Genomic DNA, 57,900 nt, shown 5'->3' with positions numbered 1-57,900 from the left:
CATTCGGTTGGTCAACCCGTCGTAGAGCCCACGTTCAAGGGAAGGCTACAGAGACCCTACCTCCTGATGGAGGAGGCATGTCAAAGGCTTTAGGGTCCGTGGTTTAAAACTGCCAGAGCCCTCGTGGCCCCTCTTATTTTGTGAGGGGCTCAGAAGAACCAGCCTTGCCCCGGCAGGCCGTCGGCCTTCCCTGCACAGAAAACACCAGCCCCGCCGGCGTCCTGTGTCACAAGTTCATGAAAACCTCATGTGCGGGGGGGGGGGTGGGTGGGGGGGGGTGGGGGGTGTCACCAAGGTTCAGAAGAGGAGGGATCAAGATGGCTAGAGATGCTTCCTGCTGTCACCGCGGGCCCGGTTCTGGGGAAGCAGAGACAAAACCTCAGGTAGCGGCTTTATAGGGTAGCGCATGGTCGAGAGGGAAGATTTTTAAGGAACCCCCTCCCCCGCCACCTGACGTTGGCGCCCCATGACAGATGTCTGGAGAAGGGACATTCTACTCTGCCTCAGGAGCTCCGAGAAGGCTTCTCAGAAGAGGTGATGTCGGAGCCAAAGGAGAAGGGCATCCCGGGTACAGGAACAAGCCTGGGCAGAGGCAAGGAGCCATGAGAAAACAAAGTGTTTGGGCAAGTGATTCAGCGGGGCTGCGGGGCGGGCAGAGCTGAGATAAAGCTCCGGGGACACATGGGGGCCAGATTCCAAAAAGGATTATGAAGGTGGACGGCTTACTGATGAGAAGCAGGCATGCGGCGGGGAGAGGAGGGGGATGTCCCTTCCTCCTGGCACCGCCGTTAGCCCAGAGGGAGATCACGAGGAGGAGGCGGGGTCGGGGAGGAAGGTGGGTTTGGACTCGTGGACTCCGACAGGCTTGTGGGGCGTTCGGGTGGAGATTCCACTTATAACCAAGATCGGTGAGCTCTGGCACGAGGACCAAGTAAGACGTGGGGAGCTGCTGATGGAGAGTCTTGAAAGTCAGGGTCAAGGGCCAGGCCTACTGTATTCCACAGGCAAGAAGGGCTAGGGAAGGGCTGCTGCAGACCAGAGGGGGCCGTGGTGCCCGGGCGGTCGGCAGTCGTGGCTTCTCACCCCAGGCTGGGCAGTGACGCTGCCTGGCACCCGACGCGTACTCGCTAAGCGTCCATCAGGTGAATGGACGTGACTTGTTGTATGATCTTGGGCAGGTTGTAAGAACTTGGCATATGATCTTCGGGTCTTTTTCCTTGCTTCCTTCCTTCCTCCTTCCTTCCCCCTTCCTTCCTTCCTCCTTTCTTCCTTTGTCCTTCCTTCCTTCCTTCCCTCCTTCCCCTTCCTTCCTTCCTCCTTCCTTCCTTTGCCCTTCCTTCCTTCCTTCCTTCCTTCCTTCCTTCCTTCCTTCCCTCCTTCCTTCCTCCCTCCTTCCTTCCTTCCTCCTTCTTTTCTTCCCTCCTTTTGGTATAAAATGAAAGGATTGGATGAGAATGTGTAAAATAATATCGAACGTACTTTCCTAGAAGGAGTAGGCACCCTCCCCATCCCCAGGACCCTTATGGACACCCCAAAAACAATGGTTCTAGCCCTGGCTGGTTGTAAGTTAGATTCACTGAGGCCCCACTTCACACCACTAAATTCAGAATCTCTGGACCTAAGGCCCAGGTGACTTCGATGTGCAGCCGGATGAGAACCTTTGCCCTGGAGCCTCTAGATACCCAGTGTGAAAACCACCGGGCTAGGTGTGTGTCAGGATCCCTTCCAGGCCCAGCCCCTCCGACGGAGACTTGGGGTTGGCGACAGGCCTCTCTTTATGTTTCCTCGTCCATCTACCCAACCCCAAGCTCCCGATAGCCAGCGGACTAAGCGCCAGGGTCTCTGAACCACACACGAAGGAGGTGTCGGGCAGGATAACTCTGTGTCGCAGAGGACGCCCACGTTCATCATAAGGTGCCGGCGGCATCATAAGGTGCTCGTGTGTACCCACTAAATGTCAGTAGCACATCCCCCAATCGAAGCAATAAAAAATGTCTCCAGATGTTGCCGAACGTCTCTTGGGGTATGAAATCCACCCCCCACCCAGTTGAGAACTGTTGTGCTACACCGAGTCTCCCGTGCCCCCTCCACCCAGTTGTAGACAGAGGCCAGGCCCGGGCGGAGGCCACTGAAAAGCAGGTTTACTTGATCTTGGCAGGAGGGAGGCCTCTGTGGGAGGCCAAGGCTTCACAATGTTAAATGGAGGGATAGCATGCCAGCAGGCTGACTGATGTGGTCGCCACTCTAAAGGGAGGGAGTTTTCCAGAACCCTCCTTCCCGGATTCCCAATCAGTCAGAGGAGGGCCAAGAGCAGCTTCTGGGGCAAACAGCCCCCGCTTTCCGAGAACAGGCAGAAGGGGGTGTGGGGGCGGCGGTGTGTGTGTGTGTGTGTGTGTGTGTGTAAGGGGTTCTTTCCTCCTGTAGCCATTTTCCTGGAATCAGTGACTGCTTCTGGCTGATTAGTTGAGGGCCGGAGGGGAGGAACTTTCCAGCTGTGGGTGCCTGGGCCCCTGGAGGCCATCTGACACTGGGATCACGGAGGCGGCTGGGTTTAGGGTCTGGAAGGCTGAGCCTTTGGGATTGGAAGTGAGGGGCTGGCGGGTCCCTTCCAAAGGATGTGGGGGCTGGGAGGCTGTCTTCACATGTCACTTTTTGCTTTGAAGTGTCTGGACCTGAGGGGACACAGAGAATGGGGGGCCTGAGAGGGGCAGGGCAGGCAGCCGGGAGGAGAGGGCACAGGGACGGTGGTAGAAGGTGCTGGGGGGTCAAGGGTGGCGAGGCCACACCCGCCATCTGCCCACTCACTCCACCACGAGGCTCAGAACGCCCAGGAGCAGGACAGTTGTGAACACAGAGAGGAGCAGAATCCTGGCTTCCCGAAGATCGTGACTTCCTGCAGGGAACCCAGGAAGCAGTGAGTGATCCTGGGGACCTCGCTTGTCCTTGTGGCGGGGCGGGGCGGGTGGGGGGGGGAGCCCGAGCTCAGAGATCTGAGCAGGGGTGAGGCGAGGGCGGGGAGCGAAACCTGGGAGGCAGCGCTTTAGAGGCCAGCAGCGCACGGCAAAGCCCTGGCAGGTGGAACAGTTGTACAGGACGGTGCTGCCCCCTGCAGGAGACAGCCGGGCCAGAGCTGGGGCAGGGGAGTCCCGGCTCCCACCTTCCAGAGTACCCCACTCCCTCCGGGACCACCGCCAGGCTCTCCTCGGGTCCCCCGTCCTCACCTACCCCTTCCCTTTTCTACTCACGGCAGGCGGGAGCACAGAAAGCTGAAACCAGAGACAAGGAGGGGTGGGGGGGAGGGGACACTCAGCCACACACCCCTTCACCGGACAGCCCGGGTGTACCTGGTCCCTGCCCGCGTCAGTACCTTCCCTGGTGTATTCGGGAAACTTGACCTTTTGCAGCCATTGCCAATATAAAGGGAGTGAGGAGGGAGACCCTTTGATCTCTGGGGAGACAGAGGGCAGCTGTATTGCCCAGGGCCTCCCCAGGGCAGGCGCACCTCCCACGCTTCACCCAGCACCTCCCCGTTACACCTTCCCGTCGTCTCCACCTGCCTTGCACCCTTCCCTGCCTCCCCAGGCCCCTCCTCCCATCCCCCTCCCTGGTGCCCATCCAAGCCCCTAGGTCATGCCTTCGCCCTTGATCTCACCCATGACCCTCAGGACTCTGTGAGTCTTCTCTATGACTTTGTTCGTGGACACCTCATCTGTGGAGACAGGCAAGGACCTGTGACTCTTTCCTGACTTTCCCAGGGCTGGGGACTCAGGTGGTGGCCGAGGGGCTCAGCTGGGAAGCCACATGCTGCCGGGCCGGGCCCTGGATGTCTGATCCTACCTAAGGCAAAGGCCGGGAAGGTCCAGGAGGCCTCACAGGTCTCCCACCGAGCCTCCACCTGGTTGCAGAGTCGAGCCAGGCGGCCCGACAGGTCACGGTCTGAGAGGTGACAGAGGACACAGGCCTGGGCGGTTGCCAGGAAGACCCCACCTAGTGCCAGCGTCCACATGAGGCCCGCTAGCGGGTGGCACAGGGAGGCTGGCCCCATGTAGGCTGGGAAGGCCTGGAATGCTTCCATCCTGGATCCAACCCTTTGCCCGGAGGTTCTAGACTGTTCCGGAACAGCCGGGGTTCGGGGTTCTAGAGCATTCTGGAACAGCACCACCGCTCCATCTCTGGCTAGGGCAAAGCAGGGGCCCAAGGAACTGGGGGCCAGAAGAAGACTGGGCAGAGAACGCAGGGCTTCTGCTGCAAAGGGGGCAGTGCCCCCCCACCCCCACCCTGGCCCTCAGCAGCAGCCTTTACAAGTTTGAGGTTCCAAAAAGCAATTTTATTTTTCTTCGTGTAAGTTCGTGACCCGCGATAAACAGCGAGTGAGCCCGCCCCTCCCCCCTCCCCCCCCCTGCCGTGAAGAACTCCTGCGTGAGGATCCCATCCCTCGGGGACCCAGAAACCACATCCTCCCCCACCCAATCCTCCCGGCCTCCTCTGTTCATCTCCCCTCTGCCCTGGGCCGCCTTGGGCCTTCCCAGCTCTCTCCTAGCAACCTGCCCACGGTTGCCTTAGCAACCAAGAGTTCTACACAGGCCTCCAAGGGCAGGCGGGGCCCAGTGACTTCTCTTACCTTTCACCAGGAAGCCCCTGGCGACCCAGGCCTCCACAGCCCCCTCGTGCCTACGCGGGGAGGCGAACACACATGTGTGCACGCACACACACACACCCCCTCGTGATTCAACTACTAATTCTCAATCTACTCACACCCATACGGCAGACATACCCAGCGCCAAAGCAGTTGCTGGGCAACCCCAAACAGGCCTGCACAGGCAGAGACCACGGAGAGACTGTCACACGGACGGGAGCCTGGATGTGAGAGGCCCAGACGTCGCTCAGACACTCTGAGAAGATGCCACCCTCTTCCCAAAGGCCAGCTCCACCATCAATGGAGGGTCCTTTAAAAACTTGGCTTTCTAGAGTGTGGGGTTCCAGCCCCATAGTAAATGGGGATTCTCCTAGCTCCCTTAGGCCACCGTGGGGTGGGGTGTGGCCTTTCTGTCTCCTTCAGGAGGTGACTTGAGACAGAGCAAAGGATCCCCCTTCCCATATTCCAGAATGTTCTGGTCTGCCTTCGGTCAGGCCTGGCCAGGCCATCCAGCCGCAGGAGAAGCCACGGTCCAGGAGACCACATCAGAGCAGTTCAAAGTCCTCCTTTCTCCCACACTTCAGTCCCCTCCAGGGTTCTGCGAGGCCTAGCCTGGGCAGAGAGGTGTCCCTATTTCTCTAGACCCTTGAATACTGAGCTCCAACGGGGAGACACTGCAGGCCCCCAGCCTCGGGCAAGAGCAAGCCAGGGGATCTTCCCCGCCCCTCCCAGGATTAGCACCAAGCCAGACCCTTTGCACGGCTCAGGTTCGGGAGCTCCTGCCCACATCTGGGCTCCAGTCAAGGTGCAGCCCTGACCCTCACAGCTCCAGAGGCAGAGCTAAGAAGAGGCTTCGGAGGTGATGGTGGTGGGGGGAGTCTCTCATTCTCTTTGCTGTCCGTTCTCTCCCCCTCCCAGGCAGACGGGAGGGCCGCGTTTTCAGTGCCTCACAAAGCGCAGAGATCGGGAGTTGAGCAGGTCCTCGGGGTCAGGGAAGACGGAGTCTAGACGGAAGCCGTGCTCCAGAGCCACCCGCAGCACCTCCTCCAGGAAGCCCGGCGTGCCCACCACCTCCCGCAGCTCCCCCGGCCCCCCAGTCCACAGAGGCTGTAGCCCCAGTCTCCTATACTCCACCTCAGGGAGCTCTGCGGGACAGGGGGCCCACTCCAGACGAAAGTGAGGGCCTCCCTCTGCCCTGCCCTCACTGGCCACACCAAATCGGGCCCGCATGGCGCCCAGGCACTCGGGGTCGGTGCAGAAGATGTTGGCTCGGAACGTATCCACCTGCACAGAGCTCAGCTCATAGTGGTGTGGGCCCCGGCGAGCGGAGAAGTGCACCAGGCGGGGGCTGGCGTCTACATCGGCATGGAGCAGGGCAGCTGTGGGCACGGGGGTCCCCCGAGAGGCCTCCAGTTCCCGCAGGGCATCCAGGAGGGGCTGGATCTGGTAGAAGTCCGCCTCTGCCCTGAGCAGGGCCGTCTCCCCATAGCCACGGGGCAGGTCCAGGCGGCCCAGCCGCAGGAAATTGAGGATGTGCCGGAAGGCCTTGCCATCTCTGTCGATGAAGTAGTGGCCGCCTCCCTGGGGGTTGAGGTTGGGGGGGATGGGGGTGCCCGCCCTAAACATGGCCCCCAGCATGGAGTCTGGGAAGCGAGTCAGGGTCTCCAAAGTGGTGGAATAGAGTGTGCCCCCCACATTCAGGGTCACAGGGCCCCCAAAAGAGGGGGGCGAAGAGGGCACAGGAGGAGGCGAAATTTTGGGGAGTACAGGAGACACCGACAGAGAAGAAAACGCAAACTCCGCGGGCGTGGGCAGAACTGGGTCCTAAGGTTCGTTCAGACTCTCTCGGGGTTGGATGCACAGGTCGGAACACAAGGCAGGAAGATTTAGGGCTCACCCCAGCTACGTTGGTAGTGGGGGATGGTTTCCGGGCACAGACACGGCCGGCCGAAAGGAACAGAAGCCAGAGAGGGAAGGGAGCTTTCGGCCCAGACGCATTCGATGCAGGCCGGTGGGTCAGCAAATCTCTTCTGCGGTCTTCAGACAGCGGGTTTCCGGAGTCCAGCCAGCAGGTGACGGTGGCGAGCACGGGCCCACCCTCGGAAGGACCCAGCCTCCGAGTTCTCGGGTCGATGGCTGTCGCCGCGGGCGAGTCCGCGCACGGCGCCGGGGGCCAGTCGGAGGCCCGGCAGGGCCTGGCTTCGGCGCGGGTCTCTGGCGACGGAGGCGGGGCTGAGCGCAGCTGGCGGCGGAGCGGCTCCGGATCCGCTGGGGAGCGAGGGCGCACGCTCAGAGCGAGCCGGGCGCGCCGGAGGGCTCTGAGGGAAGCCGCCCGGTGCTCTCGGGACCCGGGCTCCGCCGCCTGCACGGGTGTCGCCGCAGCCGCCGAAGTCCTCTCCGCCCCCAGGAAGTGGCCTAAGGGCAGCGGCTGGGAGCCCTTTAAGAGACAGCCCCGCCCCCTTGGCGCCCCGCCCCCCGCCCCCGCCCGGCTCGCGCGGCCCGGGCGGAGGTGGGAGCCGAGAGTCTGAAACCGGAGAGACGGGGCGGACGGGCTGGACGAGCGGACACGGGCGGACACGGGCGGACGCGGGCGGGGGTGGGGTCCGCAGGGTGACTCAGGTGCGTCGCTCCGGATGCGGCCGCGTCCGCCCCGCAGGCCCCGCAGATGTGCCGGGCCTCACGTCCGCAGCTCGCCGAGGGCCCCCAGGCCCGGCGGTCCCCGGCTTGGAGGCGGTGCCCTCCACGCTCGCTCCCGCAGGGAATTCCCGAGGGGGCGGGTGCTGAGCCGCCGCATTCCGGGGATGCCTCCTGGCCGGGGTGGCCGAAGCCAGCCTCTCAGTCCCGGCCCGACGCCAGCTACCCCCCCCCCCCCGCCCTACGGAAGGCCGGCCCCCAGCCCACGCGGGCGGCCTCTCCCCGGCCGGACTCGTCTGGCCACGTCGCCCGAGCCCGAGAGCCCCGCCTCGGGGCCGCCCGGCGCCAGGGCTGCGGCCGAAGCTACCACTAGTTTGTCCGGAAGGCGCCCCTCGCGTGACTCGAGCTCGCAAACCCCAACCGCCCGCGCACCCTGGCAGCCGCGGCGCCCAGTCCCCGGCCCGGCCCGAAGGCGGCGCCCTGCCAAAGAACCACGACGGGAAGCGCAAAGCACGGCGGCTTTATTGACCGAGGGGCCGGCGGCCGGGGAGAGGGGACTGGGGGCGCGGGCCCACGAAGGCCTGGGATCAAAGAGTGTGGAGGTCGTGGCTACGCCGGCTCAGCTTCTCCGGGTCGTCCGACGCCATGAGGGAGAAGTCGCGGAAGATGTCCAGATACGTCTCGTCTCCTGGGTGGGGGGGAGGGAGGGCTGGGCGGGCGCGGCCGAGCGCGGGGTGGGGGTGAGGGGACCCGAGGGGCGCGCTGGCGGCGTGGCCGGAGGGACAGCAGCGCCGACGCGCAGCGCCCTCGCGGGTTCTCCGTTTTGTTCCGAGGACCCGGCGCACCAGCTGCGCCCCACACAGATTTGTTGCAAAAGTATGACATTAATCAGTGCAGCTGGGCGCGACGGGGACCGGGCTTCGGGGGCCAGAAGCCCAGAATTACAGTGTGGGGCGGGGGCGGGGGGCACGTTACCTGCCTGGCCCTGAGCCGCTTCGGCCTCCCTCATCTTTGCCAATCGTAGCCTGAAGGGGAAGCAATGAACGTATGAACGACTTTTGCTTCGCTCCCCCCACTCGGACTTCCCATCGTGTAAGCTGGGTGGTTTAATTCATCTGCTCCCCCGGGGTCCAGTGCTTAAAGGCGTTCAACAACATCGACGTCCCTCACTCAGGACGAACTCACCATCCCTGGACCCTACCCGGCCCCCTTCCTACTCCACGCCCCAATCTACGCTGGGGACAGCACTTCTCCAGCCGAGTCCCGGAGCTGGCCCAGGCCGTCTGGGCGTTAGCCCCGAGTGGGCAGGGCAAGCTCCAGCCCCACCCCGCAGGCCTCCTCACAGGGTGACGATGTCAGCGTTGGCTGTTTCCATGGCGATGGTCAGCGGGTCCTTGCCTTCTGAGTCCAGGGCTCCCAGGTCAGCCCCCCGTTTCAGGAACAGGCAGGCCAGCCTAGAAAGGACAGCGAGGGTCAGCCGGCCACTCTGCCTACCCGAGCCTTCTTTGCCACAGCCGTCATCCCCGCGGCCCCTACCCCGTGTGGCCGAGAATGGTCGCATGGTGAAGCGGCCCCCGGCCGTGGTTGTCCGTTTGGTTCACGTTCGCCCCGTTCTGGAGGAGAAACTCACAGGCCAGAAGAGAATTCTGCAGCGAGAAGTTGCAAGCGGGGAGAGAAGGTGGCATCTTCAGAAGCAGGCCAAAGATACTTCGGGATGGGATCAGCTGAGAGGGTGGGGTAGGGGAGCCAGGAGTGTAAGGGTTCAGGCTCTGCCCTAGCTTTTTACAGTAGGTCATGCGTTAAAGCCGCAGTCCAGCCTCACATGAGGTATGCTATCCCTATTTCGCAGGTGGGCAAACTGAGGCACAGAGAGGTTCACAACTGTAAGCGGTGGGAGCTTGGATTCAAACCCAGGTTGTCTGCCCCCAAATCACACACCCTTCGCAACCCAGTGTCTGTGGGTTATCATTATCACTCTCTCCAGGGTGGGAGGAGGGGTAGGAGCAGGGCTCAGACTCCCCGTGGGAATGGGAGAGAAGGAGCCTAACGGTGGGGGCGGGGCAGTGGGCAGGACTCACAGCAGCCGTGGCCTGGATCAGCGGAGTGGCATTCTCCTGACCCCCGTTGACCCAGTTGACGTCAGCTCCGTGGGCAAGGGCATCAGCCATGGTGGGCAGGGAGGGAGGATGCCCAGCAGCTCGAAACAGCAGGGCCCCAGGGTGGAGGGCGCCCAGGTCATCAGAGGGGGGCTCTGCTAGGGGGTGGGAAGAGACCCTCAGCACAGTTCGCAGATGCTCTAATGGGACAGGTCATTTCTCAGTTCTGGGAGGGCCTTCAGGACGCTGGGGACTTCGGTAGGAGGTGCAGGCGGGATGGTGCGGGGTGGGAGGTGCACGTGTGTGTGGGGTCCCTAGGGCAGGGGGGGATCGACAGCGTCCCTCGCCTCTCCCTGTCCAACCACCTCCTCCAGCTCAAGCGTCACTCACCCTCGGCAGCCTATTCCCAGCCCTACACTCCTTCCCATTCTTCCCTTAACCCCCAAACTCTTGCCTGGTGAAACCAGTGCGCTGTGGTCTGCCCCCTCCCCCACCCCCCAGTACTGGCGGGGGGAAGGCTCGGGCCTCCGTACTCTGCCCTCCTCACGGGGCACAAGGCCGGGCTCAGCCGATGCCCCAGCAGCCCTCTACCTGGCCTGGATCTGAAGCTCCCGGGCTGGGGCCGGACGGAAGGCTTTGGGGGCACGGGAGGCTGCCCCCTGGGGGGCCCCCGGCCACCTCTCCGCCCTCGAATCTCCGGAAGCTTGGTCAGGAACTTCTTTTCCACGTATTTGGCATGAATCCAGGCCTCCTTCTCCTGCCTGTGAGAGTGTGGTGGGGAAGGAGGGGACCGTCTTCCCTCCTTCCCCACAGCGGGCAGCCCCCCACACACACCCCAACCTCACCGGGAGCAGCTGGGCCCGGGTTTCTTCACGGCCATGGCCTCCACCCGGGCCTCATAGATCCGGTTGATGACTACGTTCCCCAGCTCGCACATGAGCTTCGGGTGGGCCCAGGCAGAGGCGGAGACAGACAGGTGGAGGGGAGAGGTGAGTGTCTGAGTCCTCAGGGCTCTGCAGCCCCTGGACTCAGCCCCCCCCCAGTCCCCCTTCCCATCAGGAGACCCCCCCCCCCCCCCCAGTCACCTTCACCAGCTCTGGTTCCCACGAGTCAAGGGTCAGGGACCGGACTTTGGAGAAATGAACTCCAAGGCTCCTGGAGGGCCAGAGCGGGGGTCAGGCCCCTTGTGGGGTGGCAGCAGCCGCGGCTCCCCAGGAGGACTTGGAGGCAGGGCCCCCCTGCAGCAGAGGTGCTGGCCAGGTGGGGGCAGGGCAGCGGGCCACGTGGCCTTGCTCTGCTCACCGTCCCGCTTCGCCCTCCTACATTTCACGTTCAGGGCCTTCAGTTTCCCTCCTCTCGCCCTGCCGCTCCCCTCCTTCCGCCAGGCTGACCCGGGCGGAGGGCCTCATAGACTTGCTGGGGCCTGGTGACCTCTTCTCTCTCTGCTCTCCAGCGGCTCCCCTACCCTCAAGACCTCTGACCCCACGGTCAAGCCGCTAAGCATCTCTGGCCAGACCAGGACCCTGTGCCCAGGGCCGGCCAGGATCTAAGAAAGGAAGCCGGGACAGGGTGGGAGGGAGGGGTCTGTGTGATGGGCTCAATCCCGCCCCCTCCCAACCCCGCCCCCCTCCGCTGCAGCCAGGAGAAGAGCAGCCCCGGCGCTCGGGTCATGGGTGGTGACCTGTGGATGCCGGAGCATTGGATGCAGAGGGTGACACCAAGGTTGATGCTGGCCCACTCGGGGGCTGGCTCTCGGCAGTCACAGCACTGGGCGTTGCCGTCCACGCTCTGCACCTGGGCTGCCACGTGCCCAGCACCGCCGGATTCCCGTCCCCTGGCGGTTCCTCCACAGCCCAGCGTGGCAGAGGAGCCCACGGCCAGGGGTCCTGAGCCCTGGGGGAGACGGGGGGGGGTTGGAGACAGAGTGGCCATGGGGCCTGGGGAAGGGGTGCCTCGTCTCCCAGGGCAGCCGGGCCCCCGCACCCTCCCGTTAAGGCACCTGGCCTGGCCCCCAGGGGCCGTCGTCGAGGCGGGCCTGGCTGAAGGCCGTGGCTATACTGCTCTGCACGGCGTTGACCCACAGCTGCAGGAGGCGCTCCGAGTCGGCCTGCAGGAAGCAGGACCTGGGCAGGCGGGGAGAGTGGGGCGGGGAGGCTTCTGAGGCCGGGGGAGCCGCGTGGGGGGATAGGCGGGCTGACGTTCACCTGCCATTCAACCGGTACCCGCCGTAAAGAGATACGAGATACCAGCCGGATAGAAATTGGGCACCAGTTGGTCCCATCTTTCTAAATATCCCCGGTCACCCCATCCCCTGCCCCTAAAGGCACCCTCCCCCCCCCCCCAGGCTACCCCCCCAATCCAGCCACCAAAGCGTTAATGCCTGGTGCTACACAGGGACCCCCAAGACGCCCCTGCGATTGGCCTGCCTTCCTGTCGGTAAAGGTTTAGCTGCATCAGGGCATCGCCCCCCACGTCCGCACTCACTTGCTGGGGGACACCACCTCAAAGCAAAACCGCCTTTCCGAGTCAGGGCAGAGCTTCACGGTGCAGAGACGAAGGTCGTCAACCACCACAGTCACAGGGTCCTGGAACGGGACGGTGGTGAGGGCCAGCCAGCCGGCTGCAGCCAGGGCGGAGTATCCCTGGGCCCGGGGCGGCCAGGATGCGTCTCCCTACCTTGTACTTCTTCTGATAAACCAGTTGGTTGCTCTGAATAGTGAACCAGCGTCTGAAGGAGGTGGAAAGAGAGTTGTGGACACGGGCAGCCCTGGGACGAGCTCGAGACAGAAACAGCACAGAGGCTGCGCCCTCTGCCCCCGAAGGATCTGGCTGGGAGGGTTGGGCTGACCGTCCCATCCAGTCAGGTGCTCCAGAACAGGGCCGCGGAGCCGCGCAGGTCAGGACCCGGAAGGCGGGGCTGTTCACATCTCCAACAACCCAGATTGGATACATTCGGGAAGACAACTTTCCAGTAGATGGCAGTAAAATGCTTTTCCAATAAAACTGGTCTGCGGCTCCGATTTTTAAAATGTGTACGGTATATATATTTCTCTATATATTTTTAAGCTTACTTATTTTGAGAGAGAGAAAGAGAGTGAGCAGGGGAGGGGCAGAGAGGGAGGGAGACACGGAATCCAAAGCAGGCTCCAGGCTCTGAGCCGTCAGCACAGAGCCTGACGTGGGGCTTGCACCCCTGAACCGTGAGATCATGACCTGAGCCGAACCCGGATGATGCTTAACCGACTGAGCCCCCCCCCCAGGCTCCTCTGCAATATATTTTTAAATAGTCGCTACACCCAGCATGAGGCTGGAACTCACAACCCCAGAGACCAAGGGTTGTGTGCTCTACTGACTGAGCCGGCCAGGCGCCCCAAGTCTATTGCCACAACTTTTTGACAGATGGAAGTTTCTTACGGAAGGGGTTCAATTTTCTACTTTGCACAAATATCCTGCATGGGCTGGCAGTGGCCCTGGAAGGGGAAGGAGCGGAGTCAGAGCAGGTGACACCCCTGCCCCACACCTGTCGAGCCTCCTAAGTCCCTACGGAAGCCGACAAGGCCCTATCGTGGCTCACGTCTCTGTGAGCTCCGACTGCACCTCCGACAGCTTCTTCCTCCCTCCCGTGTCCGCACCCAAGTGCCCTCTCTGTTTCTCCAATGCCCTGGGCTTTTCAAGGGCCTTCGCACTGGCTCCTCCTTCTGCCTAGAACATTCTCCCCCCAGATACCTTTCAAGTCTTCACTCAGAAGTCACCTTCTCATGAAGCCTTTCCTGACCACCCTCTTTAAAACTGCAACCCCGGGGCCCCTGGAGGGCTCAGTCGGTTAAGCTTCCGACTTCGGCTCGGGTCATGATCTCGCGGTCTGTGAGTTCGAGCCCCGCGTCGGGCTCTGTGCTGATGGCTCGGAGCCTGGAGCCTGCTTGGGATTCTGTGTCTCCCAATCTCTCTGCCCCTCCCCCGCTCACGCTCTGTCTCTCTCAAATACAAACATCAAAAAAAATTTTTTTTTAATTTAAAACTGCAACCTCCCGCAGCTCTCTGCATCCCCTGCTTTATTATTTTTCTCCGATGCCGCTCTTCCCTTGTAACGTAACATAACTCACTGTCGTGTTTACCGTGTGTCTTTGCTGATGGAACAGAAATTCCCCGAAGGCGGCGGGTTTTGTCTGTTTTCTCACTGCGCTTAGCACACCAAACCACTCAGGAAACATTTACCTGAGCGGGTGTGGGTGACTGGGGGGTCCTCTCCTCACCTGCTCCACGTCTTAAATGCGTTGCTGGCCCGTTTGAAGAGGTGTCCTTCCATGACCAGGCCGCCAGGCCCCTCCTTTAGGCTGGGTTCTGGCTCCTCCCCGCCCAGCTCCTGGGGGCACAGGAGGGTCCCGGGCAGCTGACAGGCAGAGGCTGGGGCGCAGGGCCCCGCGCACCCTCCTGCGGGCGGGGGGACCCTCACCTTCTGCTTCAGCAGCACGTGCCTCTGTTCCATGTCCCTCCTCTCGCGAGCCGAATTCAGGACCAGCTGGTGCAACTGGGCACGGGAGGGGCGTTTCAGATGTCCCCAGCCCCCTCTCCTGAACCGGGCCAGGAGAGACATCTTGGAGCGCCCCCCTCCCTCCACTACCGCCCACTCTCCGGAGCCCCACCTGGGCACCCAGGTCCCTGCGATACTGGGCCAGCCTGCCCAGCTCCTCGTGGCCCTGCTGGAAATGGGTAGCCTGGGCCTCCACCAGACGCAGCACCTGGGCGACAGGGTGGGCAGGGGGCAGAGGTGACGAGGGACCCTCCTGTCTTTCCTTCTTCCCTCCGCCCAGCAGGCTCCTCGTCACGTGGCACTTGCCGCCCCCCCAACTCACAAACTCCATGATGTCAAACTTCCTCTTGTCCTCGATCACGTTGATCTGAGGGCCCCCGAAAGACGTCAGGTGAGTCTCGAAAACATAGCGCCCCCGCCCACCGCCCACCGGGGCCTCTCCAGCCCCGAGGGGTCCTGGGGGACAGGCCGGGCGGTCACCTGCAGTGCGTAGTCCAGTGCTCGTCCCCGGTACCCGGCCCGCGCAGTCTTCAAAGCGGCTCCGGCCTCTTCGGCCTCCTGGGCCCGGCGCCGGGGGACCTCGGCATTGTGGATGAGAGCAGCCTCCAGGCTCTCAGCCCCCTTCCAGAAATCCCGGCGAGCCTCTCGGAAAGCCCGGAGACCCCTGCGGGTTGGAAGGACAACACACAACCACAGGTACCCCTCCTGGACCCCCCCCAACCCCAGCCCAGCAGAATGGTCCCCGGCGGAGTGGTTCCCGGTGGAGGCCCGCTCGCGGCCTTCCGGACAGGCCTCCGAGAAGGTGTCGGGATGGGGGACAGCTGTCAGGCCACCCGAAACCCCCAACCGCACGGCTCCTGCCTCGAAGGAGGCCCCCGTGGTAACGGGACGAGGGACGGAGGACCGGGTCCCCCCCCCACACTCACTCCTTGACCAGGGTTTGGATTTGCTGCTGCAGGGTGTGCTGGGTAGCGTCCAACAGCTCCTGCGGGGAGGGGAGCAGACACTGGCAGGTGAGGGTCAGGCCGCAGACAGCCCAGGGCTCCCCCAGCCCAGCCCCAGCCCCACCCGCTTCCGCTCACCGCATGGCTGTCCAGCTTGTGGCTGAGGCTCTCGGTGAATTTGTCCAGACACTCCTGGGCACGGAGAGTCAGAGAGAGAGCAGGCGTGGGGCAGCTGGGCCGCCATCTCCGGACGAGCCCCGCTCTGGCCCAGGCCCTGCAGGCCCCGGGCCGACCCTCCCCTCCCCTCCCCTCCCAGAGGATCTCTGCATTCCAGGCCCCCCACCCAGCCTGCTCCGGGGGGCGGGAGGGGGCCCCCTACATACCGCCATCATGGGCTCCGGAGGACCCAGACGGGCCAGGTCACAAATGCCAGCAATGAAGGTGCGGCCGGCCGCAAGGTAATGGCGGCCACTTTCCAGGAGGCCGTTACCCAGCTTGAGGAGCTAAGAAGCAACAGGGGGGAGCAGGGAGTTGTGTGACCCCCTCACAGCAGCCCCCCTCCCTCTCCCTTCCTTCCCAGCCTCGCCCAAGCAACTCTGCGGCCCAGCCCAGTACTCCCAGTTGCGAACACACAGCTGCCGCTTTCTCACCTCTGCTGCTTTGCTCGCACTGCTCTGTGCCTGGAAGAAAAGTCCTCCCGGCCTGTCACCGAAGCCAGTGTCAGCTGGCTCCAACCCGTCTTTCTGCGTCCACTTCCACGTGTCCCTCCCTGCCCTGCCCTGGCTGCCTGGATCCAGAGCTTTCCAGAAACTGCCTCACAGGGTGAATGTGCTGCCTGGGTGGCCTTAAGTTCTAGCAGTCTTGGGGCGCCTGGGTGGCTCAGTCGGTTAAGCGTCCGACTTCAGCCAGGTCACGATCTCGCGGTCCGTGAGTTCGAGCCCCGCGTCGGGCTCTGGGCTGATGGCTGGGAGCCTGGAGCCTGCTTCCGATTCTGTGTCTCCCTCTCTCTCTGCCCCTCCCCCGTTCATGCTCTGTCTCTCTCTCTCTCTCTCTGTCTCAAAAATAAATAAACGTTAAAAAAAATTAAAAAAAAAAATTCTAGCAGTCTAAAGGCGCCTGGGTGGTTCAGTCGGTTAAGCGTCCGACTTCGGCTCAGGCCATGATCTCGCGGTTTGTGGGTCCAGGCCCCGCGTCGGGCTTTGTGCCGACAGCTCAGAGCCTGGAGCCTGCTTCGGATTCTGTGTCTCCCTCTCTCTCTGCCCCTCCCCAGCTCATGCTCTGTCTCTCTGTCTGTCAAAAATAAGCAATCATTAAAAAAAAATTTTTTTTTAAATAAATAAATAAATTCTAGCAGTCTTTACTGTCAGGAGTTTTCCCATTCTGGGCTCACTGAGCAATTTCCTCATGAACAGGAACAGACCAGGACAAGGATAGCACGTTGGGGTGTTCCCAGGGCCCATTTTGTCTGGCGCCTTCGACTGACAACTGAGGAGGCTTGAGAAACAAGGGACAGTTGGGGCGCCTGGGGGGGCGCTCAGTCGGTTGAGCCTCCGACTTCCGCTCAGGTCATGATCTCATGGTTCACAAGTTTGAGCATCGGCCTCTGTGCTGGTGGCTCAGAGCCCGGAGCCTGCTTCAGAGTCTGTGTCTCTGTCCCTCTCTGCCCCTCCCCTGCTCATGCTCTGTCTCCCCAAAATAAACAAATGTTAAAATTAATCAATTAATTAAATACATAAATAAAAGAAACAAGGGGACAGCTGACAGGCCTGAGCAGGGTCCCTCTGGTAGGGCCAGGTGGCTGAGTCAGAAACCAAAGTGAGATCTCCTGACCTCTGGCCCTTGTTATCTTCGGTCACCAGTCACCGCATTACATCCTGAGGTGACACGGCTTGGCTCTGGCCTGAGTCACCCCAACAGGGATGGAACAGGTGTCTGTGGAGCCCCTCAGGTCAGGCCCCAGGGACAGGAGACCACCAGGGAACCTCTGTGGAAAAATCCTGGGCAGAGGGGGCTCAAGAGAACTTGGGCCACGTGGGTTCTCAGTGGGTTTTTGAAAACTCAAAAACACTTCCTAGGGCTCGCGAAGGCTGCAGGGAGGTATGGCTTCACCTGAAGGTGACTGACAGGGTCAGCCACCATCAGGAAACTAACCACAACTCAGCCTCATCGGGGTCCATGCAATGGAGTAGCACTGAGCCGCGCAAGGGAAGGAACTATCCACACGTGAACTACTTGTACTAACGTGTAGCAAACCGAACGAACTTCAGGGGCGTTATTCCGAGAGAGAACAAGGACAAAAAAGGCTAATCTTGAGAGTTCACACAGCGTATGGCTTCAAGTAACATTGTAGCAATGACAAACGTCCAGAGAAGGAGAACGGATGAGCGGATCGGAGCAGGCAGGGGAGGGTATCTCAAGAGCTCCTTGCGGTGAGTTTAAGAGCTTGAACGAGATGCTGGCATGTGACAGAGCGCCGTTGAATGGCACACACAGACTTTGTTTTGTTTTGTTTTGAAAAAAAAGGACAGTCGACCCTCGCACAGCAGGGGTTTGAACCACGCTGGTCCATGAAGAAGTGGACTTTTTGTGATAAATACAGTACAGTAAATGTTATCTTCTCTCGCTTGTGCTTTTTTTCTTTCTTTTAGACACAGAGAGTGCGTGCGTGTCCGGGTGTGTGAGTGAGGGAGGGAGGGGCGGAGACGGAGAGAGAGAATCTCAAGCAGGCTCCACACTTAGGTCTGAGCCCGGCATGGGGGCTCGATCCCATGACCCTGGGATCATGACCTGAGCCAAATTCAGGGTTGGACACTTACCTAACTGAGCCATCCAGGCACCCCTGATTTTTTAAAAATTTAATTATGTATGTATGTACGTATTTAACTCTACACCCAACGTGGAGCTTGAACTCATGACCCTGAGATCAAGAGTCACGCACTCCAATGACTGAGCCAGCCAGGTGTCCCTCTTCCTTATGAGTATTTTTTTTTAATGTTTATTTATTTTTGAGAGAAAGAGAGAGACAGAGTGTGAGTGGAGGAGGGGCAGAGAGAGAGAGGGAGAGAGAGAGAGGGAGGGAGGGAGACACAGAATCTGAAGCAGGCTCCAGGCTCTGAGCTGTCAGCACAGGGCCCGACGTGGGGATCGAACTCATGAACTGTGAGATCATGACCTGAGCCCAAGTCAGACGCTTAACCGACTGAGCCACCCAGGAGCCCCCTTATGATTTTCCTAATAACACTTTCTTTCTTCTAGCTCCCTTTATTGTATAGACAGCATACGGTACACATATCACATAAAATATGTGTGAATTAACCGTTTACGTTATCGGTAAGGCTTCTGGTCAGTGGCAGGCTATCAGTAAAGTCTTTGGGGATTTAAGAATTATATGTAAATTTTCGACTGTGCTGGGGGGGGGGGGGGGTCAGTGCCCCTAATGTTCATGTTGTTCAAAAGTCAACTGTATATGCAAAACAGGTAAAATCCAGGTAAGGTCCACAGACGGTCATTGTACCATGACGACGTCAATTTCCTGCTTTTTGGTAAAGTACCAGCATTACCCCAAATGCCACCATTGGGGGAAGCTGGGTGATGGGTACATGGGACCTCTATCATCTTGTGACTTCTTGTGAGTCTGCAATTAACTCAAAGGACAACAGTTTAATTAAAAAATATATGTTAATTTGTCATTGGGGTGCCTGGGTGGCTCAGTCGGTTAAGCTTCTGACTCTTGATTTCAGCTCAGGTCATGATCCCAGTGTCACGGGATCAAGCCCCTCCATGGGCTCTGGACTGAGTGTGGAGCCTGCTTGAGTTTGTCTCTCTCCCTCCCTCTGCCCCTCTCTCCCACTTGTGCTCTCTCTCTCTCTCTCTCTGTCAAATAAATAAAATGAAAAAAAAAAGTTAGAAAGCTCCTCCAGCTGGCCTTGAGGAAGCAAGCTGTCTAGGGGCAGGGCCACATGACAGGGCACCGGGCAGCTTCGAGGAGGTGAAGGTCTCAGTCCCGCAGCAGCAAGGAGCTGAAGTCGGCCAACAACCACGCGAGCTTGGAAGGAAACCCTGAGCCTCAGATGGGACTGCAGCCCGTGGGACCCTGAGCCGCGCCCAACTCCTGACCTACAGAAACTACGCCAACAAATGTGTGTTGTTTTAAGTCACTAAATTCGGCATGACTTGTTACACAGGCGGTAGAAAGCTCACACGCCAATACGTATGTAACACGTGAGACTGGGGTAAATGCTATAGAGAAAAACCAAACCCGCTAAGGGGGCGGGGAGTGTTCACACGTGCGTGTGCACATTTTATCAAGAGTAGCCACGGAGGGCCCTACTGTCCCGTGTTTAAGTGTCTCACTGCTTTGTCTCCCAAAAGCTGCTGTGAGCTCCCTGGGGGCAGAGCGGTCTTGCGGTCCTGAGGCCCGGGCTCACAGCTGACCCGGCAAAGCCCCCAAGCGAGTCTTGTCTTCCAGGACCTCGAGCTCTTTGAGGGTGCGGAACTTCCATCTGCTTCTCTATAGCCCCCAAAGTATTGACCCCGCACGGTTAGCATTCACAAATCCCTGGAACTCCTTCGTGGTCTCCAATTTTCTCCCTGGCCTCGCCCCTCTCATATTTACCCCATCCTGGGTCCCCCGCCCATGTCACCTTTTCCAGCCGGGTCTCCAGTTCTGACACCTCGGCTTCCACCAGCTCGATAGAGGCTCTGGGAAAAGAGGGGTCACAGGAACAGAGCTTGGGCCCATCTGGTCTGTGCGCCCCCGGAGGGCTGGGGCTGGGGTGAGTGGGTAAGGGCGTAGACAGGAAAGGCTGATGGGGTCGGGGACCTGTCCGCAAGCCCTGGCCGCCTCCCTCACTCCGCGCAGTCTGAAAGCTAGTAGGGCCCAGGCCAGAGCAGGAAGGGCAGAAGGAGGGTGGATGTGGCGAGGGCAGGAAGTTGCTAACCGCCCCAGCAGGTGCTGGGGGAGGGGCGGGGGTACAAGGAGCCGAGGAGGTAGTGTCCGCTCTGGGGGTAAGAGGGGCTAGAGAGGCCCCCTCTGCATGTGAAGGGGGCAGAGAGCATCAGAGTCTGGGGGGTTCATAGGAAAGGTGCTACTATGTCCTCCGAATGGCCTAGAAGCTCCATCTTGTCCCGTTGAGACTCATTCCCTGGAAGGACATCTGGCCTGGGGAAGGGCGTGTGCGTGTGTGTGTGTGCGTGTGTCCATTGGGGATGGGGGTCGGACCTCACCCCCTCTGCCGCCCAGACCTGCGCACACTTACCGGAAGCGGGGTGAGTCTTTGAGACACTCCTCGAAATCCAGCTTGACCGTCATTTTGCTGTGCTGCACGGGGGGGGGGGGGGGGGGGGGGGTCAGACGGGCGGGGGCTGCAGGGGGAAGCGCTCCCTGCCCCAGAAGGGGTTGGTGAGGAGGAGGGGGGGGGGTCCTCTCCTGGGGAGAGCCTGGGGGTGGGGGAGGGGGCTCAATCCCTTCCCCAAGGGTTAGGGATGTGCAAGGAGGAGCTCTCACCTCACACTTGCAGGCAGTACTGGGAGGGGCAGAGGCGGGGCCAGGCGGAAAAGCCACAGCCCCACCCACACAGACTATCTGCAGTCCCCTTCTTACCAGAGTCCCCTTCCCCGCTTTTTTCTCCTTTAGCGGTGCTGGGGGCTGGGGGTGACTGGCCCTGATTCTGTCACTCAGAGACTGTGTGGCCCTGGGCAAGCTCTCTGATTCCTCAGTTTCCTCATCTGGAAGATGGGCATGACAACCTCCCCCCCCCCCCCCCCGCAACCCGCCCCGCCCAGAGATGTCGTAGGAATTAAAGAGGACATTGGTACGTTCGTGGTTTTGGGGTCCCACCAACCACCGTCCCCCTGCTGCAGTGGGGGGGCCTTCTGGGCCTCCCAGGCCCTCCCCGAGTCCAGTGCCCCAGGCTGTTCCAAGCTTTCTTCTCCGCTTCTCTGCCTGCTGTGGTTTCCTGTGTGCAGACGTCCTTCCCTCCGCCCCTCTCCTCTGTGGCTGAGCAGGCCATGCAGGGCCAACGACTCGGAGCACCCAGACTCCTGCACTTTTCTTTATTGTCCACCTCGAGGACGGTGGGCAGGGGGAGGCTGGGACCCACCCCATCCCCAGCCGGCTACGTTTTCCATTGTTTGGCTTCCCCCTCTTGTGTCCATGGAAGACGCAGGGTTTCATCTGGAGAGAAATGACTGGGCTACTGGCTTCCTTGCAGGAGGCAGGAGATCCGGCCCGCGTGACCCTGAAACTCCCTAGAATCCACCCATTCGGGCCCTCTCTCCGGGACCGGTTCAGGCCGCCCCCTTGCCCCCCACCCGCCCAGGCTCACGTCTGCTTTGGTTTTGGCTTGGGGACTTCCGGTGGCTGCCAGGCTGCCTCTCCAAGCTTTCTGGCCTTTGCCAGGTGAGCCCCTTGGGTGCCAGGCACTGACACCAGCCTGACTCTGATCTGGACCCATTGTCTTTGGAGAACAGGGCGGTACCTGGAGGGGGGTGGGGGCAAAGGGGAATCAGGGGGAGGCGCGGGACCAACAGCTCGTGCCAAGCTGGAGGGGGTCCCAACCCCTTCTGAGCCTCCCTCGTTCCTCTCTGTACAACGTGGGCCTGCACACCAGGATGCCCGAGGCCGCTCTTAGCATCTGTTGAAGGTACACTGGTATGCAAAGAAGGGGGGGTGGGGGGAGGGGAGCTTGTCAAGAGCCAGCTATTGGGGCCTGGTGCCCTCCCCAGGTTGCGATTTTGTCACTGTCACTTTCAGGCGGTCCTTGGTGGCCTTGTGATCCTGAATGGGGCTTCCTGGGTGGCCCAGCAGACGGACCTCAGTGCTTATGGGATTCTCCGTCACCCAGCTCAAGTTTGCAGAGCCTGGAAACACCACAGGGTCAAGGCTGGGGCACCCATCGGTCTGGGGTTGTCAGCATCCCCCCCTCCGCCCCCGCCCCAGGCTGACCCGGCCCAGCTCTCACTGTCCTGCTCCTCACGCTCATCTTCTGTGTCCTCCTCGAGCTCGGGGTGGGGGGAGCTCCTCAGGTATCTTCCTTTGATGTAATACTCCTTTCGTTGTCGCAGACCACTTTCCTGGCCTGACCTGACGGTGGCTGAAGCTCGGCACTGATTTCTGAAGGCAGGGGAATCTGCCGAATCATCCAAGTCCATCTGGGTCTTATGGCCACCTAGGGTATCCAGGACCCCCAGGTGTCCATTATGGCCCCCTCCACAGGGGAGAAGTTCCAGCCCTGGGTTTTCATCTCACTTCTCCGTCCTCTTCCCGTATTAGAAAATCCCAGTGACCTCTCCATCCCCCATGGTTCTCTTGGGCTTCCTGAGGACTATTCTGATGAGGCCCCCACCCCACCTGCCTTCCGTCTTCCCTGGGGGTCACCTGCCATTACCTCCCTCCCAGGTAGCAAGGCCCTGGGCCAATGGCCACTGAGAAAGATAGGGTATGGCAAAGACTCTGGACTACAATTCCCACAAATCCCTGGGGCTCCACCATAGCTAACCCTTGGCTTCTCGGATGTGGTTCCTGGTGACCAGGCCAATCTCATCATTGACTCCTCTGGCCAGTCCTCCTGTCCAGCCTCTCTCCACAGGCCTGGGCTCTGGGTCCAGCATCATGCCCCGACTGTCACTGCCTGTATTGGCACGGCCTCCTTTGTTGTTGTGCTTATTATCGTCGAAAGGAAAAACTTTGCTGAGTCTCGAAGACCTTTCCTTCATCGTAATGTGTCTTTCGGCGGTTTACGAAGTCACTGGAGTCTGTGGGCCATTGTAAACAGCTTGGCTTTCCGGCCAGGCTCTCGCTGACGGTTCACTCTGCCTCCCCTTTCCGCTCAATCCCCACCCCTCATCTCACGTGTCTTGGAAAAGTGGTCCGGAGCTCCCAAACTTCTGGTATCACCATACTGGAGGACCTTGGGATAGAGATTGTCCATTTTTGCCAACCTGAAGAGGAGGGAGACTGGTTGCGGGCACCAAACAGAGAGAACGAGGAGGGGCAGGTGGTAGACGTGGCTGGCTAATTCCCCCACCTTGGCCTTGGTCAGTCCAGATGGGAATTGTAGTGCCTCCCATTTTGGTGGCCAAAAAGCAGGCCTGGCTCAGACCTCAGAGCTCAGGGGCGGAGGGAGGAAGAGGCCCCACATCCCTACTGACCTCTGGCAGGACTCTCACCTCTTGGCCAGCACCTCCGGAGTCACCGAGGGAGAGGATGCCCCAGGCAGGTCCTCATCACTGTCCTGCAGCCTGCACAAGAGGGAGTAAGCAGTGGTGAGGGGCAAGCATCTGGAAGTATCCAATCCCTGGGGCCTCTCTGCCTCCCCCACCGCCTTTGAATAAGGAAGGGTCTGGGCTAAAAGGTTAGGGCTGAGGGCTCAGCACCTGTGGTAGGGAGTGCTGGGTTCATCCACCTTCATAAATCCATAGTCCTTGTCAGCAGGGTGGTAGGTGACTAGGATATTCATTTCGTCCCACCGCTGAGACTTGTTCCTGGCGTAGGAGGACACAGAAAGGTGTAGGAAAACTTCCAGCGACCTCCTCCTCACAGCCCTCCCACTTTCTTTCATTCAGAAACTTCTTGTACCCGCTCGTAGTCTCAGACGCGTAGCAGTGAGGGCGGGGGTCACGCCTAATGATAATCACACACGGTGTAGCCAGCGTTTACCCTGTACCTGCTCTCCCGAAGGCCTGGAAGCTCAGATTCCACCCCCCCCCCCCCCCCATAGCCCTCAGCTACTCTCTCTTCTAGTTCTCAGGACCCCGCCCCTTCCTCCTAGCCCCGCCCCCTCCAGTGTCCGAAACCCCTCCCTCCGGGCTCCGAGCCGGGTGCCAGCCGAGCTGAACTCTTTACTTCTCCGCAATGGGGGATTTCTGCATCAAGACGGAGCCGTTGCTTTTTAGGATGCTCCGGGGCCGGTCCTCACAAGGTTTGTGGGAGTGCAAGCAAGTTGGCTTGGAGCGCGGACTGCGTCCGGAGTTGTACGCCCCAGACCCCTCGGACCCGAGCCTGTAGGTCCCGGATACTCTAGTTTCAGGGAAGGGGCCATGTAATCCGCTTGGGTACGGGCCGGACCCAGTGCCGAGGTGCGCAACCTCCCCAGGGTGCTGGTTGGGTCCGGAACCGAGGACTGCTACGCCCCCGGAGGGCCGGCTAGATTCAGGACTGCGAGTTACGATTCCCCCGGGGTGCAGGGAGGGCCCAGAACCGTAAAACGGGCCTACGCTGGAGGGCGGCCCGGCGTCTGCCTCGACCGTGATTCCTCCGGACACACCCATGGTCGCCTCTCCCGGGGATTCCCCACTGCGGCCGCAGGCAGCCCCCAGAGCCTCGGGCTTCTCCATGGCCCCATCCGGGGACCTCTCTCAGCTGCCCCGCCCCGCCTCCTTGTTCCTCATAGCCCTGCCCTGAGGCCCCGCCCCCACCGTGGCGTTGGGCGGAGGGGCGTGGAGGTCGGGGGCTCGGACTGAGGCCCGGGCCCCCTCCCGCTCAGCTACCTGGAGCCGCGGCCCCGGCTTCGAGACTTTATATAGGGACCTCGGGCTAGGGGCCCCTCCGGCTGCCCCACCCAAAGGCCTTCTTTCTTTGTCTCTGGGATTTGTTCCCGCCCTTCTGCCCCATCACCGCCTTCATCCGAATTATCCAATCAGAGTCAGGGGTCCCGGTCATGGGGCGGAAGCCTTAATTGTGACGTCATAGTCCTCCAACCTCAGCGCGAGCTCGGACAGCTGGGCTGGGGGGCTTGATAGCTCGGGGTTTGGGGGGCAGCACCGTCAGTGCCATTGCTTGAATCTGCCTGCCAGGGTTTCATTGGACTCTTCATCCGTGGCTTTAAAATTTAAGGGTTTGGCTAGATTGAAGTTCAAGTGGGCTTGTTTAGGAATATCACGAGCCCCTTCCCTGCCCCCCCCCCCAGTCGACGCGCTTTGCCTCTCACGAGAAGTGCGCTACACAGTGGAGGGACTGCGACAGCGTCGCAAAATATATCCGGTCTCGGTGCGAGGGCAGAGGTTTTTATTTATGAAGCTACCGGTTCCCTTCTCTGGATGCTCCAGACGCCGCTCTTACGGCGTCGAAGGGTGTAGCGCGAAGGGAAGACACCTCCTCCTGTTGCCGTAAAGCGAAAACTTCAAGGCGTCGCCTGCCTCGGCGGGGGCGGGGTCGTTGGGGCCGCTGTCGCAAAGCTGAAGGTGGGGGGCCAGCACCCCCTGCGTCGTAAAGATGCCTAAGGCGGTCGTTTCTTCTACTGTCGCAAAAGCTCGCTGCCCAAGTCTGCACCCCACTCCGAGCCACTCCGTCACCCGGCCGTGCCGTAAAGCAAGCCTGCCCGACCCCGTCGTCCTTCTGTTCCCACCGCGGTGGTCATTAGTTCCCCAGCCCGGGATGCTTCGTTGCCCGGCAGTGCCGTAAAGCATACCTGGCCCCAGCCCCGAGCCCTATTCCCTCCGGGTGTGTGTGTGCACCGCGGTTGCCACGGTGCCGCCAAGCGCGGCTGTCGCGCGGCCCGGGTGTCAGCGGCGATGGCGGCGGGGTCGGGTGGGAGCGGGGGCTCTGGGGGAGGCCCCGGGCCGGGGCCGGGTGGGGGTGGGGGCCCCGGCGGGAGCGGCCCAGGGCCGGGGTCCGGCGGGGGTCTGGGCAGCGGCGGGGAGCTGCACCCGCGCACCGGGCGCTTGGTGAGCCTGTCGGCCTGTGGGCGTACGGCGCGGCGGCAGCAGCCGGGCCAGGAGTTTAACCACGGGCTGGTGTTGAGCCGGGAGCCTTTGCGCGACGGCCGCGTCTTCACCGTCCGCATCGACCGCAAGGTGCGGAGCTGGGTCCGCGGAACCGAGACGTGGAGGGTGGCGGGAGGGGGAGAGCGAGAGGCGGGATGGGGGACAATCGGGGCAGCCCCATCGCCGGGCACCGAGAGGGAACCGACGGACCTTATGGGCACCCGGTGACGGGCGGGGGGGGGAGCGGGAAGTAGAAACATTGAGTCTGAAGGGGAAACGGGTAAGGAGAGCTTGATTTCCTCCGGAGCCAGGAGCAGGGAAGGGACACGGGCTTCAGCCGCTAGAATGGCTAGGGAACAGGTCTCCTGGAATGGCTTGTGGCAGGCGGAGGTCGGAGAGATGTCAGGGACCTGACAGGAGGAGAGAGAACCAGGGGAAGTACAACCGTCGGAAGATAAACTCAGGCCGGAACGATGGGTGGGGAGGGACTCTCAGGGACAGGGAGGTGTGCCTCTTGTGTGTCGTCCGGTGACGAGGCCAGGGGCACAGAGGTGGAATTTGGGAAGTGAGTGAATCTGAGTGGAGCCAGGGCCCAGGAGAGAAATGGGCCAGGGGAGGAGAGCGGTGTACAAGAGCAGGGACAACCGACTTGGAGAGCTGTGCATCTGGGTGGTTGAGAAGTCACAGAGACCAGGCACTTAGAGGCGGCAGGGGGCTGCAGCCAGGGAATTTAGCCCAGACGGTGGGGACAGGCATGGTGTCAGAGACACCGAGCCGCCAGAGTAGGGAGCAGAGTTGCTAGGGGACAGCGGTGCCCACGGTCCCCTGAGACAGAGTGCAGGAAGTTGCTTGTAGGACCGCACCTCTGGGTTAGTGTCCCGCGTCTCAAGAGAGAAGAGCCAGCTGGCTGAGACGTGGCGGAGGGGGGAGGGCACGGTGGTCTGTGAAGTGTGGTTTCCTAGTGGTGGGAGACCCGTGGGGGCCCTTCCTGAGTCCCTGTCCACCGCTCTCATCGCAGGTCAACTCCTGGAGTGGCTCCATTGAGATTGGGGTGACGGCACTGGACCCCAGTGTGCTAGACTTCCCAAGCAGCGCCACGGGGCTGAAGGGGGGCTCATGGGTGGTGTCGGGCTGCTCAGTGCTGAGGGACGGACGTTCTGTGCTGGAGGAGTATGGTCAGGACCTGGACCAGCTCGGTGAAGGGGACCGTGTGGGCGTGGAGCGCACAGTTGCCGGGGAGCTGCGGCTCTGGGTGAACGGGCGGGACTGCGGGGTGGCCGCCACGGGCCTCCCCGCGCGTGTCTGGGCCGTTGTGGACCTTTACGGCAAGTGCACGCAGATCACCGTGCTACCCCCTGAGCCAGGTTTCAGCCCCCCTGCTCCCATCCCTACACCCCCCCTCGAGCCCTCCGCGCCCCCTGAAGATTCTGCCTTGACTGAACAGGGGACCCCGGGGGACGAAGGTGAGAATACAGCTCGGGCAGCGGTGGAGGGGCGGGGCAGGGGGACCGGCTGAAGGAGTGGGTGACGTGTAGTGACAAATGAGGCTGGGTGTGGGCAGGGCCTCTCCGACCCCTTTCCCCCCCACCCGAGTCTGTTGAAGGGGAAAGCAGGGGCTAGAGGAGGGGGTCTCCTGGCTGTGGGCCCCTGCAGCAGGGGCCGAACCCTCATTCCCCTCCCATCCCGCCTGGTCCCCAGCCTTCATGGTGTCCCCAGCGCAGGCCCGGCCGGAGACGTTTCCTAACAGCCTTGAGTCGCATAATGGTGAGGGCTTCCGGGAGGCTCTGGGAAGGGCAGCGGGAAGTGAGGTGGCTCAGGCGAGGGGAGGGACCTCAGGAGAGGGCCAGGGGGCGAGTGGCGAGCCAGAGGGGGTACGGCCTCATTCCAGCTTCCCTCCCCCGCCCCGCCGCCGCAGATTTTGCCAGCATGGAGCTCTCGGAGGTGGTGGGCAACGCCATCCTGTCTGCCTACAACGGGGGGCTCCTAAATGTGAACCTGAGCTCCCCCCCGGCCGGGGAAGGACCGGGGCCCAGCGGCGCTGCCACCTCGCCTGTCCTCACTTCCAACGACGCCCTGCTCTTTCACGAGAAGTGCGGAACCCTCATCAAACTCAGCAACAATAACAAGACAGCCGAGCGCCGCCGGCCCCTGGATGAGTTCAACAACGGCGTGGTCATGACCAACCGTCCGCTCCGGGACAACGAGATGTTTGAGGTGTGCGAGATCCCAGGCTCTGGTTGGCACGTCACTCTCCGGGGGCTCGCGACGGGGCTTGACCCTTGACGTTAGAAGGGTGGGGCCCAAGGAAGAGCCGGGGACTGAGGGGCCCTGTTCTATGCTCACGTTCCCCGTCTCTCCCTTCTGTCGTCACCCCTCCCAAGATCCGCATCGACAAGCTCGTGGATAAGTGGTCTGGCTCCATTGAGATCGGTGTCACCACCCACAACCCCAACAGCCTGGAGTACCCAGCCACCATGACCAACTTGCAGTCAGGTACCAGCCCCGGGCAGGGCAGGGGGCACCTTCCTAAGGCGGAGGAAGCCCGTGTCCTGAGCGGGGTGTCCGCTGCCCCCCCAGGCACCATCATGATGAGTGGCTGTGGGATCCTGACCAACGGCAAGGGCACCCGCCGGGAGTACTGTGAGTTCAGTCTGGATGAGCTACAGGTGAGGGTGGGGCGTGGAGCCTGGGCCCCTCTGTGGGGCAGCCCCGTTTCCCTGCGCCCCTGCCCGTGCACCACGGTCTCCCCTGTGACCCAGAGCAAGGCCTGTTAGCTTTTTTTAAAGTCTTTTTTTTTTTTTAATGCTTATTTACTTTAAACGTTAGAGAGAGGCAGAGCGTGAGTGGGTAAGGGGCAGAGAGAGGGAGACACAGAACCCGAGGCAGGCTCCAGGCTCTGAGCTGTCAGCACAGAGCCTGATGTGGGGCTCGAACTCACGAACCGTGAGATCATGACCTGAGCCGAAGTCAGACGCTCCACTGACTGAGCCACCCAGGCGCCCCAAGGCCTGTTAGCTTTTGCCTAGAGGTTCCTTCTGAGAAGGCAGGGCTGCCCAGTAGTTAGGCACTCGGGTTTCCGAGTCAGAGTTTTACTTTTTCTTAATCGTTTGGCCATTTGTGGTGGTGACCAGAGGCAACAAACTCGTTCTCTTTGGTAGTTTGGTGGGGTTTTTTTTTTCTTCCCTTCTAACGTTTAAAGCGAGCCTGTTAGTATTTTCTAGACTCCTTTGGGAGGTAGATGGGGTGATGTTTATGAGATGGCTTAACGCAGCGCTGGCCTCGGAGTGAGCGTTCGGGGGGGGGGGTTGCTCTGCGACTCCAGCACCTTGGGAGCGGTTCCCCTGCGGCCTGGGCTGGTGGGCAGGTTTTAGGACCGCGTTGTTCCAGGGTCCCCAGGACAAGTCTGGAGCCTGACCAGGGATAGATTCCAGACTTTCGTCTTTTCTGCTTTGACCAGGAGGGCGACCACATCGGTCTCACGAGGAAGTCCAACTCTGCCCTGCATTTCTTCATTAACGGCATCGATCAGGGTAGGGGCCGCGCGGCCAGGGCGCTCGGTGCAGGGGTCTGGTCCTCACACTCCTGCCTCTCTTTGAGGCTGGTCTGACCCCTTCCTTTGCCTTCCACCCCCACAGGCGTGGCCACCCCGCTGACGCCCCCGGTGGTGTATGGAGTGGTGGACTTGTACGGGATGGCGGTGAAGGTGACCATCGTCCATAATAACAACCACAGCGACCGTCTGCGCCGCAACAATGCCATCCTGCGGGCCCTGTCTCCCGAGGGCGCCCTCCGCCGCGCCGCCCCCGCCGCTCAGGCCGAGCCCGAGCGCCTGCTCTTCCACCCGAACTGCGGGCAGAAGGCGGCTATCACCCACGAGGGACGCACCGCCTTGAGGCCCCAGTATGGCCCGGGGGGGGTGGGGAGAAGCCCGCAGAAGGGGCTCTGACGGGCTTGCGGGAGGGGCGCGGACGCGGGGTGGCGGCGGGATTCTGAGCGGGGCCGTCGTGACAGGGAAGGGGGGAGCCTCCGGGACAGCGAAGGTCAGCAGGTGGATTGGGGGCAGCAGGAGTCAGGCAGGCACCGACCGGGCCAGGGTGCGGCGTGCTCAGAGCGTGCGCTCGTGCCTAAGGCCCCGCGTGCTGTGCCCTCAGTGCCACCGATGACTTCAATCACGGCGTGGTGCTGAGCAGCAGAGCCCTGCGGGACGGAGAGGTGTTCCAGGTGCGCATCGACAAGATGGTGGACAAGTGGGCTGGCTCCATCGAGATCGGTGTCACCACCCACAACCCTGCCTACCTCCAGTTGCCTTCCACCATGACCAACCTGCGCTCGGGTGAGCCCCCCAGCGGGGCGGGGCTGGGACAGGGTCCTCGGGAGGAAGCCACCCCCCGGAGCCCGGATGCTCGTGCTCCGGCCCTTTTCTCACTTGTCACACTTGTGACGACTCATCCGGTGGCTGAGGCCTGCCCGTCACGTGGACGGGGCTTGTGGCTGGCTTGGGACGTGCAGGGTTTTCTTGTTCAGCTCTGGGAAGAGAGCCGACCGTCAGAAAAGGCAGGCCGGGCCAGCGGCTTTGGGGGGCGGACGCGGGCACTGCCGCACGACAGGAGCCCTGGTCCCCGCTCACGTCCTCTGTCCCACCCCCACCCCCCCCCGTCCCCCTAGGGACCTGGATGATGACCGGCAACGGGGTGATGCACAACGGGACGACCATCCTGGACGAGTACGGGCACAACCTGGACCGCCTCAAGGTGGGAGAGCGTGCGTCCGGCCGGGGCCCGGCGGCGGGAGGCGGGCAAGGCGGGGCTGCCGTAGGACCAGCCCAGGCGGGAGCTCTGCCTGACTCCTCACTCCAGCCCCCCCTTCTTCCAAGGCAGGGGACACGGTGGGCGTGGTGCGGCGGGAGGACGGGACCCTGCACTTCTTTGTCAACGGGATGACTCAGGGCCCCGCGGCCTGGAACGTGCCCCCGGGTGTCTACGCAGTCGTGGACCTCTACGGCCAGGCGGCCCAGGCCACCATCGTGGACGACGCGGGTGAGGGCTGGACCGGGCAGGGGCGGGGGGGGGCGGGGGGGGCCTTGGGGGCCCTCAGAGACCCCTGTGAGCCTAATGGGCGATGACCACTCATGCAGAGGTGCCCCCAGTCCCCGAGCCACTCCCCGAAGGGAACAACCAGGTGTCCCCGAGCTCCCCGTCATCGGGGGCCGGGGGCTCCGACCTGCGTTTCCACCAGCTACACGGCAGTAACGCAGTGATCACCAACGGGGGCCGCACCGCGCTCCGCCATAACTGCCGCAGCGAGTTCAACGACGCCATCGTCATCTCCAATCGGTCAGTGCCCGGGCCTTCGTGCCGCCGGCTTCCCGCTGCCCGGCCTCGGCCACCGGGCAGGGCCTGTCTGATTGCCGCTGTCCCTGGCAGGGCCCTGCGCGACGGGGAGCTGTTTGAAATCGTCATTCAGAAGATGGTGGACCGCTGGTCAGGCTCCATCGAGGCCGGTGAGGGCACCTGGGGGTGCGTGCGCGCGCGCGCAGCGGGGGCGGAGGCGGTGGCCGCTGGCCGCCCACGGCTGGGGGCTTGGCTCCGACCTACCCCTGCCTCCTAGGAGTGACCGCTATTCGGCCAGAAGACCTTGAGTTCCCCAACACCATGACGGATATCGACTATGACACGTGGATGCTGAGGTCAGATGGCCTGCTCTGCGGGCCGTGCGGCCGGCTGGGATGGGGGAAGCGAGGCTTGGGGCCCGCGGTGGCCCCGGGCAGCCTTCCCACGTCGCCCCGCACCCTGCAGCGGCTCGGCCCCCTCTCCTCTCGGGGAGGCTCCCGCTTTTCTCTGTCCCGGAGGCATGGGGCACGGGCTTGGGTCCCAGACCCCAGGTCGAGATCCCAATCCAAGGCGCTGGGAGGCTGTGACGAGCAGAGACCGAGCAGGGGCCTGTGTGGGGAAGAGCCGGGAGACTCACCGGCCCCTTCTGTCGCCCCTCCAGTGGCACGGCCATCATGCAAGACGGAAACACGATGCGCAACAACTACGGGTGCGACCTCGATGCGCTGGGCACAGGCGCGCGCATCGGCATGATGCGCACGGCCAAGGGCGACCTGCACTACTTCATCAACGGCCAGGACCAAGGCGCCGCCTGCTCAGGCTTGCCTCCGGGTAAAGGTGACTGCGCTGTGGCTTTCGGCCCGCCCGCCTCGTGCCGGTGCCCCGCGGGCTCTCGGACTTCTGACCCCTTCCTTTCCCACCCAGAAGTGTACGCGGTCGTGGATCTCTACGGCCAGTGTGTCCAGGTGTCCATCACCAACGCCACCGGCCCCATGGACAACAGCCTGGCGACCAGCAACACGGCCACTGAGAAGTCCTTCCCCCTGCACTCCCCAGGTGCGGCCGGCCGGGCGGGCTCTGCTTCCTCACCGTGGGCCCGAGGGGGCCGCTGCCAGCTCAGGGAGCTGGGTCAGGACGGGCTCGCCCCTGAAGGGAGGGATGAGCCCAGGGTAGGCGGCGGCCAAGAAGAGGGGAGGAGGTCACGGCTGGCTGGAACGACCGAGGCGCTTCTGGCTTCTCGGCCACCAGGAGGCACGCCCGCTTTGGGAACGGGTCTCTCGTGGGGAAAGAGGCGCCGGAGGCTCTCCGATGGCAGACAGAGGACTGATGGCAAACGGGGCCTTTCCGGCAACTTCCCGCTTCCCCCGAGAGCTCTGCTCCGTGTCCTTCCTGAAGCTCGCTGTCCCACCGTCCCCTCCCGCTGCGCCTGTTCCCCACAGTGGCTGGCGTGGCTCACCGCTTTCACAGCACGTGTGGCAAGAACGTCACTCTGGAGGAGGACGGCACGAGGGCGGTACGCGCGGCCGGCTACGCTCACGGCCTGGTCTTCAGCACCAAGGAGCTCAAGACGGAGGAGGTGTTCGAGGTGGGCGGCGGGCCCCTCGCAGCGAGGCGGGCTGCCCCCCCCGCGCTGTCCCTCTGTCCCTGGCTAGCGCCGGCCGCCGCCTTTTGTCTCCCTCAGGTCAAAGTGGACGAGCTGGACGAGAAGTGGGCGGGCTCCCTGCGCCTGGGACTGACCACACTGGTGCCCGGGGACATGGGGGCCGGCACGGGCGGGGGCCCGGCGCTGCCGCCCTCCCTGCCGGAGCTCCGGACCAAGACCACCTGGATGGTGTCCAGCTGCGAAGTGAGGCGCGACGGCCAGCTCCAGAGGATGAACTACGGCCGGAACCTGGAGAGGCTGGGGGTGAGGCCGCCGGCTCCGGGGTCGGGGCGGAGGTGGAGCGGGGGCGGCGGGGGGAGGGAGGCCAGGCATTCGAGCCCGTCTCACCTTGGCGCCAGGTGGGCAGCCGCGTGGGCATCCGCCGGGGGGCGGACGACACGATGCACATCTTGGTAGACGGAGAGGACATGGGGCCTGCGGCCACCGGCGTTGCCAAGGTAGACCCGGGGAACCTTGGGCTTGGGGAGCGGGCTTGAGGCCTTCCGCGGACCCCTGACTCCTGTGTCGTGTGTGCCCACAGAACGTGTGGGCCGTGCTGGACCTGTACGGGCCCGTACGGAGCGTGTCTGTGGTCAGCTCCACGAGGCTGGAGGAGTCGGAAGGCACCCAGCCTCCCTCCCCCAGCTCGGACACCGGCAGCGAGGGCGAGGGCGAGGGCGAGGGCGAGGGCGAGGAAGATGATGACGGGGAGGAGCACAGCCCGAGGGTAAGAGGCCCCGCGGGGCAGGCGGGGCCTGTGAACAGGCGGCTGGGGTCGGTGGTCCGCGGGACACCAGGCTGTCCTGGGGCTCTCTGACCCAACCCCGGGTGGCCAGTCGCCTGTGCGCGAGCCCCGTGTAAACGCCCGCGGGGGGGTGGCTCGTACTGGCAACCCAGCAGCTCGGTCTCTCCTCCACACCAGGGCCAGAATCAAGTGGCCATTATGCCCACAGCCCTCGAGTTCCTGGAGAACCACGGGAAGAACATCCTCTTGTCCAACGGGAACCGCACCGCCACGCGGGTGGCCAGCTACAACCAGGGCATCGTTGTCATCAACCAGCCCCTGGTGCCCCAGCTGCTGGTCCAGGTGGGCCTCACCTTCTCCGCCGCTCCTCTGGCTCGGGGTGACCCAGGGCCAGCCCTCCTGGAGGAACCCCTTTCCAGCTGAGGACGAGGTAGAAGGCAAGCCCCTCGGATGAGCTTCCCGGGCTTGGGCTCGTGCCCGCGGTGGGGTTCGTCGGTCGCTTATCAGGAAGCCTTACTTGCCGGCTGGTGGGGGCGGCGGCAGCGGGCAGGGGCTGGGGGAGGCCAAGAGAGACGCCGGCCCTACGCGTGGCTGCGTGGACGGCTTTGCCGAGCAGGAGGCCTTTCCGCTGTTTGCCACAAACGGAGAGATTCAGTTAGGAACGCGGGGCATGGGGACCCTTACTGTCCCGACAGCGCCGAGGCTCACGTGGGGAAGGAAACAAGGGGTTTGTAGTTTGCGGTCCCTCCGGCCGAGGGAAGGGCAGCATCCCAGGCCACGCTGTGGGAGGTGCTGTCGCTCCCCCCCTCCCACCCGGCGGGGGTGAGGAGCCTGGTTCTGCTGGGGGGCGGCCTCTTCCGTGACGGGGGAGCGGTTGCCCTTTTCCCCAGGTGCGGATAGACTTCCTGAACCGGCAGTGGACGTCCTCCCTGGTCCTGGGCGTCATCACCTGCCCGCCCGAGAGGCTCAACTTCCCCGCTTCTGCCTGTGCCCTCAAGCGGGCAGCCTGGCTGCTGCGGGGCCGTGGCATCTTCCACAACGGTCTCAAGGTGAGTAGGGGGCAGAGAGAAGAGGGAGGGCCGGGGCCTCGAGTCGGGACGGTCTGGCCAAAAGGGTCCCCGGCTCCGGCAGTAGGACTGCGGGCGTAAAGGGGCCCCATAGTGGGGTGGACCCCATGGTGGGTGAGCGAGAGTGGGGGGGGCCCTTATCTGGACGCTCAGGCTGTCACGTTGTCCCGGGTCCCTGCCACTGAGCATGTTGTGGGGGGGAGGGCAGTGGGGGGGTTGGCGGGGAGGTGGACTCCAGATGTTTGAGGAGGGGGGGTGGAGCCCGGGCAGCGGGCCGGCGCGGAGGCCAAGCCTGGGGCCTGGCAACCGGAAGCAGAGGGAAGGGCGAGCCTGGCTGCTGCCCGTGGGCGTCCGATCTCTGGGAACACAGTAGGTCTTTCCTCCTAGATCTGTGAGAAGTTTGGGCCGAACCTGGACACGTGTCCTGAAGGCACCGTCCTGGGACTGCGGCTGGACGGCTCTGGGGGGCTGCACCTGCACGTCAATGGGCTGGACCAGGGGGTGGCCGTACCGGACGTGCCCCAGCCCTGCCACGCGGTGGTGGACCTCTACGGCCAGTGCGAGCAGGTCGGCTGTAACGTTGGAAGCGCGGAGGGGGCGACCGGTGAGGGCACGGGCAGGCCCCGGGGGCTGGGGCTCGCCCGGCTGATTTCCCGCCCCCCTCCCCTGCAGGTGACCATCGTGAGTCCTGAACCAGGGGCTGCCAGTGGCAAGAGTGCGGGAACCCAAGGGGACATGGAGAAGGCGGACATGGTAGACGGTGAGCCGGCCCGCAGAGCCCCGCCCCGCCCACCGTGCCGCGCCGCCCCGGCTCCTGTGACCTGTGCCCCCTCCTGCCCGCGCAGGTATGAAGGAGAGCGTGTGCTGGGGGCCGCTGCCTGCCGCCAGCCCTCTCAAGAGCTGCGAGTATCACGCCCTGTGCTCCCGCTTCCAAGAACTGCTGTTGCTTCCCGGTGAGTCCCCGGTCCCCCGGGACCCGCCTCGTTCCCCGGGGCAGTGCTGGGCACCTCGGCACCCAGCCTGCCCCTCGCTTTCCCGCAGAGGATTACTTTATGCCTCCGCCCAAGCGAAGCCTGTGCTACTGTGAGTCTTGCCGGAAGCTTCGAGGGGACGAGGCCCACAGGCGCCGGGGAGAGCCCCCTCGGGAGTATGCCCTGCCCTTCGGCTGGTGCAGGTTCAACCTCAGGTGTGCGCAGGGCAGGGTCACGCGGCTCCCTTACTGTTCTTTTCCGCTAGAGGAAGGAGGTTCCCCAGGGGGTGCATGGAAGACGTGGCAGAACTTCCCGTAGAGGGGACAGTGTTGGGGAGCCAGCGACCTTTGTCCCGTCTGCCCTGCCTACATCCTAGGGTGAATCCCCGTCTGGAAGCTGGGACGCTAACCAAGAAGTGGCACATGGCCTATCACGGGAGCCACGTGGCAGCGGTGCGGAGGGTGCTGGACCGAGGGGAGCTGGGAGCAGGTACCGGGGCGCCAGGGGCAGGGTGGGGCGGGTGGGGCGGGTGGGGCGGGTGGGCCCGGCCCCTGGAGGGCGGCCCTGACGCAGCTCTCGTCCTAGGCGCTGCCTCTATCCTGAGCTGCCGGCCGCTGAAGGGCGAGCCCGGGGTGGGGTTTGAGGAGCCCGGCGAGAACTGCGCCCCTCCCCGGGAGGAGCAGCCCCCTCCGGTGCTGCTCTCCCCGTCCCTGCAGTACGCTGGGGCCGAGACCCTGGCATCCAAAGTGCAGTGAGTACCCGGGGGCACGCCCGGGGTCTCCATGTTTTGCCTTCCCTTCTCTCACCTGTGCCACTTGGGTCTTCTCTCGCTCTAGAACATTGTTACATAAGAAGCATTTACTATTTTTAAAGGTGACAAAAAGGGGGGTGCAGTGGGTCAGAAGTGCGGGTGGAGCGGGCACGGGGAGCAGGGTGGGCAGCGGCCTGCACGCGGAAGCCGGGGAGCCTGCCCCGCAGTCGTTGGGGAAGGCGGTAGGGAGGGGAGTGGGGGGAGGGCCAGGCCCCTGCAAGGTGGGGGTGCCCCCTCAGGGCCTGTGTGGCCGTGCAGTTAGCAAGGGGAGGAGAGGGGCCAGAGGCCTCACGGCCGGATTTCTTCTCCCCCCGACAGATTCCGGGACCCCAAATCCCAGCGGACACACCAGGCCCAGGTGGCGTTCCAGGTGTGCGTGCGCCCCGGCTCCTACACCCCCGGGCCCCCCTCGGCCGCCCTCAGAGAACCTCCGGACCCTCACTTTAGCCCAGCCGAACTCGAGTGGGTGACCAAGGAGAAGGGGGCCACGCTCCTCTATGCCCTGCTGGTGCGGGTGGAATGAGGGGCGGCCTGGCGATGACAAGCACAGCGGGGCCCTGGGCCCGGGACTCCCAAGTGACGACCGACGACGATCGCCCCGGCACGCGCGGGGCCCGGACAGGCAGGGGGCCCTGGAGCAGGCCCTGGAGTCCTGCCTCCCGCGCCCGCGGCAGCAGAGCCATCCCCGACCGCGCGGCGGGCGAGCGGGAGCCGGGCCCGACAGCCCCCCTTTCATGCACTGACTTGGGGAGCACGACTCCCCGGACTCCCTCCCCCGTACCACTTAATTTATTTCCGTTTTCGTTCCTGTTACTGTGAATCCCGAGCAGCCCGGATCCCCCTCCGGGCCGCCGCTTCCCGGGCCTCCGGGCGGTGGGAGGGCGCTCGCGGGGAAGGCGGGCCTCTGTACAGTTGTTACGGACGCGGGTTTCCAAGCAGCCAATAAACGCCGTCCCGGAGCGCGCGCCTCGGCCTCTTTCTCGCGCGCGCGCGCGCACCGCTCCCGCGAGCCCCGGGCCCGCCCCGCCGGGGGCGCGGGCCGCGGCGACGGGGTTTGACCGCCGCCGGCACCCGTCGCGGCCGCTTCCGCCCTTCCCTGCGCCCGACCCGCGAGGCCGGCGGCCGCCCCGGCTCCGGAAGGAGTCGGCCCGGCGGCCGGATGTGACGCGCGGCCGAGGCGCGCAGGAGCCGCGGAGAAAGCGCAGAGCAGGCGGGTAGGGAGGGGCCGGGGGGCGGGCAGCGCCGAGGCTGGAGACCCCGGCCCGCCGGCGCACGCGGGGGCCCCCGGGGCCGGCCGGGCGGAGGGGGGCGGCGGGAGGGCTTCCGCCTCTGCCGGCCGGGCGCGATCCGCCCTGAGCGCCCGCCTCCCGGTAGGCCCGGTCCGAGGTCTGGCAGTCAGTGACAGAGCCGGGCGCCCACGGCCCGAGCGCCCCCGGCGGCACCATGCCCGCGCTCCTGGAGCGCCCCAAGCTTTCCAACGCCATGGCCCGGGCGTTGCACCGGCACATCATGATGGAGCGGGAGCGCAAGCGGCAAGGTGAGCCGGGCCCGAGCGGGAGGACACAGGGCCCCGGGGCGGCGCCGCTTCCCCGGAGCACGCCTCCACCCCGGGCCGTGCAGCGCGCCGCCGCGGCCGCGCCGCGGGAAGGATGAGACAGCCCCGCGGGTGGTGGAAGCCGGAGGCCGGGTCTCCGCTCCAGAACCCTTGGGCCGGGAAGGACCTTGGAGAGCACCTACTGGACCCACCCGCCTGCCCCCTCCGCGGGGAAGGAGCCATTGCCGAGATAGGCACGAGGGGCATCGTGGCGACCAGGCCTCGCTGGCCCGCGGTGCGCAACAGGCTGCTTTGTTAACCACCCTGCCGTTTTCCCATTCTGCCCGACTCTCTCTGCAGAAGAGGAAGAGGTGGACAAGATGATGGAACAGAAGATGAAGGAGGAGCAGGAGAGGAGAAAGAAAAAGGAGATGGAAGAGAGAATGTCTCTGGAGGAGACCAAGGAGCAAGTGAGCAAGCCCCCTGATCTCTCACAGCGCTTTCCCTCTGGTCCTCTTGCCTTCATCTCTGCTCCCCTCGCTTCTCAGATCCTGAAATTGCAGGAGAAGCTTTTGGCCTTACAAGAGGAGAAGCACCAGCTTTTCCTGCAGCTCAAGAAAGTTTTACACGAGGAGGAGAAACGGAGGCGAAAGGAGCAGAGGTGGGACTGGAGAGCTAAAAATAAAACCGGGGGCGGGTGTAACTGGGATCGGGTGACAATGACCGGCGTCTAGTGGCAAAAGGGGGCGCTTGTCCCCGACTCTGACGCGCCCGCCTTTCGCCCCAGCGACCTGACCACTCTGACATCAGCTGCGTACCAGCAGAGCCTGACCGTCCACACGGGAACGCACCTCCTCAGCATGCAGGGTGAGGAGTGGAGAGACCGTGTGTCCAAACGGGCCCTCCTGGGGGTCACGGCCACCCCTTCCGGCCTCACGAAGCCCCTGTCCCTCCCTAGGGAGCCCTGGAGGACACAATCGCCCAGGCACCCTCATGGCGGCCGACAGGGCCAAGCAGATGTTCGGGCCCCAAGTGCTTACAGTAAGGAGTGGGATGGGGCGTCCGGCCCTATTCTCCCCCGACCGCTCCTACCCACACCCAGGCGCCCTTAGTGACCCAGCACTCAAGTGACGGGTGTCGCTGGCGTCGGACCCACCCTTCGCGGTGTGGGGGGAAAGCCGGACACGGTGGGCCCCCGAGGTCCCGCCTCGGAGTTTACCGCGGACCCAGCTCTCGTCCTCCCTCCTCAGACTCGGCACTACGTGGGCTCAGCGGCGGCTTTCGCAGGGACCCCAGAGCACGGTCAATTCCAAGGCAGCCCCGGCGGTGCCTATGGGACCGCTCAGCCCCCGCCGCACTATGGCCCCACGCAGCCGGCCTATAGCCCTAGCCAGCAGCTCAGAGGTGAGTGGTGGGCCCAGAGGGAGGGGACTCTGGCAAGACCCAGATGAGGCGGCTCTGATGGCCAGGCGTCGTCCCTTCCTCAGCACCTTCGGCGTTCCCCGCGGTGCAGTACCTGTCGCAGCCACAGCCACAGCCCTACGCGGTGCACGGCCACTTCCAGCCCACCCAGACAGGTGACCGACACCCCTGTGCGAGCACCCTGCCCTCCCGGCCTCCCCCACCCCTGGCGGCTGCGTCACACCCCCCTCCTTCCCCTCCCCAGGATTCCTGCAGCCGGGTGGCGCCCTGTCCTTACAGAAGCCAATGGAGCATGCCAACCAGCAGACCGCCTTCTCGGACTCTGTGAGTATGGAGAGTATGGGGTCTCGGGAGTTCAGGGGAAGCGCTGTGCTCAGGGGAGCCCCCGGCTGCCTCCGGTCCTGACTCTCCTCTCCGCAGTCCTCCCTGCGCCCCATGCATCCCCAAGCTCTGCATCCAGCCCCTGGACTGCTGGCCTCTCCCCAGCTCCCTGTGCAGATGCAACCAGCGGGAAAGGTAAGGTCGGGAGCCAGGTGCGCCCAGACCCCCCACCTTCCCACTCTCGGGGGAGGGGGGGGGGCGGGCGGACTCAAGGGCGTGGAGGGAGAGGGTGCTCGCTGACCGAGCCCCCCTCTCGTCACTGCCACCAGTCGGGCTTCGCAGCTACCAGCCAACCTGGCCCTCGGCTCCCCTTCATCCAGCACAGCCAGAACCCGCGATTCTACCACAAGTGACCGTCAGATTTTATCTTCAGCCTCCCCCACCCCCTGCCGTGGGTGAGGGTCCCCGGTGTGTCCCGGTCCAATAAAATCTACCTGCCAGTGCCCCTGGCTGCTGCTGCTGTTTGTGTGGCCTCACTCGGAGGCGGCCAGGGGTCTGTGGAGGGGCGGGGTGGCCGGCAGATGCACAGCAAGTGAACGCTTGCCATGAACGGATGGCCGAGTTTGGTGGACAGGACTTCTCATCTCCCCTCCAGTCCGCAAATGCCCATTCAATTCAAAGAAGCAACTGAATTGGGGCCTTCATATTAAACTTGTAGTTTTATTCAGGTTTGATTTTAACAAATGTGTCGGGGAGAGAGCCCACAGGAAAGGGTGAAGCCCGTGGGGGCAGGGCCCTCCCAGATGCCTGAGGAGGGGGCAGGTCCCCTCCCCTCTCCTCCTCTTCCCTCCCCAGCTAAAGGGATTTGGGGAGAGACCTAGGCAGGAGAGGGGGCTGGTCCCCAGTCTGCGGGGTGGTGCTTGGGGTAAAGGGCCAAGGGGAACAAGGGACCAGAGCAGGGATGAGTGGGGGAAGGGCACAAGGACCATTTGCCAGAATCCACAGCTTTCTGATTCCAGATTGAATTTAAAAAAAAAAAAAAAAGAAAAAGAAAACAAAAACCAAACAAAACCCACTAAACCACAAGCAGCACCCGCCCCCTCTCCCCGACCAGGACTGTAGTGCGAGGGGAGAAGAGGAGGACAGTTTCGCCAAGGCCATGGGTCACTCACTCCTGGCCAAGGGAGCAGGATGAAGGGCAGGGGCTCCCCGACAGATTGAGGGGGTGTGGGGGAAACCAAAATAAAACGTCAAATAAATTGTGTAGGAGGAGTCCAGCCCGGGGCCGGGCCGGAGCTGGGCCAGGCTGGGGAAGGGGGCCTCTGCAGGCTGGAGGATCACTGCTTCCGCCACCGCCACCCTGGGGAGGAGAGACACCTGGTGAGACTGGACTGTCCTGTCCACGGTGGGGGGCGACCCTGCTGGGGCAGGAAGGGAAACCTGGAACAGGACTGAGGCAGGTTTTGTCTGGGACGCGGAGCACGTGCAGGGGCTGGGGACGGGGCAGCCGGCACACTCACCTGGGAGCCAGTTATTTCGCCATGGCCTTGATTGCAACTGCTGCCTCCTCTGTCATGGCAGACAGCACCGTGATCTGGGGGGGGTGGGGAGGTCAGACATGAGGTCAGAGGAAGCAGTGTGAGGAGAGGGGCTGGGCATTAAGGGGGGGGGGCATACCAGGATCTCTTCTCCGCAGTCATACTTCTGCTCAATCTCCTTGCCGAGGTCTCCCTCGGGCAGACGAAGGTCCTCTCGCACCTCCCCGCTGTCCTGGAGCAGCGATAGATACCCATCCTGGATGCCAATCAGCTGGGGGCAGAGGAGGAAGGAAGCTGCAGGTTGGCCCAGGTAGGGGGGGAGGATAAAGGGTCTGAGGACAAACTGGTGGCAAACCTGTAACACCAAACCCCTTCTCCGGCCGTTCCCCTCTCTCCCACTCAGTCTGTGGCCACCGACAAACCACTAACCCACCTACATACCTGGAAATCATTCCTTTTGATGTTGGGGACATCCATATTATGAGTCGACGGGCAGATATCTTCGTATTTCTTGCCAGTAAAGATGTCAATACCAACCAGGTGGACCTGTATGTGTGCATCACACGAAAGAGAAACCCGACCAAGCTCTAGGATGGAAAAGAGAAAGGCTCGAGGTGCTCCTGACTGGTGAGGGAAGTGCGACGAGGTTGTCAGGGAAAAGACCAGGGGAGTTGGAACTAAACCAATCAGCCCAAAGAAGCAGCACTAAAGCCTTTAAGAACGGGAGGCAGAAAGACTGCCCTTGACTTTGGGGTTGACAGCACAAAGAAAACAGGAGGGCAGGCTCCAAGCAGCCAGGTACCCTGAGCTACCAGAACACTGACCGATGTGCCCAGGGGACTGGGAGGACTCTAGGCAGAACATTTGGAAAAGCATCTGGACATCAGCATAAAAGGTGAACTTGGGAAAACAGGAAGCAACAAGAAAGGAAGAGCGCTGAGAAGAAAAGGCTTTGGGGACAGAAAATTATGCAAAGGGAATAAACGCCACAAAAGAACACAGACAAGGACGTAGACGTTGGGGGTGACCCAGGGTGAACCCCAAGCCAACAGAAGACAAACCAACCAGGGAACAAAACCACAAGAACTCCAGCAAGGATGAGTCAGGTCGTTTTGGGAGGGCAGGAAAAACCGACAAGCACTAGCAACAGTGTCCAGATCCAAGAGAGCGACGCAGGGGCTCGGGAAACTCCGGGAGAGGGGCAGGTGGAGACACAGTGTGACCCTGCGTCGGAGATCGGGGGCGTGGGGCGGGAGGGGATCTGGAAGCTCAAGGTACGCGGGCCCCCTCCAGGGAAGGCTGCTCTGTAGTGGGACTAGAGAAAGCCTAGGAACTAGAACCCCAGGCAAGAAAAACCACGAGTGAAAGCCAAGAAGGAAGGAGCTGCTGACCAGACCACCTAGCAAAGTTAGACTCCCACCAGTGGGGAAGAGGACCGGGCACAAGGCAATGACGGGGCACAGGAGGTAACGAAAGGCTGAAGGCCGGGGGAAGGTGGAAGGCAGCCAGAGGTGAGCACTACACAAGGAACTGGGGGGTAAAAAGAGAGCTCCGGGAACGGAGAGGGCTAGGACTGAGAGCACCTTGCTGCCGGGAGCCCCACGGATGAGGGAAGTGTGGGGAAGGCGAGAGATGGAGAGATCCAATTCTAACCTTGGCATGGCCGTGCTTGCCAGTCTTGGAGGTAGACATCTCCACGATCTTACAGGGCCGGCCTTTGAGCACCACAAAGCCATTCTTACGTAATGCTGAGCACTGCATCGGGAAGGTGGCTGAGGCCCCTGCATCTCCTGTCTCGAAGTCCAAATCATCTGCCATTTTAAGAGGCTTCGATTCCAACTAGAGTCAAAGAGAAGCGGAGTCAGTAGAGGTAGAGGTCGACAGAGCTCTCCATCCGCCCCACTGCTCTCTGGAAACGGGCTTCGGGTTTCCCCAGCCCTCCGTTCCATCACCCGCCTAAATGAAAGTCAAAGTGCCCAGGTTAAATACGGAGTTGGGACCACAAACCCTTAAGATGGGGCGTGTGTATGAAGTGGTGGGAACACAAGCCGGACCCCTAGCCCAACTGAAAGCTAAAGGGGCGGCCCGGGAACAGAAGGCTCTGGGGAGTTAGGATGCCGAATCTCCAAGATGGGCAAACGCCTAATTCCTGGGAGGCGGGGGGAGACTCAGGTGTTACTGGCCGCTGAAACCAACCACCCCTCTTCCCCACACAGAACAGGGCTATAATTAGGTGAGCAGCCGCGAGCCAGCAAAAGGGCGGGGCTACCATAGCGGGGAGAGGGGAGGGTGGAGACCGGAGGACAGGGCCCCACCCGTCTGTTACACCCCCCACCCGATCCACACGCGCCAGTCACTGGTACAGGAAACCACAAGGCCTCTTTGGGGGATTCCCGCCTCTCCAACAGGCCTTTTCCGACACAGCCGAGGGAGAGAAAGTAAAGCTGTTCTCTAACTTCTCCCCCTGCCAAACACCTCCATCTCGTTTCCCAAAGGGAACCCGGGAACCCGGCCTCTCCTCGAGGGCCCTCCCCCTTTTCCCAGGATGCACCGGTCCTGTCGGCTTTTCAGGCCGGGCCTGTGCGCTCAGTGGAAAGTGGAGGAGTGGGCAGCGTGAATGACAATAAAATGAAAGCAAAACGCTGGGAGTAGTGAGTAGCAGAAGTTCTGTTAGGCCGGCAGAGTTGGGGCTCTGAAAGCAGGAGCCCGCAAATCAGACACAAGGAGGAAGACCGTGACAAGGTGAAGAGCACCTATCACAGCGGGGAGCTCCTCTGCTCGGGACTTTAAGGCGCTGTCGGCGCGGCCGAAAAGAGCTGGGCTCCCGTCCAATCGCCCTCAGTCTCCCCGTCTCTCCGGCCACCCAGCACGGGAGAGCGCTGCTCGCACCTGGCTGGCCGCCTCACTTCCCAGGGGAGTCGGGGCGGGGGGGTAGCGCGCCGGGGGCCCATGGGGTGGGGGCACGCTAACATATGTCCGCAGCGGGCTCTCCGGGGAGATCAGGTGCGGGCCTCAGCCTTCGCCCCCTCCCCAAAATTCCAAGCTACCCTGGGCGCCCGCGAGGACCGACCACCCCTCTCCGCGCTGGGGGTTGCCGGCTCCCGCCCACCATGTGGCCTCCCGGGGCTTCCGGTGGCCGGGATCTGGGGGGAGGGGTCCCCGCGCTGCCATGCGGCCCCCGTCCACGTTCGGCCATGCGGCCTCGGACCCAGAGGGCAGCCTCCGGTAGGGGGGACACTTCCGGTGCCGCCGCCACCCCCTCCTCAAAGGCCGCGCCAGGCCGGAGCCACGCCGCCTCCCCTCCCCCCCTCTCCGGCCGGCCGCCAGCCCCCCCCCCCACATGCCCTCTCACCGAATAGCCCCCTCCCCCACCTCACGTGGCCGCGCGGCGCCCGGTTCTCAACGGCCCAGGTACCTTGGCCCTTCCGGGCCGATCTGGCCCCCGGCCCTCGCCCCGGCGTGGCCGCCCGGCGGCCTCTCCCGCGTGGCGGCCTCGCGGCTCGCCGTCCCCCGCCCTGCGTCGCTCCAACGTCACCCGGCCGGCCCCAACCGTCACCCCGCGCGCCAACCGGGGCGCGCTCCCGCGCCTCTCCGCACCTCGCGCCGCTCGCGGACCGAACCCTGTGCGGCGGCCGCCGCCGCTCCCCTTTGCCCCCTCCCCGACCCTCGAGCAGTTCCATCTCCGCTCCCAAGCCCCAGCCGAGGTTCCGCGCACGCGCGCCCTGCCCGCTCTCACCTCGCGCGAACGCACTGACTCGACCCGGTCCGCCCGCCGCGAGCCCAACCGCTGCCTCCGAGCCCGCTGCCGCCGCCGCCGCCGCCTCTACCGCCGCCGCCGCTGCTGCACACGGGTCTTAGTACGCAGGCGCCGACTCCCCACTGACCAACCAAGCAGCCCTGTGACAGCCGCGCAAGCGTGCTATCTATCCCCTCCGCCCTCCACCCCCGCACTGCGCAAGCGCACAGACCCTCCCCGATCTCCACCCTCCCTCCCACCTTCCCATCCAATGACGCGTACGCGTGACCCCGCCCCTCCCCAACCCAGAGCGCGTCCCACCAGTAGGCAGTGCGCAGGCGCACCCGGTTTTTTAAGCCCTTCAACCTCCTCTTCCCTTCCCGTGATAGACCACTACCCCTACCGGACGGGACTCGCGCCTGCGCAATAAGGAGCCCTGCACTCCACACCCTCCGAAGGGAACGCCTCGGCCTCAGAGCGCATGCGTGTTGGGAATCCTGACCGCCCCTTCCACCTCAGACGTCGTCTGTACGCCGGGCGTTGAAAAGACCACGCCACTGTAGCGCTGAGCTCGGCTAGGACGCATGCGTCTTGGGAACGCCCCACCTCGGCTTTAACTGGACTTAAACGACTCACACGTTTCAGAAAACTTGCATTGCGGGGTGGGCCCCTCGTCTCAAAGCCCATCCCCCCCCCCCCCCCCATCCCGTCCACGCATGCGCGCAAGAGCTCTTTCCGCTCACGCTTCCTAGCGCGCTAGTGTGGTCGGGTTACCGCCCATCTCAGCTTCACCTCCCGGCCTCGGGCCTGCCATAGAGTTTCGCCCGGGAGCTAGAGCGCCCGGGTCGCGGCCACCATCTTGTCGATTCCCTGGGTGCGGGGCCGCCGGGGCGGCTGCCGTACCGCTGAGCTCTAGGGAGCTTCGGAAGGCATTTATTTCTCCCCGATCCCGGTCCCCCGGCTGCTCCGCAGCAGATGTCTGCGAGCACCCTGGGAAAACTCCAAAGCGGACTGGCGTGTTACGGTCCGCTGACGCTCTCCAGGTCGTGGAAGGCGACCACGAAGCAGGGGACAACCCGTCTCTCGCGGTTTATTTCTCTGGCCCTCCTCCTAGGGAAGAAAGCTGCCGCTTTTCCCGCAACTCTGGGGTCTTCTTCCAGTTTCCAGGTTTCCGGCACTACCCTCGTGGCCACCTGCTTTGCTTCCGCAAACCAGGCGGGCAGCAGTCCTGTAGAGAAGACGAGCAGCCACATACCTGGGCTGGGAGTCCCCAACCCTGGATCTGGCTCTTGTTTTGTTTTAGAATCCCGTGACCTGGTAGATGCGTACCGCAAACACCGGCTTGAATTAATACGTTTATGCGGCGTGGTCCACTATCACTCCCCGTTCCTTCCACTCAGCTTTCTGAAGTTTCCGCCTTTTCCTTTGTAAAACGCAAAACCACCACTCCCCTCCTCCCCCCGTAAGGGTCTGGGCGCATTGTTTAAAGCCCCAACCTGCTCTTCTCAAAGATGTATTTGTCCATATGATCCAACAACTCTCCTAGGTGTATGCCCCAAATCATTAAAAAAAAAACCCAGCTACTTAAATCTTTGCAGGAAAATATTCACAACAGCGTTATTCACAGTAGTCAGAAGGTAGGAACAATCCAAGTATCCATCAACAGAGGAATGGATAAGGGGGGGGGGGTGTACAATGGAATATTATTCAGTCACAAAACAGGAATGAAGTACTAATACCTGCTTCGACTAGATGAACTTCAAAAATATTATGCTAAGTAAAAGAAGTCAGACAAAAAAGGTCACATACCCTATGATTTGAATGGCAAGAACTATCCAGAATAGGTAAATCCCAGAAGGAGAAAGTAGATTGGGGGTTGCCAGGTGCTGGGGGATGAGGGGACCAGGGAGTGGGGTTAATGGGCAGGGGGTTTTATTTTGGAATGATGAAGCGTTTCAGAATTAGGTGAAGGTGGGGGTTGCACAACACCCGATGCTCTAACTGGCACTTCATTGATCTAAAAATGGTTAGTGTTGGGGCGCCTGGGTGGCTCATTCGGTTAAGCGGCCGACATCGGCTCAGGTCATGATCTAGCGGTCCCTGCGTTCAAGCTCCGCGTGGGGCTCTGTGCTGACAGCTCAGAGCCTGGAGCCTGCTTCCGATTCTGTGTCTCCCTCTTTCTGACCCTCCCCCGTTCATGCTGTGTCTCTCTCTGTCTCAAAAATAAATAAACGTTAAAAAACAAAACAAATAAAAATGGTTAGTGTTATGCCATGTGAATTTCACTTCAGTTACCAAAACTTGTACAGCAATGTTCAAAGCAGCGTTATTCATCATAGCCCAAAAAGCAGAAACTCCTGGAGCCCATCAACTGATGAATAGATAAATAGAATATGGTGTGTCCATACAACGAGATATTACACGGCAATGAAAAAGGATGGAGTACCGGCTAAATGCTACAACATGGATTAACCTTGAAACGTGTTAAATGAAAGTCGGTCACAAAAGACCACATAGTATAGAGTTCCACTTACATGACATGTCCACAATAGGTAAGTCCATGGAGACAGAAAATAGATCAGTAGACACCTAGTGTTGAGAAGTTAGAGGGACATGGGGACCCAGAGAGGGACTGCTAAAGAGTACAGGGGAGGGGCAGAATATGGCTTTTGTGGGGCGCCTGGGTGGCGCAGTCGGTTAAGCGTCCGACTTCAGCCAGGTCACGATCTCGCGGTCCGTGAGTTCGAGCCCCGCGTCAGGCTCTGGGCTGATGGCTCGGAGCCTGGAGCCTGTTTCCGATTCTGTGTCTCCCTCTCTCTCTGCCCCTCCCCCGTTCATGCTCTGTCTCTCTCTGTCCCAAAAATAAATAAAAAAAATGTTGAGAATATGGCTTTTGTGCTGAAGAAAATGTTCTAACACTGATTGGAGCTATGGTCCCATTCTTCAGATATTAAAAAACACTGAATTGTACACTTTAAATAATTGAATTGGATGATATGTGAATTATATCTCAATCAAGTTATTCCTTAAAAAAAAGTGCTGTCGTCTTTGTGTGACTGTACCTCCCGCGTGTCATGTGCCAGTCTTAATTGATTCATTTCCCTGAGACATTGGTGAAGTGTCCTCACTGACCTAAAGCACAGACTCCATGATATGACAAGGGCACTGAGTGATAACAACCCTCGCCAACTTCCATCCAAAACTCAAAAAAGGCACAGATAATCTTAAATTTGTTTTTGGGGGGCGCCTGGGTGGCTCAGTCGGTTATGTGTCTGACTTTGGTTGTCATGATCTCACAGTTTGTGAGTTCGAGCCCCGCGTCCGGCTCTGTGCTGACAGCTCAGAGCCTGGAGTCTGCTTCAGATTCTGTGTCTCCCTCTCTCTCTGCCCCTCCCCTGCTCGTGCTCTGTCTCTGTCTCTCAGAAATAAATGTAAAAAAAAAAAAAAAGAATAAAACAAATTTTGTTTTTTTAAGTTTATCTATTTTGAGAGAGACAAGACACTGTGCAGGTGGGGGGTGGGGGTGCACAGAGAGAGAGAGAGAGAGAGAGAGAGAGAGAATCCTAAGCAGGCTCTGTGCTGCCAGGGCAGAGCCCGATGCAGGGCTCGAACTTCTCAAACCATGAGATCATGACCGGAGCAGGAACCAAGAGGTAGACGCTTAACAGACTGAGCCATCTGGGCACCCCAAAAGGCACAGATAACCTTGACAAAAGACAGAGTTCTACATACTCAGAGGAAGAAAGGGGCAAAATACTGTTCAGTATTGCAGGGTGATGAGGTACCTAGTACCCGGCCGAAGCACCACAGCATTGCTTGCGTGGAGTCCCCACAGTCCAGGGCAGAGTCCTCAGCTTTGGGAGCCCTCCCAGTTTACGTGGCCAGTCAGATCACTTCTCAAGGGACACCTTTCCTGAGCTACAAGACTAAGTGGGCTTCTCATGTTATGTGCCCTCACAGCAGACATAGAGCCTGTCACATACTGGTGACATCCATTTATTTGCGTAATTGTTCTACTCATGTCTGGCTTTCTCCACTGGAATATAACCTGTGTAGGGTTGGGAACCTGTCTGGTTCGTTATTGTGTTCCCAGCAACTAGGATTGTGCCTGGCAAATACACGGTACGCTATCGATCCTAATTTACCGTGGAGGAAAGGTACACCGGGCTCTGGCTAATCAGACTCACGATAGATTGACCAAAAAGTGGGCATCTCAGCTTCTCTGTAAATGAACTGAAATGGGGAAGGGCAACAGAACGTCTATTCTGGCTGGTCCAACTCTCCGTTCTTTTCTATAAGGAAATGTAAGTGGAAAGACAAAATCTAGTCAAGGAACCTTGACATCGGACAAGGGAATTAGCTACGTGTCCTCCAACGTTTGGTACCACACAGCTCTAAGAACGGAAGAACACAGTGCATCTGTCCTCATTGCGAAAAGACCAGTCTGTCTCCCCTTCAAAAAGAATCCTGGAAAGGGAGCCCGGGTGGCTCAGTTAGGCATCCAACTTTGGCTCAGGTCATGATCTCACAGATCGTGGGTTCGAGCCCTGCGTCGGGCTCTGTGCTGACAGCTCAGAGTCTAGAACCTGCTTTGCATCTGTCGGTCTGTCTCTGTCCCTCCTCAGCTCACTCTCTCAAAATAAATAAATATTTTAAAAATCCTTTTAAAAAAAAAAAAGAATCCTGGAATAGTGATGATCTTGGATCAGAACTCCCCTGAAAATCATTGGAGAACCTCTCTGTCTTTTTTTTTTTCTTTTTTTATGATTTACATACCAAGCAACCCCCTTTAGGTCACATAGAAATTTCTTTCTTGAGAACTGATTGAATGCACTTGATCAGATTCTATCTTAAGATGGCATTTCTTTCCCACCTTCTGTGGTTACACCCACTCACCAAAGATTAAAATTCAGATATTCGGGGAGAAACTCTCAGCTACCCATCTATAGATTTTCAATGCCTTTGGATACTGTCCCTGGCAATCCATCTGATTCATTATTTCTCATTTCTTTTCTCAGAGGGTAAGAGTTTAGCGTTCTGCTGAGAAAGAAGTTTGCCAAGTAAGTTTGTATCTCTTCTGGTAGACTTTCCAAACCTTCTATTTTGGAATAGTTTTTGCTATGCAGAAGACTCGCAACAGTGCTATGAAAAATACTTTAAGGAATAGCAGTGCGGTTTTGTGTGTGTGTGTGCGTGTGTGTTTGTTTGAAGTTTTTAAATGCTCATTTATTTATTTTTAATGTTTATTATTGAGAGACAGAGGCAGAGGGCGAGTGGGTCTGAGGCAGACAGAGAGAGGGAGACGCAGAATCTGAAGCAGGCTCCAGGCTCCGGGCTGTTAGCACAGAGCCCGACACGGCTCTCAAACTCACAAATTGTGAGATCGTGACCTGAGCCGAAGTCGGACGCTGAAACCCACTGAGCCCCCCCCCCGGGCACCGCAGCGGCAGTGAGGCTTTGGATGGGAACCAACAGTGCGGTGGAGGCTGCATGTGTAGGTTTGTAAGAAGCAATTGTGCACACCTCTTCCTAACAGCACATTCAATAATGTCTTCCTGGAAGCTTTGAAATTGACCACAGTGGAAGTGTTTACATCACAGAAATTGGCAGATGTTGTTTTCCATCTCCCAGAGCTGGTTGGTAACATTAGCAGCAGGCACTGATTGGGAAGGAGGTTCTGACATATAGAAAGTAGTGTTAGGTCAAGCTAGTCTAACACTAGGTTCGCCTGGGTGGCTCAGTCGGTTAAGCGTCTGACTTCGGCTCAGGTCGTGATCTCACGGTTTGTGAGTTCGAGCCCGGTGTCGGGCCTGCTTCGGAGGGCCTGCTTCGGATTCGGTGCACCCCCCCCTGCCCCTCCCCTGCTGGTGTTCTGTCTCTCAAAAAAATAAATAAATGTTTAAAAAATAAAGGATTCCAGGATTCTGAGAGTCTTGGGAAGCCATCAGAGCGATGGGGTGTGCAAGCCAGTCGCGAGCAGAGCTGGACTTGGGAAGGTGGGTAGGACTGGGGTTGAGGACAAGGCCGCTGTTTTTAGTAGCACTGACCCTCACAGACAGGAAAGGGGCTCCAGGCATATCAAGAGGAACGGTTTTACATGATAACAAAGACTCTGTCAAGTTTTCTTTATCATGAAAATACAAGTCTTTGTGGAAACATTTGGGAAAATCAGAAAAGAAAGAAAAACAAAAACATAACCCCCAGGACCCAGAGGCAGCTACTATTAATGTTTTACCATATTTGCCTACAAACTTTTTTCTATGCCTTTTAAAAGATACATCTGAAACAAAATACTGGGAAAAAAGAAGATACATCTGAGGGCGGGGGGGGGGGGGGGGGGGGGGCCCTCACCACACGATTTCGTGGTCTGTGAGTTTGAGCCCCGCCATCAGGCTCTGGGCTGACGGCTCGGAGCCTGGAGCCTGCTTTGGATTCTGTGTTTCCCTCTCTCTCGAACCCTCCCCGCCTTGCGCTCTGTCTCCCTCTCTCTCTCTCTCAAAAATAAATAAACATAAAAAAAATTTTTTTTAAATATCTGCGTCTGTTAGGTGCCAGATACTGGAGACACAGGGGTGGTGACCTTAGCAGTATGGCCCCTTCCCCACAGCTGGGAGGGAGGAAAACAATCGAGAATCAACAAAATATATAACATGTAACGAGTGTTCAGGCCACCTGTCTACCACCAGTGAGCGATGGGCTTATGAATGGCAGTTAGGAGAGTCAGAGGAGCTCCTGAGAAGAAGATACCACAGGGATCTTTGTGACTTTGACCTCGCCTCTTTGGAAGCTGAGAAGAAGAGAGTGGAGGTGCGGAAGACGCCTGGTTCTGGGCCCGGAGGAGAAGCCCTACTCAAAAGCCCTCCTCATCCCCCATTCTCAGAGGCCTTGCTGAACCTGGGTGCTAGAGAGAGAAGTTGGAAAATGCCGTAGACGGGGGACCAAATGCGGGGAACGTGAGCGTCAGGACCGGGCCGAACCCAGCCCAGAAGCCGGTCTTTTGGCAACAGAGAAGCCAGAGCTGAGGAACGTGAGGGAAGCCGGCCCTCAGCAGGATGAGGGAGGGTCTATGAGTTCTGGGGACAGCGGATAAAGAAAGCTTAGCTGGGTACCAACGCTTCTTGGCGTCGATAGACCAGCTTCTTGGCTGGTCTAGACCCAAGAAAAGAATATCTCAAGATGTGAGAGAGGAGGTGAGGGGGCGATGACATCCGTGTTAAGAGAAGAAAGGTCCAAGGGCAGACGGGGGCCTCACCTCCGACAGGGACTCGCGGGCTGATCTCGCGTCCCAGGCCTGTTCACCTGCCCCCAACCCCGATTGTAAGGGTTAAATTGTAGTGTAGAGCTAATGCTTAGCTTGAAAAATAACAGCTTTGTGTTGACACTGAAGGTTAAGAGATAACAGCCTTGCTTTGCTCTGGTAAACTAAGCCTCATGCCCTTGTAAATTAGGCTTCACCAATTAAGGCAACAAAAGTTCAAAGAAAAGAGCACCAGAGGCAGGGTCAAGGAGATCCACTGGTTGCAACTTAGAGGCAGAAAGTCTAAAGTAAACACCTCATTAGGCAACTGTTTCTAACTCATCTGGAACCTGTTTCTTTGTTCTGTTCCCAGGTGATGATAAAACGATGTGATCGGTTATAAAAACTCTGTCCCCCGGCTGTTCGAGGCCGCACTCTTATCAAGAGTGTTGGTCCCGATCGGTCGGCCTTGCCTCTCATTGTAATAAACTTTGTTGTGACTGTCACTGGTGCCCGTAGCATTCTGTTTCAGGAGTCGTGTGGATGCAACACGATGCCAATCCCATTCCTGGCTACCCTCTCGCCTCCTGGCCAGAGCTGGGATCTGGCTCCGCCTCCTGCCCCCGCCGGGCTGACTTCGACGGCATCTCGCATCTCGCCTGCTTCAACACCTCCGTGCTCACCTCTACCCAACACCTGTCCCACAGAGCGCGTGGCCGTCTAGCCTGGCGGACTGCGACAGCCGGGTCTGGCATGTGGCGGGTTCTGAATCACTTCTCCTTCCCGGGCTGCCTCCTCTCCTGTTCAGGATGTGCGACCCAGCCTAGAATACCAGATTCTTGGGGCGCCTGGGGGGGCTCAGTCGCTTGAGCATCCGACTCTTGATTTCGGCTCAGGGTTCGTGGGTTTGAGCTCCGCATCAGGCTCTGTGCTGACGGTGCGGAACCTGCTTGGGATTCTCTCTCTCCCCCTGTCTCCCTCCCTCTCTTCTCTGTCAAAATAAATAAATTTTTATAAAAAAAGAATACCGGATGGGACTCGGACAAGCAAGGAGATTCCCCCGCTTGGGGCCCAAGTCTCCTGCCCCTTTAGAGAGGAGGGAGTCTCTCTTCCCACCAACCCTCGGTGCATCCAAGCAGCCGGTCTTCAGGGCTCCCCTGGCCTCCCAGCCCGAGGTGTAATGTCAGAGTTTGCTCTACCTCGGTGCCTTCCGGAGCCTGGAGCCTGGCGGCGAGGCCTACATCCCCATCAGTGGTGTCAGTCCTCTGGGACCATTCGATTCAACCAAGAGCCTAGTGAAGGGCTTTAGATCACCATTCAGGGGCCGGCTCGGTCGGTGGAGGACAAGTTCCCACCTGGATTCGGGCCCTACCCAGCCCACCGCTTCCCTACAGGGCGCGTGCAGGCCCCCTGCACCTCCCACAGCCCGCGTCACGCCTTCCCTGCTCCTGGGTCACTCACTGTCTGGGGGCGGCTTCCTCAGCTATGACAATAGAGAGAGGAACCCTCTACCTCCTAAAGAGCTCACGTGACCCTGCCCGTGTGCGTGGGGGGGGGGGGGGGCAGATTCCCAGGTGGATGCCTCTGGCCGGAATTGTCCCCAGCCTGACTCGACTCTCCTCCAACCACCCAACCCCTGCTCTCCTGGCCGGGGTCTCCAACAAGCCCCAAACCAAGCCCCTGCCTGTCTGTGCCTCCCCGGGACTGCTCAGTGAAATCAGCATCATCACCCACGGTGGGAGTGGGGGGAGCGAAAAACCCAGATTTCTTGATTCCTTTCCCCTCACGCCCACATCCAGCCCTCCACCAAGTCCTGCAGACACTGTTTCCAAAACGTATCTCATACCGGCCCCCGTTCCTCCCCGCTCGCTGCCGCCACTCGAATCCGCACCCCCATCACCTCTGCCTCTGGCCGCTCTATGTCCCACAGGGGAGCCAGACGATGTTTTAAAAACAGATGGAGCAGGGGCTCCCCCGGGGGGCTCAGTCGGCTAAGTGTCGGACTTCAGCTCAGGTCATGATCTCATGGTTGGTGAGTTTGAGCCCCTCGTCGGGCTCTGTGCTGACGGCTCACAGCCTGGACCCTGCTTTGGATTCTGTCTCCCTCTCTTTGCCCCTCCCCCGCTCACCTTCTGTGTCTTTCTCTCTCAAAAATAAATAAAAACAAGCAAACAATAAATGAAATCTTTAAAAAATAAAACTTTTTTATTAAAAAAATTTACCGTTTGTTCATTTTTGAGAGAGAGAGAGAGATCATAAGCAGGGGACAGGCACGAAGAGAGGGAGACAGAGACTCCCAAGCAGGCTCCACTCTATAAGCGCAGAGCCTGACGTGGGGCTCGAACTCACGAACGGGGAGATCATGCCTTAGCCGAAATCAAGAGTCAGATGCTTAACCGACTAAGCCACCCAGGCGCCCCTATTTAAAAAACACATAAATAAATCAGGCCATATGACTCACTCCCCCTTTTAAAACCCTCAAACGCTTCCTATAACTTCTGGAATAAAATCCAGTTTCCAAAGCTTTGGTTGTTCAGGCCTTGCCTTTCTCACCCTCCTCTTTGTCCACTAAACTTTTTCGTCCAATGGGCTCAAGCTTTTCTGCCTCAGGGCCTTTGCACTAGCGGCTTCAAGCGCCCGGAACCCTCTTTCCCTCATCCTTTCCTTCGGCTCTCTTCTTCCCATGCTTCAGGTCAGCGCATAGACTGTGACACCTCCCCTGGCATTGGGGGCCTGGTGGCCTGATTCCAGATTCGGCCCCCCACATCTTACTCTCTATCACACCAGTCTGTGCCTTTCCTTCATGGCTTGTTATCACATCTGTAATTATCGTGTGGATCCATTTCCTTATGTCATCGTGGGGTCTTCTAGAACGTGAGCTGTCTGGGGGCAGGGAACGCGCGTGTCTTATCCACTGCTGTATCCACAGCACCTTTTATTTATTTTTTTTATAGCGCCTGGCACACAGTAGGTGCTCCACAAACGTTTGTTTGGGAGACGTAAATGAAGAGGCACATTTGACCGTAAACCACCTGACGTCTTTAGGAGATTTGCAGAGTGGTCCGCGAGCACTGCAGGGGCCGTTACAGCTGCTAGTGCCCTTGCCTCCCTGGCTATGCGGCCAGAGGAAGGTAGTCTGTAAGTGTCCGTGAAATTAAGGCAGGAATCCCTGGGCTTTGGGGACAGATTTAGCGTCACGGAAGCTGCGATGTACAGAGAAGCACGTGCAGCCGCGTTGCCTGCTAGAACTCTCCGTGACAACAGAAGTGTTCCACAGCCGTGTTCCGTCCCTGTCCCCGAGCCGAATGTGGATTTCGTATTTCATTTCATTTTAACTGGACTCAAATGGCCACAGGTCGCTAGTGGTTGCTGTATCGGCCCATTCAGACAATGGGAGGACCCGTCAGGAGGGGGTGAGGGGCCGGGGTGAGTAGAGACTCATTGGCAACAGGAAGAGAGAGGGCTGGATGGCGGGTCTATTAGAGCTAAGTTCACCTTGGGTCTTTGAATGTCACCCGTGAGCCTTTAATGAGAAGTCACGGCAGAATAGAGTATTTCATTCATTCGTTTGTAAGTTTGCTTGGTTATTTTGTTAACCTCTCACCCCCTTCTACCCTGCCTTTCTGTAGGGAATCGTGCCGTTGTGTATCTCTTTAAAGTTTATTGTAAGAGAGAGAGCGCGCAAGCAGGGGAGAAGCAGAGAGAGAGAGAGAGAGAGAGAGAGAGAGAGAGAGAATCCCAGGCAGGCTCCACGCTGTCAGTGCAGAACCTGATGTGGGGCTCGGTCCCGCGAACCGGGAGATCATGACCTGAGCCGAAATCGAGAGGCGGACGCTCAACCGACTGAGCCACCGAGGCGCCCCTCCCTTCTGGTTTTTATGTATTCTGACCAGATGTGACTTGTTGTTTCTGGGGCTGTGTTTTTCTTAAGTAAGTGAGACTGCGGTCTTTCTCATTTGGTTTCCTATTCTTTTTTCTCTAAGGGTCGTGTTGTGAGGGTCCGTCCGTGTTGTCACAGAGCACGGAGCCTGTCCCGGGGTCACTTCTCAGTGCTGCATGACACTCCGGGTGGACACCTACCACGTTTTACCCAGCACGCGCCCGGCGACGGACGCCCGGGTGGCCTCCCCGTTTCCAGGCACGTCTACGTGGACATCTGTGAAAGGAATCTCTTTGTGTCGTGTGCCCCGCGGATGAGTTGCTGGCCATTGACAATGTGCACGTGGAAGGTGCCTGAGTATCGCGAAAACCAAAATGCATTTCAGAAAGATGTTTCGGAGGGCGCCGGGGTGGCTCAGTCAGTTAAGCGTCTGCCTCTCGGCTTCCGCTCAGGTCACGCACGATCTTCCGGTTGGTGGGTTCGAGCCCCGCACCGGGCTCTGTGCTGACAGAGCAGAGCCAGCTTGGTGTTCTCTCTCTTCTCCTCTCTCTGCCCCTTCCCTTCTTGTGCTCTCTCTCTCAAAATAAAATAAACTTAAGGGACGCCTGGGTGGCTCAGTCGGTTTAGCGTCCGACTTCAGCTCAGGTCACGCTCTCGCAGTCCCTGAGTTCGAGCCCCGCGTCGGGCTCTGGGCTGAAGGCTCGGAGCCTGTTTCCGATTCTGTGTCTCCCTCTCTCTGACCCTCCCCTGTTCATGCTCTGTCTCTCTCTGTCTCAAAAATAAATAAACGTTAAAAAAAATTTTAAAACCTTAAAATAATAATAATAAAAGATGTTTCTGGCTGCCTTCATTTACCCAGTCAAGTAGTTACCGGTCACCTACTATGTGTTGGGTACAGTTTGAGGCACTGAGAATACAGCAGTGGACAAGACAGACAAGATCCCAAGCTTACAAATTATAAACAAGCAAATGTCAGGTACGAATAAATACTACCGTGGAAATCAACCAGGGCAGCGGGACGGCGGTGGGACAGGCTAAGCTGCTGTGAGGTCCACTGTGCAAAATGGACTGGAGAGGGCAGTTCTGAGGGCGAGGAAACCACGTAGCGGGGAGGCCACTGAGCTGATGTGGGTGAGAGATGCCGACGGTGTGAACCAGGTGGGGGCGGTGGGGTTCACATCTCTGCGCCCCGATATGGTGGAGCCTTTTCCCCAGACAGGGGTCCTGGAGATTTCCTGCTGGCAGCTGGCAATCGTGGGTCTGGGGCTCAGGTGGTCCGGGCTGGAGGCACGGGCTGGGGGGTCACTGGGTTCGGGTTGTCTTTGCCTCCCTAGGGGTGGCATTAACGAAATGCCACAAGCTCGATGCTTAAGATGCTTAGACTCCTAACAGGTCATATTTGAAGCAGGGGGGTGGAGGGGCCTCCACGGGAGGGGTCACAGAGTCAGAAGAAGAGAAGAACTGGGGGGCTCTGACCTTGAGGAAGGGGCGAGGGAGAGGCTGAGGAGTCCCTGAAGAAATCTGAGAGCCAAACGGTCTCCGTGGGCATCTGCCCCGTGGACGGAGGCGGAGGAACGGGGGCAAGCAAGGGTCCGTCGAACGAGGTAGTGCGACCGACGTCAACGCCGGTCCCGAATGCCGGGCCTGGGGAAGAGCAGAGCCTGCGTCATGCAGGCGGCCTCTCAAGACATTTGGTTGGGAAGGAAGAGCCTGACATGTGGAAAGTACTAGAGGGGAGGAGGAAGGTGGAAAAGTGTAGTCCCAGCGCGGTGGCAGGAGGCTGGTGACTCTGAAGAAAGGTCCTGGAGTCAGGCTGCTCTGCGTCTGAACCCCCCGCTTGGCCGGTTCCAGAGCTGTGTGGTCTTGGGCTGCTGGCTTACCTCCACTCTGCCTCAGTCTCCTTATCTGAAGAGTGGGTACAATGATAATAGTACCCACTCCCCAGGGTTGCCGTGAGGAATTAATGACCGAAGTCACCTAGGCTGCTTAGCACAGTGTGTCGCACATAGGTGCTAAAAAAAAAAAATCTCAACTCTTACTGCTCTCTGGTAAAAAAAAAAAACAAAAAAAAAACCCAAAACCAAAAAACCCAACAAGACAAGGAGGAAGTTCCAAGAAGGA

At 60.5% G+C, this 57,900-nt stretch overlaps 8 protein-coding genes and 1 long non-coding RNA gene across 20 annotated transcripts in view; 2 read left to right on the top strand and 7 right to left on the bottom strand.

The window, feature by feature from the left end:
• Positions 1–2,123: 2,123 nt before the first annotated feature.
• On the bottom strand, positions 2,124–4,345 carry TMEM95 (transmembrane protein 95). 2 transcript variants are annotated; one of them, XM_058704872.1, is made up of 7 exons: positions 3,838–4,343; positions 3,653–3,709; positions 3,368–3,448; positions 3,246–3,266; positions 3,026–3,106; positions 2,806–2,893; positions 2,124–2,672 (listed from the first exon to the last, which is right to left on the bottom strand). In XM_058704872.1, exons 1-7 carry the CDS (start codon positions 4,073–4,075, stop codon positions 2,639–2,641), a joined length of 600 nt encoding a protein of 199 aa, XP_058560855.1. In that variant the 5' UTR covers positions 4,076–4,343; the 3' UTR covers positions 2,124–2,638. The 2 variants fall into 2 exon arrangements, with proteins under 2 accessions (XP_058560855.1, XP_058560856.1); XM_058704873.1 differs by lacking the exon at positions 3,026–3,106 and having other exon boundaries at positions 3,838–4,345.
• A 555-nt stretch (positions 4,346–4,900) lies between these two features.
• KCTD11 (potassium channel tetramerization domain containing 11) lies at positions 4,901–6,314 on the bottom strand. The gene has a single exon (XM_058704871.1). It carries the CDS (start codon positions 6,272–6,274, stop codon positions 5,576–5,578), a length of 699 nt encoding a protein of 232 aa, XP_058560854.1. The 5' UTR covers positions 6,275–6,314; the 3' UTR covers positions 4,901–5,575.
• A 1,460-nt stretch (positions 6,315–7,774) lies between these two features.
• ACAP1 (ArfGAP with coiled-coil, ankyrin repeat and PH domains 1) lies at positions 7,775–20,479 on the bottom strand. Of its 2 annotated transcripts, none has more exons than XM_058704864.1 (22): positions 20,100–20,479; positions 19,485–19,542; positions 15,225–15,344; positions 14,980–15,033; positions 14,824–14,882; positions 14,378–14,561; positions 14,220–14,264; positions 14,010–14,105; positions 13,820–13,894; positions 13,620–13,729; positions 12,043–12,094; positions 11,851–11,951; positions 11,366–11,489; positions 11,048–11,259; positions 10,452–10,521; positions 10,212–10,306; positions 9,958–10,127; positions 9,349–9,524; positions 8,807–8,916; positions 8,614–8,724; positions 8,246–8,295; positions 7,775–7,958 (listed from the first exon to the last, which is right to left on the bottom strand). In XM_058704864.1, exons 1-22 carry the CDS (start codon positions 20,150–20,152, stop codon positions 7,858–7,860), a joined length of 2,226 nt encoding a protein of 741 aa, XP_058560847.1. In that variant the 5' UTR covers positions 20,153–20,479; the 3' UTR covers positions 7,775–7,857. The 2 variants fall into 2 exon arrangements, with proteins under 2 accessions (XP_058560847.1, XP_058560848.1); XM_058704865.1 differs by having other exon boundaries at positions 9,349–9,521; positions 20,100–20,478.
• Positions 20,480–20,881: 402 nt separating this feature from the next.
• Positions 20,882–21,559, bottom strand: LOC131498027 (uncharacterized). The gene is made up of 2 exons (XR_009255250.1): positions 21,168–21,559; positions 20,882–21,016 (listed from the first exon to the last, which is right to left on the bottom strand). It is a non-coding gene; the product is annotated as an uncharacterized LOC131498027 (long non-coding RNA).
• Positions 21,560–21,565: 6 nt separating this feature from the next.
• Positions 21,566–24,231, bottom strand: LOC131498022 (protein phosphatase inhibitor 2-like). Of its 3 annotated transcripts, none has more exons than XM_058704869.1 (7): positions 23,687–24,231; positions 23,218–23,325; positions 23,011–23,082; positions 22,694–22,751; positions 22,341–22,596; positions 21,804–22,010; positions 21,566–21,702 (listed from the first exon to the last, which is right to left on the bottom strand). In XM_058704869.1, the coding sequence occupies exons 1-5, from the start codon at positions 24,175–24,177 to the stop codon at positions 22,579–22,581; spliced, it is 747 nt and encodes a 248-aa protein (XP_058560852.1). In that variant the 5' UTR covers positions 24,178–24,231; the 3' UTR covers positions 21,566–21,702; positions 21,804–22,010; positions 22,341–22,578. The 3 variants fall into 3 exon arrangements, with proteins under 3 accessions (XP_058560852.1, XP_058560850.1, XP_058560853.1); XM_058704867.1 differs by having other exon boundaries at positions 22,694–22,782; positions 23,687–24,226; XM_058704870.1 differs by having other exon boundaries at positions 22,694–22,782; positions 24,104–24,206.
• Positions 24,232–24,297: 66 nt separating this feature from the next.
• On the top strand, positions 24,298–37,071 carry NEURL4 (neuralized E3 ubiquitin protein ligase 4). Of its 4 annotated transcripts, none has more exons than XM_058704861.1 (29): positions 24,298–25,635; positions 26,564–27,008; positions 27,244–27,309; positions 27,461–27,759; positions 27,927–28,038; positions 28,123–28,211; positions 29,003–29,075; positions 29,181–29,445; positions 29,697–29,878; positions 30,211–30,296; positions 30,419–30,581; positions 30,680–30,878; positions 30,969–31,045; positions 31,153–31,231; positions 31,537–31,706; positions 31,800–31,931; positions 32,315–32,460; positions 32,557–32,781; positions 32,877–32,975; positions 33,059–33,244; positions 33,440–33,604; positions 34,153–34,311; positions 34,717–34,896; positions 35,002–35,089; positions 35,175–35,282; positions 35,371–35,515; positions 35,677–35,789; positions 35,886–36,051; positions 36,430–37,071. In XM_058704861.1, the coding sequence occupies exons 1-29, from the start codon at positions 25,354–25,356 to the stop codon at positions 36,632–36,634; spliced, it is 4,704 nt and encodes a 1,567-aa protein (XP_058560844.1). In that variant the 5' UTR covers positions 24,298–25,353; the 3' UTR covers positions 36,635–37,071. The 4 variants fall into 4 exon arrangements, with proteins under 4 accessions (XP_058560844.1, XP_058560843.1, XP_058560846.1 ...); XM_058704860.1 differs by having other exon boundaries at positions 31,537–31,712; XM_058704863.1 differs by lacking the exon at positions 27,244–27,309.
• Positions 37,072–37,198: 127 nt separating this feature from the next.
• On the top strand, positions 37,199–39,891 carry GPS2 (G protein pathway suppressor 2). The gene is made up of 11 exons (XM_058704866.1): positions 37,199–37,325; positions 37,486–37,648; positions 38,006–38,115; positions 38,194–38,306; positions 38,433–38,512; positions 38,604–38,686; positions 38,896–39,049; positions 39,133–39,222; positions 39,312–39,391; positions 39,488–39,583; positions 39,718–39,891. Exons 2-11 carry the CDS (start codon positions 37,555–37,557, stop codon positions 39,799–39,801), a joined length of 984 nt encoding a protein of 327 aa, XP_058560849.1. The 5' UTR covers positions 37,199–37,325; positions 37,486–37,554; the 3' UTR covers positions 39,802–39,891.
• Positions 39,892–40,088: 197 nt separating this feature from the next.
• Positions 40,089–45,367, bottom strand: EIF5A (eukaryotic translation initiation factor 5A). 5 transcript variants are annotated; one of them, XM_058704875.1, is made up of 6 exons: positions 45,299–45,367; positions 42,580–42,765; positions 41,368–41,472; positions 41,066–41,197; positions 40,909–40,982; positions 40,089–40,748 (listed from the first exon to the last, which is right to left on the bottom strand). In XM_058704875.1, the coding sequence occupies exons 1-5, from the start codon at positions 45,365–45,367 to the stop codon at positions 40,920–40,922; spliced, it is 555 nt and encodes a 184-aa protein (XP_058560858.1). In that variant the 3' UTR covers positions 40,089–40,748; positions 40,909–40,919. The 5 variants fall into 5 exon arrangements, with proteins under 5 accessions (XP_058560858.1, XP_058560859.1, XP_058560862.1 ...); XM_058704876.1 differs by lacking the exon at positions 45,299–45,367 and adding an exon at positions 44,663–44,828; XM_058704879.1 differs by lacking the exon at positions 45,299–45,367 and adding an exon at positions 44,342–44,446.
• A 12,517-nt stretch (positions 45,368–57,884) lies between these two features.
• Positions 57,885–57,900, bottom strand: part of LOC131498045 (uncharacterized) — a 1,608-nt gene continuing 1,592 nt past the window's right edge. The window contains exon 3 of the mRNA XM_058704896.1: positions 57,885–57,900. This exon is cut by the window's right edge and continues 442 nt beyond it. The gene's annotated coding sequence lies outside the window, so the exon portion shown is untranslated.

This window comes from Neofelis nebulosa, chromosome 16 (genome assembly GCF_028018385.1).
Source record: "Neofelis nebulosa isolate mNeoNeb1 chromosome 16, mNeoNeb1.pri, whole genome shotgun sequence".
NCBI lineage: Eukaryota > Metazoa > Chordata > Mammalia > Carnivora > Felidae > Neofelis > Neofelis nebulosa.
The sequence above is the reverse complement of the archived record's forward strand: the minus strand, read 5'-3'. Positions and strand labels throughout refer to the sequence as shown.

Coding starts and splice junctions, on each gene's coding strand:
- LOC131498022 (XM_058704867.1), bottom strand. CDS start 24,177: ATGGAGAAGCCCGAGGCTCTGGGGGCTGCCTGCGGCCGCAGTGGGGAA. Junction 22,783..23,010: donor CCGGAGGTGCTGGCCAAGAG/GTGAGAGTCCTG, acceptor CCTCCTCTTCAG/GTTGGCAAAAATGGACAATC. Junction 22,597..22,693: donor GGACCACTTTTCCAAGACAC/GTGAGATGAGGG, acceptor AATGGCCCACAG/ACTCCAGTGACTTCGTAAAC.
- NEURL4 (XM_058704860.1), top strand. CDS start 25,354: ATGGCGGCGGGGTCGGGTGGGAGCGGGGGCTCTGGGGGAGGCCCCGGG. Junction 29,446..29,696: donor CGCACCGCCTTGAGGCCCCA/GTATGGCCCGGG, acceptor CTGTGCCCTCAG/TGCCACCGATGACTTCAATC. Junction 33,605..34,152: donor TGCCCCAGCTGCTGGTCCAG/GTGGGCCTCACC, acceptor CCTTTTCCCCAG/GTGCGGATAGACTTCCTGAA.
- EIF5A (XM_058704875.1), bottom strand. CDS start 45,367: ATGGGGGGGGGGGGGGGGATGGGCTTTGAGACGAGGGGCCCACCCCGC. Junction 42,766..45,298: donor ATGCAAGTTTTCTGAAACGT/GTGAGTCGTTTA, acceptor CTTTGACTCTAG/TTGGAATCGAAGCCTCTTAA. Junction 41,198..41,367: donor TCAAAAGGAATGATTTCCAG/GTATGTAGGTGG, acceptor CTCTGCCCCCAG/CTGATTGGCATCCAGGATGG.
- GPS2 (XM_058704866.1), top strand. CDS start 37,555: ATGCCCGCGCTCCTGGAGCGCCCCAAGCTTTCCAACGCCATGGCCCGG. Junction 38,307..38,432: donor CGGAGGCGAAAGGAGCAGAG/GTGGGACTGGAG, acceptor CTTTCGCCCCAG/CGACCTGACCACTCTGACAT. Junction 38,687..38,895: donor TCGGGCCCCAAGTGCTTACA/GTAAGGAGTGGG, acceptor CTCCCTCCTCAG/ACTCGGCACTACGTGGGCTC.
- KCTD11 (XM_058704871.1), bottom strand. CDS start 6,274: ATGCTGGGGGCCATGTTTAGGGCGGGCACCCCCATCCCCCCCAACCTC.
- ACAP1 (XM_058704864.1), bottom strand. CDS start 20,152: ATGACGGTCAAGCTGGATTTCGAGGAGTGTCTCAAAGACTCACCCCGC. Junction 11,952..12,042: donor TTTATCAGAAGAAGTACAAG/GTAGGGAGACGC, acceptor GTCCCGTTCCAG/GACCCTGTGACTGTGGTGGT. Junction 11,490..11,850: donor GAGGTGGTGTCCCCCAGCAA/GTGAGTGCGGAC, acceptor CCGCCTGCCCAG/GTCCTGCTTCCTGCAGGCCG.
- TMEM95 (XM_058704872.1), bottom strand. CDS start 4,075: ATGGAAGCATTCCAGGCCTTCCCAGCCTACATGGGGCCAGCCTCCCTG. Junction 3,710..3,837: donor CTTCCCGGCCTTTGCCTTAG/GTAGGATCAGAC, acceptor CTGTCTCCACAG/ATGAGGTGTCCACGAACAAA. Junction 3,267..3,367: donor TCCCGAATACACCAGGGAAG/GTACTGACGCGG, acceptor CTCTGGTTTCAG/CTTTCTGTGCTCCCGCCTGC.